The sequence below is a fragment of the Ciconia boyciana genome, chromosome 1 (assembly GCF_034638445.1).
Source record: "Ciconia boyciana chromosome 1, ASM3463844v1, whole genome shotgun sequence".
Lineage (NCBI taxonomy): Eukaryota > Metazoa > Chordata > Aves > Ciconiiformes > Ciconiidae > Ciconia > Ciconia boyciana.
The window spans coordinates 143,774,007-143,845,250 of record NC_132934.1 but is presented as its reverse complement, the minus strand read 5'-3'; the positions used below and the strand labels follow the sequence as shown (position 1 = coordinate 143,845,250).

Genomic DNA, 71,244 nt, shown 5'->3' with positions numbered 1-71,244 from the left:
TGAGATAGATTGGGAACAGGATGTTCTCTTGAAGGATGACCTCTTCAAGGTCTAGCTGGGATGCTGAAAGAAATTATTACCTCAGCTATTCATTTGCTCCTCAGCAGATTGATCATTTAACATGAGCTCCTCCTAAGACAACTTTATACATTAAGCAGTAGAAGATAGCAGCAAAATAGATTGGAGTAGTAATATACATAGTAGCTTTCACAGCATTAGTAAAAATGAAAAAAACGACATACGTCCAGCTTGGCTTTGTTCATGCTGATAGGAAATACAACAACCTGAAAGCATCAGAGGTAAGAAGATTCAGAAGTGAGAAGTAAGCTGGGGCTTTCCAAGAAGTAGAAGTCAGAAAGTGTGATGATTAAAACCAGTAGATATTCAGAGTTCTTTATATAGAATAGAAAACTCTATGTTAGTTTTAGGTGTATTACTCCTGATAACAACTAGGAAGACTTGGTAAAAATACTGGTAATAATAATAATTTGCCCTAATTCATACAATTTTTATTTAGTAAAAGAGGTACTTTGCTTGGAGATATGCCCCTCTCCCTTTCATTGGGCTAGTGTCTATGCTACAGTACCCATGCCTAGCACTCCTCAAGACCCTCTTTCAAGTTTAGTCTCTCAGTTTAAGTTACACTCGATTTTTCCTCTATTAGGCTCTTCTCCTGGTAGTGATGTTCAAGGTGAAACTTCAGTTTTAATTATTAATATTTGTTTTCTTGCTTGGTCATTATCTATATAAGCTAAATTTTATACTATTTTAATCTATGAATTCTTTGTGTATTGCCTGTATTTCATTACCTTCACTTTCTTGTTTTATCATGTCAGATAAATCTCTTTTCACCTGTTGCTGTGAGAACTTAGTTACTCTGGGGCACACTGCTTGAACTCCTGTGTTTTTTAGATTATAAATGGAGGTCAACAAAAGAGAGCAACACACTCTATGTACAGAAGCCTTCCTAAAAGACACTCAATTTTCTTTGCTTTGGTGAAATGTCAAAATTTGCAGCCAGCTTCCTGCACAGAGAAGTGGTGAGAGGGAGATTGAGAAAGAACCAGGTAAGTTTTGTCTTCCTGCTGTTTCTCAGATCTGTTTTAAACTAGTGCACAATTTAATTGAAGTGATTCTGAATCTGGCAGCAGTGCAGAACCCAGTCACGTACAGAAGCATTGACCTCAATTGCTCCATATATAGTTTAGTGCACTTTTTGTGTCAAGAGTTACAAATGACCTCTTGCAGTGTTGGCTGCGGCAGACTAAAATGTGGCATTTGCCCCCAGCTCCTGCATAGTTAATAAGTGGGCTGTGCATGAGGGCAGCAGAGGTGTAAACAAATACCCATTTTTCCTGCCTCTGCCTGTGGTATTTGATCTCCAGCAAAGGAGCCAAACAGATAGGTGCAGCTGATAACATCTTAAACTGAGGTAGCGACTTCTGCCTGACTCTGGCTGGGGAATTAGTTACCATCTGCCCACTGCCAGCCAGCAGCTGGGGGAAGGAAAAGGCATGGGGCAAGATTCCCCATTACCACAGAGAAAATCAATTGGGTCAGCGAGGCTGGAGCTGGCTGACTGGAGTTTGCCTTCTGCGTGGGACAGCGCTCATAGGAAGTGCTTCGCTGACGGACCAGTGGACATGGCTGTCTTTGACCAGCATCACTGAATTCAGCAGAGGATGCCTGGACCCGGTCTAAAATAAAATACCTGAAAAAGACATGAAGCCGATGTGAAAATAATTGAAAAACACTGTGTATGCAAATGAAAATTTCCCCAAGTACTTCTTACAAGTAGCGTCACACGGACTTAGATGTCAGCGTCACACAGGCTGTAGAATATCACCCACTGATATGCCTTGAGGTCAGTAACTGCTGGCTGAGCAACAGACCACTGAGAAAGGCATCCGCAACAAATTTTGCGTACTGGGCAATTTAGGTGCTAAAACCAATTTCCTTTATCTTTTAAACTCATCAGTTTGAACAGCAGTAAACACTACCACATTTCTGGTCCCCAGAGCCTGGACTGAAAGGTAGAGCTTGCTAGAAACCAAACACCTCGGGTTCATAACAGCGAACAGTTGCTTCTGTGTTAAGAATATTCTGTTTTAACTATGTTGTAAAAATGTGCCCTGATGATTTTGGTTGTGGGCTTGTTTCCCTTCGGGCTGAGATGGGAAATGAGCTTAGGCTTTCCACCCCACCTGAGGGAGCCTGTGAATCGTGAAGGTCCTGGGATCCTCCCACCAGAAGGACCCTAAGGAAAAAAGCAACTGCTTGATCCTTGGGAGAGAGCTTCAGCACTTGTGTCCTGCAGAGAGCTGAGATGAAGACCCAAAATCCATACCTGACTTCAGTTTTGACTAGTCTAGGCTCCTTCCAACTGGCTTTTTAGAACCTCACCTAAGGTGTTTGACTCCCTCCATGTGCTGTATGCAGGTGTGCCTGTATGGAGCAATGGCTTCACACTTAAAAATTAAGCATCACCATGCTTAATTCCTTTAGCTGGAATGGCTTTATACAGAAGTTTTGACAGGGAAGGGAGTTCAATTTCAGTCTCTTGGATAAGCATTTCAACTATCAAATTACTTTCTTCTGCGTACTGCGGAGAGTTACTATCAGCTGTCATGCACTTGGACTTGGCAGGCCTCAAGAGTTTAGTCTTACAAGGATGCTGCTTTACTCTCAAACTGATGTGCCATACCTCTAAACTCACTGTTTTAGTGAGAGCATGTGAGACTGTCAGTGAAAGACAAGCAGAGCACAAAAAGGGAGTGCTGAGATGAGAGTCAGGGTGTTGTGGTTTAACCCCAGTCAGCAACCAAGCACCACGCAGCCACTTGCTTACTCTCTCCCCTCTTAGTGGGATAGGGGAGAGAACTGGAAGAGCAAAAGGAAGAAAACTTGTGGGTTGAGATAAGAAAAGTTTAATAATTGAAATATAATAATAACAATAACAATATCAATAACAAAAATAATAATAGTAATGAAAAGGAAAATAACCAGAGACAGAGAAAGGAACAAAACCCAGGGAAAAACAAAAAAACAGTGATGCAACTGCTCATCACCCACCGACCGACACCCAGCCAATCCCCGAGCAGTGATCGCTGCCCCCCGGCCAACTCCCCCCAGTTTCTATACTGAGCATGATGCCATATGGTATGGAATAGCCCTTTGGCCAGTTGGGGTCAGCTGTCCCGGCTGTGCCCCCTCCCAGCTTCTTGTGCACCTGGCAGAGCATGGGAAGCTGAAAAGTCCTTGACTTAGTATAAACACTGCTTAGCAACAACTAAAACATCAGTGTGTTATCAATATTATTCTCATCCTAAATCCAAAACACAGCACTATACCAGCTACCAGGAAGAAAATTAACTCTATCCCAGCTGAAACCAGGACACAGGGCAACTGCAAATGTTTGCCTAAAACTGTATACTTTCCTGCAACCTTGTGATCAGCAGAACTTGCATAAAAAGAGTCATGGTCCCCGATAAACTGGTTGAGATTACAGAACAACATCCATCTTTGTAAAGAAAATTGGGGTAGCCCAGCTCTGTAGGGAAGGATGATAAAGTTGTAGATAATCACTGACATAGAATTTAAATTCTTCAAGTCCTCTTACAATACCATAATCCACAATATACAACAAGCCATATATATGTAAAATATTTAAACACATAATCAGATGGAAAGAAACGTGAAAAATTCCAGTCCTTAGATCAATAAGCAAAGGCTTTCTAAAAGAGGTAACAAGTGCTCTGGAATGCTATCAAGCTTCTGAAGCCAGAGAAATATCACTGAAGTCTAGTGGAGATACCAATTTATTATACCACCTATGTTTACCAGCAAAGGGTAAAGAGGGCAACTGAAGCTACAGACAAAAAGTTCTTAGGCTTTGCAGCTTTTTCCAGACAGATTTATTTCCTACAAAGTCTTTAAAAAAAAAATCTGGCTGTTAACATGACTTCCCCTTTTTATAGGTCAAAGGATCTTGCAATCCTGATATTGTCCCTTTCTAAATTATGTCCTATGGTGCTGGTTTTGGCTGGGATAGAGTTAATTTTCTTCAAAGTAGCTAGTATGGGGCTATGTTTTACATTAGTGCTGGAAACAGTGTTGATAACACAGGGATGTTTTCGTTACTGCTGAGCAGTGCTTACACAGAGGCAAGGCCTTTTCTGCTTCTCACCCCACCCCACCAGCGAGGAGGCTGGGGGTGCACAAGAAGTTGGGAGGGGACAGAGCTGGGACAGCTGACCCCAGCTGACCAAAGGGATATTCCACACCATATGGCATCATGCTCAGCATATAAACTAGCGGGAAAGCTGACCAGGGGGCTGCTGCTCGGGGACAGGCTGGGCATTGATAAGTAGGTGGTGAGCAATTTTCTTCATTTGCATCACTTGTCTTTCTTGGGTTTTATTGCTCTCCCTTTTTGTTATTTTCCTTTTCATTACAATTTATTTAATAATAATAATAATAATAATAATAATAATAATAATAATAATAATAATAATAATAATGTTTTATTTCAATTATTAAACTGTTCTTATCTCAACCCATGAGTTTTCTCACTTTTACTCTTCTGATTCTCTCCCCCATCCCACCGGGGGTGTGTGTGTGGTGTGTGTGAACAAGCAGCTGTGTGGTGCTTAGTTGCCAGCTGAGGTTAAACCGTGACACTTATGACTCATAATTAGGTCCCCTTGCACTAACCTAAATAACTTTTCTCTTCCTTTGGTGCAAAGCTTGCTTCATGTGGTTCTTTCAAACCAAAGTAGAAGAGAGACGACAATTAGACTGTAGCGTATGTAGACAAAAATACACTGTTAAGTTAGAATTCATTACTTCTTTTATAATTAAAATTACTTGATAAGAATCCTTTTATTCTCTCCCCACTTGCAGAAAAATTTCACTTTATCCTTCAAACATGACTGTCATCATATCAGAGATTATTATTGCCCAAAGTTCTGAAATATAAGGCAATCTATAATAACTTCCTTCTCCTTCTGGCTCCTCTTCCCATCATGCCTATAACATTACTGCAAACAGAACAGGAAAGTCCGGGTTAAATAGAAAACTAATGAAAAAAGTTTTATTCCATTCAGATGTGGCAGAATCACCAGTTAGGAAAAATAGCTCACCTGCAGTGATGTTGTGGGTCTTGCAGCCAGAATACTGGAAACTCCCAGGATTTATATGAGTATCTAGACATTGGCAGAATAAGTAAATCCTACACAGAGATGATGTCTCAGATTTTCCTGTGGTGCAGGTCCAGTGAAGCTGATGTCACTAGAACAGAGTTATTAGCCTCATTTCTCCTTACTTTTACATTTTCTGCCACTTCCTGATAACACATCATTTCTTACTCAGGTTAGTTTTTACAGCACTCATATCTTCTTCATATTTCTGTCCCATGATAAAGATGGCTAGCAATTAATGATTGATAAGCTTCAATATCTTACTGAGTGCTGCAGGAATTGTTGCTTGGACATGCAACAGCTGATTTCTCATGCTCTATCATACAAATCCTGCAGAAATGCCTTCATTTATTTGTCACAGGGTCAGCATTTTTTTTAAATGTTAGATACATTTTATTTTTCATTTTGATTATACACTTCAAAGTAAGCTGCAAAATGAAAACACATGCCTCTGCCTAGCATCTTACAGGTCTACTCTGGTTGATAAAGTCAGTAAGAAACAGTGCTCAGATACACAAGTATTTTGCCCAAAGTCACGTGAGAATCAGTTGCAAAACAAGGAACAGAATCAAAGCTGCTGCTTTAACCATAGAAATGAGCAATTTAGAAAAACCCAGACTACAGTTTCTGTGTTCTTTGGACTTGTTACAGAAAGCCATAAGTGAAACTGAAGATATTTGAATCAGCAACAGTAGTGCAGAAGAAATTGAAAGGAAGCGTCTTTAAAAGATCTCAGCAAAGAAACAGTTCATACTATGGGTACCGAGGACCACTGTACTTATATGCAATGTATCCTACAATATGTTTAAGCACATCAGTGATGGCTTTTACACTAGATTTGGAATACGAGCTATTTTTTCCATAGTCTTCATTGAACTTTGGCCACAGAAAGAAGGAAAGAAATTTGAAAACATGGAAAGGAAATGGAAGATCAGCTTTACTTCTTGCAGAAAATCATGCTGCCTGATGTTGCAGAAGGAATACTACTACTCTGAAAAATTAGATTAAGAAGAAAAACAAACAAAAAACCAGATGATAACTACTAACTATATTTTAGTCATTGGGATTTAGTAGCATGTATAAGAACTATTTTACGTTCAGAGGTTTAGTAGAATACTACCTAAACTTTGCAGAATCATTTGCCATTTTCTGTTAATGTCCTTCCACGATGCATGATATATGGTGCCAATGTCTTACTTTGAAATCTTTCAAAAATGCCATAAACTGACTCAGAATGAAAAGCCTGCAGTTCTTTCCTTTTGAAGTTGAGGTGGCCAATGTTAACTCAGACCTCACAGGCAGGCAGAGCCCTCTCTGTCCTGTCGCACTTGAGCAGGGCCAGGTTGGGGACAGGTTCCTTCAACTGTTGAGTTATCATCAGACAAGACAAAGTGACAAATCAAGTCTGAGATAAATCCAGGAAATCCTCTCCCCATCTGCCTGTTCATCTCTGGGTGTTGGAAAGTGGTTTTGCAATGGGAGGAGGCTGATGACATCCTCCTAAAATGTGGCTGTGAACTGCTCTGTAACATGCTGTCGGAGAGGCCACAGCATCAGATAAAAGTGTTGTAGGAAGAATCAGACAGTTCATGGCAACTTCTTGGGGTGGGTGGGAGGGTGAAGTGACCCACCTTGGTGAAATAGGATGACTCCCTGCAAGAGGTACAGATCTGCTATGGAATCCATCGACACACAAGCTACCAAGGACAGTTGGATTGGGGAGGGGCTGCAAGAAACACTGGCATGTTTGAGAAGGCTCTTTGGTACAAGCACTGGAGTCGCAGGCCCAGATGAACTTGGCCACATCTGTCCATACTGTGGGCCACCAGCAGGTGTGGCTAATTAGGTGCTATGTCTTCCAGCAGCTCCCATGTCCAGCTGCAGGTCGATCACAGTATCAATGCTTGCAGTGGTCCCATGGGGATGTTCTTCCAGGCTGATGGAGGCTGTGCCAGCAAGATGCTGTGCCAGGTGCAGGTTACTCAACAGCCTGGTGAACTTCTACAGTGAGATAATTCTCTGCCGTGAATGCAGTCAAGCGTCCCAGAAAAGAGAGAAGGGTTGCACATAGGAGGTGTGCCTCTGAATCCAAGTCCTCCTTCATGACAAGGCATTTACCTTGCCTTTCTGTATGTGAAAGTGAAGGGGAAGTGTGAAAAAGAGGGGGCCTAGCAGGCAAGGTGGAGGCAGAGAGAGGCACTTCACCCCTCCCTAGCATTCCAGGTTCTGGAAGACGGTCAGTACCACTGCGGATCCTTCTGCTTCTTTGAGAAGATGCTACCACTCCTCAGCAGCAGCTTTGACCACCAGATAGTTACACTGGAACTTTAGGACACTGCTGAATCCTGGTTTAACTTACCTCTTATGTGGAATCACCTATATGTGAGAAATATATCAAAGATCCTAATGAGAGATGAAGAGAAAATAGTCTATGAATTTGTTATCACAAATCAGCATTTAGCAGAGTCATTGGTTCATCCTGTTTTCAATAAACTGAAGGCTCAGCAGACCTCTTCAGCTCACAATTTTCATCCAGTTCTCTGTAGAGCTTAAATAGAAGATTATCAACAGTTGTGAAATTCACCAAATGCCCACCTTTTCTGTCACAGCTTATTTTGAGAACACTTACCAGAATCTTCATTTCTCTCAAATGCAAGGCTTGAGCCAGCTGTCAGGGAACAGCAAGACTGGGGTTTCTCCATGAGGCGAGAGGAGCCACAGGTGTCCGCAGCGCTGATGGGGCAGCACCTTCGCCAGTCAGGGCACTGTCCCACAGCACCCAAGCAGGTGACAGGGACAGGCTCCTCTGACTGCCTGGTGATCATCATACAGGGCGAGGTGTCAAGTCCAGTCCAAGGTCAATCCAGGAATCCAGTCATCAAGTCAGAACTACCTACACCATGGCTCAGATGGGGCCCTTGGGCAGAGGATCCACCGTTGGGGGACCCAGGTGATGCTGGTCAGGGCAGTCAAGGCCTGCTGGCACAGTCCAGGCACTTGAAAAAGACCATCTGAATTTCGTAAATTCCTGTGTAAGGTTTTTTGCTTGATGGCCAAAGCTGCATCGCATTTCTTTAGAGTCTTCACAGCAGCCTTTTATATAGACAGCATTGCTGATGGCTTCTCATGAGAAAATATGACCATTACACAGACCAAAAAATGTGCAAGAAGCTTTAGCCTAAACTGAATCTCCCAGTTCTCCTATAACCCTTGACTGAGCTTATCCTAACCCCAGTAAATTGCTTACAAAGGGACAACTCACACAGAGACTGTCACTTGTATGTATTGTCACTCACAAATTCTGATCCTCCTCGTGCAAAATAGGTGAGAACATTGTAGCTGCCTTCCCCAAAACTCTGTCTGCTCTCAGTGTATGTAGCCTCAGTTATCACTTATTTCTTCCCATGATTTAATGGGAAGACCTGGAACAGGAAGGTGCGTGAGGATCTTTGCAAGTTCTCATATCTTGGTGGCAGACTGAACTTCCATGCTACTTTGAGCATGGCCCAGTGTAGGTCCACACTTCCAGCATCACATTTGCCAGCCTGACCCGGCAGTTGCTAAAATCAAAGGAAGTGGAGATAGGAAACTGTATCAAATAGCTATCACGGGGTAAATGTCCTGAATTAACCCACAATTAGAAGGCTGCTGCTGAAACATGCAGTCTTAACTCGATCCAGGAGCGTGATAGTCTTTTCAGGTGTAGGCAATTTAGGCTGCCTGATATCCACTGAGATGTGTTCAAGCAACAGTACCTGAATATCTCCTCATTTGCAGCAAGTTCAAAAACCTAACCTTTTTGGGAGCTTTCAGTCTCTGGCTGGAAGTTGAATGCTGTCCAATATTAGCCATATGTGGTACCTACATAACTTGTAGGTTTGTTCTGACTATGTTCTGACTACCAACTTTGTTCTGACTACCAAGGCTTTTCTCATATCTAAACACTTCAGAAGTAATCTCCCTACCTACTGACATATCTGGGGAGAGAAGGAAGGAGGCTATTTACAAATTTGTCCTAGGGTGGCTTGTCATCCCCTAGCACAGAATCACCAGAACATCTGAGGGCTTTCCCTACACAAACTTGTGCATCTCTGCTGGCTGCAGAAGGAGCTTAGGGGGCAATCAGTTTGCATAGTACAGTTTGTATACATACATGTATGTGTGTGTATATATAGACAGATGTATAGAGATAGATATAGAAGTATATACATATTATGGGCCAGAAACAAACTTTGATAAAACTTTCAGTGGTTTGGGCCACCTGTTGATTATTTCAGCTGTCTTAATCTGCATCTTAGTATAAACCCACTATCAGGTCAACAGAAATGACTGTAAGACATTTTTTAAGATGTAAAGCTTAAAATGAATGAGCCCTGGCAGCACATTCTGACACCTGTTGACAGTATCCGTCAGTATGAAAACAGCAGCGTTATGAGCAAATCAAATGTGATCTGGCTTGGTCATCCTCCCTTGGCTTAGCTTTTCAGATTTCACAATCAGACCCTCGAAAATGAGGAAGAAGGATTGGCAGGAGCAAAAAGCAATAATAAGGAAAACTCAGCACAGCATTCTGCCACTGATTCCCCTGATCTTCCTGATGCGTGTGTTGGGAAGCAAGGCTGGGCTACAGGCATTGCTGCTGAAACATGGAATTGATGCCATAGTCACTTATACTTATGCCAGATGTACCAAAATATCTCTGGTCTTTCTGGATTAAGTGAAACATAAGTGGGGAGGGCAGACTGAACCTACAGAAGGGATCTTGTCTGCTTAAAAGCTCTTCAGAAATTCATAGTTCTACAATTGTAGTAATGCAATTTCACCTCTTTTAAAAAAAAAGTCTTTGAGTTGTCAACAGTTGCACTAGTACTGAATCCTGTGGAATTCTTCCCTTTGTCAACAAAGAGAAATGTACTACTGAGGAAGGTTACCAGTATTAACCCGTTGCTCTTCTCTGCTTCACAAATAGATGAAGAGATACGACAACAGCTCTTGCATTTCAGTCCATAAATTGCTAAGAAAAATTTTGGATTTAAAAAGTTTACATAAAAACATGAGATGCTTTTATGATTGGTATCAATCTGTAATGTGTAATATTGTGGAGGAAATAATTTTCAAATGTCAATTCGAATCACATTCAAATATTTCCCCCTAAACAGTTAATGGAAAAAAAGTAGAAAAAAATCCCAATCTTTTAGAGTTGAACTTAAGTGATAGCTATTGAAATGTGTCAGTATGTGAAAGCATCTCATGGGTGCCTGTATAAAAACTGAAATAATCAGTAATGCATCTGGCAGCATGGTACTACAACTATTTAAAACATATATCTTGCTAGCGAGCATAGTACAATGTGTCTTTGCAACTTAAATCTAATTTTTATGTTTTATAGGCTACAGCACACTATGGTTTGACCAGACAGTTCATAAGCCAGTACCACTACAGATGCTAATTCCTCCTTGGTGAAAGCAAAAAGCAGAAATTTTGCCATTTATATTTAGTGTAAGATAAATGGCAGTGGGCACAGTGCACTGAGATAAATTAGTAGAAAGGGCCTGCTCTGCATTGTGTGCTCCTCATCTGTGCTATCAAGACCAATTCTCTACCATAAGGATGAGTTGGGGAGAGTGAAACTGTCTCTCTATATTGTCATATTCTATGGCTTCAAAGAGAATACAACAATTAGGCCTATGGAGAACCAGCCACAGGAAGTGATTATTAATTCCAGTTAATTGAAATTGCCCCGCATCAGCACATGTATTACTTCTAATGTTATGTATTCTTTCCAAGGCAGACAATCTGTCACACCCACACACTTCACTGACACAGCATTCAGTTAGACAAAAAAAGAAAATTCAGTAGAGCTAACGAAAGGAAATTGAACCATTTGTGGAGCTGTTTTTTACCATGGGAAATAAAACAATATATTCCAGGTTCATTCCTCTGTTCCTACCTCTGTTCCTCTGTTCCTCTGTTCAGGGATTAATTTTGGTTTGTGGGGAGAGGCTATTTAGAGTCTGAAAACAACATTGCAATAGCTCTTCAACAGTTATGCAGCCTCTTCATCCAAGAGATTCTTCTGTGCTGCTGCCTCTACCTCCAAATACCATTCATAAACTGTTCGACTGCACAGTGAATCATTTGGTTTTCCCTCAGTGTGAGAGAGCATAAAGACATGCCCCCCGTTCAGTGACAACAGAAAACAGAAATCACATTGAAAGTAACCACAGGGTGCCACGTACTCTAACTGTTTCTAAAAAGATATGTACGAGGAGTATTTCTGGATATTATATAGTAGAAAAGATTTAGATGAGCATGGGAGATAAATCATTCTCCAACAGATACAGCTGTTTTAAACTAAAAAGAGGTTTTCTTCTTCTTCGGTGTGTTTTGGAGAAGAAGGAAGATGGAAGGAAAGGAAATGGAATTATAGTGGGTTGTTGTTTTATTTTATGTAAACACACAGGTAGCATCTTGCAGGCATTACTGCAAATGACCATTAAGGTAAAGAAAATGGTGCATTTCAGGAAGAGCAGAAGTACACAGATAAGACCATGCGTAGTTGGGAGAATTATATCCTCTTCCAAGGAAGGAAGAATGGTCTGTATTCTGGCATGAATACAAAACCTAGTATCTGCTGTTTATAGCCTATTTTAATTGTGTTTATGAATGTTTATGAATTATATGTATGTAAATAACAAGCGCTCCCTCTAGTGAACTTTTGTGGGATTCAGTGTTGTAACTACTGAAGGTACAGATGAGAAAGTTTATAGGCAGAAGTGATATCTTCTGTTAGACTATCTGTTGAAGTCAGAAAAAAGGTACAAGCTTTTAGACATGCTAGACAGTTTTTAAGGTCGGTAGCGTAATGTATTTGTCAGAGTTGGTGAGAGACAATGTCTTACAGTAAAAAACAGATTTACATACACTGTTGCACTTGGATACCGTCCCTTACTGATGCTTACTTTGTCTGTTCATCCTTCCTCTTCCTGGTAGGTGTGATACCCTTGCTTTACTGACCTTCACTTCAGACTGAAACCCGAAGGGAGACATTTAATTTACTCATTTAGGTATCTCACTACAGTGAAAAAAATAATAATAAAAATGACACATCTGTCCAACGCAGAGGACTGCATTTGAGCAGAGACACTGTTTACCCTTCCTGCACTGCAGTTCTGATGCTTTATTATGTCTTTTTAAAGTTACGTACATTATCACTACTTCTTCTTGCCCATATGTTTTACAATATTAAATGTAATGCTTGTAACAGTTCTTCCGAGTGTATCAGAAAAATAGTCTATGGAAGCTGTCACAGTTGTGCCTGATGTCACGGCATGGGTAACCTCAATTCTGGCATTTTGAAACTTTTCAGAGCATTGATTTAGACTTTTAGTTCAAAATACGGAATATTTATTTATGGCACAGTCTCGGGGGGTGGGACTATCATTATGCACCGGATTCAAAATCTCTGCCGTACGCAGTGTCTCACTGCACTGCTACTGAAACTCTCTGGAACATAACTAGGTCTGCTTTGTGCGCTCCCAAGTGCACGTTTGCAGGAGAAGGTGTGACATACTATGCAGGGGTTCTCAGACTATAAAGCATGAACTATTGCAAACTGTTGTATGGTAGCAGTAGTTCCCAATTCTGCTTTTACACTAGTACTTAACTAAACCATAAAAGAAACAGAGTAGGACCAGCAGTTACCAGCATCTGCTATGTGAAATAGCACCTCTGCACAGTGGTCCCGTTGCAGCTGCTGGGTCGATGGTGACCTCCTGCGCTGAGTGTCTTCATTGATGCTTCAAAGTCATTATTTCCACACAGTGGTTAGCACCAGCCTGCCACCAAAGGTTACTGCAGTCCTGGTTTCTCAAGTGGGGGGAGTTTATCCAAGGTGGGACCCGGTGCCTGTTTTAAAACGCTGGAGCAGGGGCGGGAAGGTGCTGTAGTGGGTGAGTCACCCGACGAGGGCAGGAGGTTGGCAGCAGCAGTAGGAACAGCTCATGGGCTAGGGACAGGCAGCAGGAAATTGAGAGAGGTAGGCGGGGGCATGCAACTACAGTCCCAGTGTTGAAACTGGGGTTCTCGGAGAACGTGGGAGCACACATCTGGAGGGTGGTGGCGCGGGGAACGGAGGCAGGCCTTCCTGTGCCTATGTGGCAACTTCTGCATCCTTCACTTGCGGCGAACCCAAGTATGAGGAATCCGCTGATGGTAAAGCTACAGTGAGAAGCTCTGATATGTTATCTGCAAAATAGTATAAGATCATTTAAGAACTGTACTTGAGGATCTGCTGGCCAATCAAATACTTTGCCTCATTTGTACAGTGGGCAAAGCAGACATGAAAAGCGAACAAGCACAAAATGGACAACTGCCTCCTGTGCCCGTTACTGCAACTCATCCCCCTTTTTTCACTGCTATAAACTGAGGACCAGCGCAGGATGAGAGCACATTCAAGAAATGTGCTTTGGTATGCCTTAAATATTTATTGGTGAACAATTATGTAAAGACACATCAATACTTCCCATATTTCTGTTTCTTCTCCCCATGCAGATGGGGAGAAGAAAGGGAAATCTTTTCCCATTCAGATGCCAGTTGATTAAACAATTCCTAGATATTGAGAACACCAAGAATATGATCCTGTTAAAGACTCGGGCCTCTGAATTCATGTGTCTGCATGCAGATAGCTACTTGTAAACTAGAAGCAGGAGTCAGCTTCCTGACACAGGGGCTTAGAGTCTATCGAGATGCTGTAGGGAATTGGCGATGTCAGCTAAGGTGCGGTAGGTTCAACCCAGGATGTGAGAAGACTCACACCCTCCTAAAGCAGCAGCTGAAAGCCAAGCAGGACCCAGACCCACAGCCCCTAAGATGACACCGAAGGCTCAATTCAGTTGTCTAACTCACATGCCCACTGCCATTTGGGACGCCATAGAGTACCCAGCATAACCTCCAGCTGACAGCGCGGTCAGGTTTCCTGTAGGTCATGTGGCGTATTTTCCAGACCCAGGTACGTAGCTTGGCTATCTCACGGCGTCTCAAAGAGCACTAGTCGCTCATGTTTACGCAACTAAATTACATCTTGTTGATTTGTGCCATTCTTTGATAGATACAGAGTTTGGGTTTGTTTTCAAAAAAAGCACAAACTGTTGGAAGTGCGCGGTAAACAGCAAGTTGGAGGCTACCTTCCCTGGTAGCTGGTGGCCTCGGGCGCCCAGCTCTGCTCTCCACTCGGCAGAGTGCCTTTTGGCGGGGTCCCTGTGCCCTTGCGCCCCAGGCTGTTAGAAGGAAATGGTGAAAGTTTCCTTATTGGAAAACACACCTGCGCACTCTTAGCGGGTGTACGCACCCTGACCACACTATACAGCGCACGTCTTCGTGGCAAAGCAGGGAACAAGGGCCTGCGTCCCACCCAAAAGTCGGCACTGCTCACGCCGCCTTTACGCCTCCACTCTCCCCACTCTCCCGCCGCGCCGCCAGGCGCCGCCCTCATGCCGCTGCCATAGAGAGGGCTACCATAGAGAGCGCGCCCGCCCTCTTGCCGGCCGGGGAGCGTTCCGCCGCGCGGAAGCGGAAGCGGCCGGCGGCGCGCGGAGGGGCAGGGTCCGGTACGGGCCGGGGCCGGCGGCCGTTGCCTGTGGGGCTGACCCGACCCGACCCGCCCCGCCCCGCCGGCTGCGGGTGAGGCGGCGCCGGGAGGATCCCTTCTGGCGGTGGGGGAGGCTGGCGGGGCGCCGCTGGGCTCTGGCGGACGGGGAGCGCGTAGGGGAGCCGGCGGCGGAGGGTGCGGGTAACGCGGCTCAGCCCGGCCCGCCGGGGTCGGGGGCGGCCTTCCCCGCTGGCGTCTTCCCGGGGTCTCGCCCCGCCGCCCGGGCTCCTCCCGCCGGGGGCAGCTGCCGGCCTTCCGGCGGGCGGGTTGTGCGGCCGGTGGTGGTCGCTGGCTCTGGCGTGGCTGGCGGCGCTCCCCCGCCTTGTAGTGCCGCGGGTGCTCAGCGCTGCTCGGAGGGAGGGAGGGCGGTGGGGCTTCAGGCTTTTAAATAGAAGGGACTTTTTTCTCTCGTTGCAGACACCTTCCAAGTCTTTCTGCTGGAGAACGTGGGATCCTCCTCGGCGCTAGCCTGCTGGGCTTTACTGGTTGTTAAGTAGACTTCAGAGTGGTGTGACATCGCTCCGCCGGTCCCTTCCTTCCTGAGAAAGGGTAGCTGCTTTCTGAGCCATCACGTACCAACTTGATGTATTCCTAAGATTGTCATCAGCTTCTTGTTTTTTTTCCTGAGGCCTTACAGAGGTTTAATTACTTATAGGCTCTAGTGGTTACAAAGTAATTTAAGATGTTTTTACTACTCAGTTTTAACTCTCTAATTGACTCTTGTATTAAGAGACGTTGTTTTAACTTGGGAATGGTTAAATGGCCAAAGAATTCAATTATTTACGGATAAGGGCTGTTTTATTTGACTGCTGTTGGCCTGCAACTTAAACTTGCATCTTTTATTTTTTTTATCCTATGCTTTTTCTGTGTTATGGCTGCTGCAACAATAGTTCATGATACGTCAGAAGCTGTAGAGCTCTGTGCTCCCTGTGGGTTATACCTTAAACCCATTACAAAAATGACCATCAGCGTGGCACTTCCTCAGCTGAAACAACCGGGAAAATCCATTTCAAACTGGGAAGTGATGGAAAGATTGAAAGGGATGGTGCAAACTCATCAGTTTTCCACTCTGCGGATTTCTAAAAGCACAATGGATTTCATCCGGTTTGAAGGAGAGGTTGAAAACAAAAGTTTGGTTAAATCTTTTCTGGCATGCCTTGATGGCAAAACAATAAAGCTGAGTGGCTTCTCTGACATTTTAAAAGTCCGTGCTGCGGAATATAAGATTGACTTTCCTACCAGACATGACTGGGACTCGTTTTTCCGTGATGCAAAAGATATGAATGAAACTTTGCCAGGGGAAAGGCCAGATACTATTCACTTAGAGGGCTTACCTTGTAAGTGGTTTGCAGCAAAGGACTCTGGCTCAGAAAAGCCAAGCGAGGAAGTCCTTATAAAAGTTTTCAAGAAGTTTGGAGAAATACGTAATGTGGACATACCCATGCTGGACCCTTATAGAGAAGAAATGACTGGCAGAAATTTTCACACTTTCAGTTTTGGAGGCCATTTAAATTTTGAAGCTTATGTTCAATATCGAGAGTACGCAGGTTTCATTAAGGCCATGAACGCCCTGCGAGGGATGAAGCTGATGTATAAAGGCGATGATGGCAAAGCAGTAGCTTGCAATATAAAGGTGAGAAACTGCAGGGGTTTTTATGGGCACCCATGTGAAAGACCAGGTACAACTAAATGTTACTTCTCTAGTGCTTAAAACCTACATCTGTGCACTGTAGTGATGACAACAGGTGATATGAACAGCACTAATATAGTTCTACGGAACAGCCATAATAGAATTTTTAAAGGAAAATGATGTTGTTAGACTACGTGAACAAAGTGGGTGGGGTTTTTTAACAAGACAGTTCTAGAAATTAGAACTGCTTGATGGAAGGACCAAATGTACAAACATGACCTGCTAAATAGTTTTCAGAAAGTAATATGTATTTATAAATCTTGTCATTTCACTTAAAATTGTAGTTCTGAACAAGTTCAGACATATTTCACCAGAAGGCTGACTTTAAAGTGCATTGTCCTGTCTTGTGTTCACTACAAATAGAAATTTTGGGGGAGAATTTCACAGCCTCTGCATTTGGTCCCTGCATTGGTAACGCGGTCTACCAGACAAGTGTCAGAACTGTGAAGTTCAATAGCATGTGGCCTGTACGGCCTGAGGAATACACAGTGAATAATTAGTGTACTTCACATACAGAAAGGCCCCACAAAAATTTAAACTATAAAGTTAATCTGTAGCACAGTTTCCTGTGAATGCAGTATGCTTAATTCTTAATATTTACATACTGAGTTTTCCAGATCTTTTTTCCTGTAACCTCATTGTCTTAGAAAATACAACTATGACAGGAGAGAACAAAACAGTCTGTTTGGATGTAGTATCTATGAAAGCATGGCCTGAAGAAAACTTGCTTTGATATGTGTGGAGGTGGTCTGTGCATTTACGTATTGGTTGAGTGAAACGTTTGCGGATGTATTTCAGTATGCTCAATAGTAATTCATCAAATCAGCAAGTGTATTTCAGGAAAATGCTTGAGCATTCCTTTGTGTAATGTGGAAACATGCAAATATTCAAGTTGTAGTTTAGTCAGTATAAGTAGAATACTGTAATCTTTTATCTTGTTATCAAAGTTTGTCAGTTGGAGCGTAGAAATTGTTTGTACCTTGACCCTCAAGGTTTTCAAGGGGATGTGAAATTCAAACTGTCACTTACATGCAGGGGATCAGGGTTCCCAAATTTAGTTTGGCCGTGCAAGAGGAAGCATGCCTTCCTGGCAGCTGCCCTGCGGATTGGTAGGAAAGAGAGAGGGCTGTGTTTGCGACTGTGCTGTCAGGACAGATCTCTTTCATACAAGGTCACAAGACCTTGTCTGTTTCTACCTGTCTGTCCTTTTAGCCTGTTAGTGAAACATCATTTTACATAGAGCTAGGTGAATTCAACTGCAGAGTATGCGCTCCTTGTTCTCTGCCCCATGGTTCATGACAATGGGCGTGTGGGAATGTATTACAGACCCCTACCTGCCTGCACATAGGCGGTATCTAGAATGGGAGATTAGGACACCAGGGGTGTGGTGTCTGCTGATGTCCTGTTCCAGTGTGCAGTTGGACATGGCCAAGGTGTGCTCATATGTCCTGGAAGCTGAGTGTTTTCCCAGCAACACTAGGGCTTACTTTTGGATGTCAGACACACACAAAAGTGTAAACTGGTACCCGATTGTGCTAGTGTGCAGGCATTTAGTTCCCAGTTATCTGGTTATAGTACTCTGGTGCTTGCTCTGGGCACATAGAGAAGTTCCCTTTGTTTTGAAAAAGGTTTTATATTTCTGATTGTACTTACGCTGTGGTTTGGATACCTTTGTGCTAGGTTAAAATTGTTGGGGATTGTGTAGGTTATTGGGGACTTTTTTTTTTTTGTGTACTTAAAACTGTTTTCAATTGTATCCTGTAAAGGTTTCTTTTGACTCAACAAAACACCTCAGTGATGCATCAATTAAGAAGCGTCAGCTTGAAAGGCAAAAGCTTCAAGAGCTTGAAAAACAGAGAGAAGAACAAAAACGTAGAGAGAAAGAAGCTGAGGAAAAACAAAAAGAGGAAGAAAGGTATTTATTGCTTATTGCTCAGTTATATCTTTAACAATCAGGCATAACAAAACTGTAGTTGCTCCTTCATATCAGCATCAATAGATAGAAAATAACTAAACACAAGTTTCCTTTCAAAGTTCTACTTCTGTAGCTAAAGTAAAGCACTTAAAACCGAATGAGAATATTACGGTGCTTTTGAGGAAATAGGGTTCAGGGATTATGAAATTTGGAGAAGAGTTTTACACTTTTTTTTTTCCCCTCGAACTTCAATTACAAGAACTGGGAACTTACTTGATATGTAGTCATTCTGATGGAGAAATGTGCATTGTAAATTGAGAACAGAAAATAACGCACTAATTCTACTACTAAGTAACTTCGATATTATAAAGCTCATTTGTTCTTAACATCAGTATTTTTCCAGGAAAGGGATGGGATACAAGTGTATCTTAACAGTGACATTTTAAGAAAATGTATAGGGGTGCAAATGTCATAAGACAGCTCTTCAGAATATGAACACAAATGGAGCAAATTGTTTCAGAAGTTGTATGTATCATTTGCCTTGATGTGTATAAATTCTCATTGTTTAATGTTTAGATATTAAACAGTTTCTGAAACTGCAAGGTTACTTAGATTATCACTAATGCTTATGTTCAGTTCAAAGTATTAAATCTGCAAAATACTCAAATTTCCTAAAAATCATGCCATTAGACACCTGATCTTGGAAACCCTCGGCCTTTTACATAAGCTACCATTTTGTCCTAATGACTGAAATAAAAACCACCGACCCCTGCACACATTAACTGGCTTGGTAATTTTCTTCTCACTATGATGATTCACTGCCCAGCTGCCTGATGCATTGTTATTGTCTCCGGTCAAACTGGTTTTAAAAAAATAGGTTTTTGTTGTAGCTGTGTTTTATGTTTGGATTCCAACTTGTTTTTAAATATTGAGAGGCTGATGATTGTTTGCTATCACAACTAATGGTTAAAATGTTCACCACTTTCTACTTCTGCTTTTCAGTAATCAGCAAGACTTACTTAGAAACAAATTTACTCAAAGTACAAAATATATTTTTACATAGAGTAGGAGTCTAAAATTGTACCTTCCCTAGAGAAGGTAAAAATATTAATCTCTTTTTAGGAAGCAGAGAGAGCTTGAAGAATATGAGAGAGAGAGAAAAAGAGAAGAAAAGTTGCGCAAGAGAGAACAGAAACAGAAAGATCGTGAAGTTCGACGAAACAAAAAACAACTTGAAAAGCTTCAAGCTGAAGAACAGAAAAAGCTGCAAGAGAAGATAAAGTTAGAAGAAAGGAAGCTCCTGTTAGCTCAGAGAAATCTGCAGTCCATTAGACTAATTGCAGAACTCCTAAGCAGAGCAAAGGTAACTTCAATATTTATTTCAGAAGCTAATGAAGAACCCAGCAGAACAAAGCCTTTTACTGACTTGAGAGGGGGTGGGGAGCGCTGCTCATTAAACAATAGACTTAGTACGTCTCCAGATGCTATTTCTTAGACCAAAAATGCAAAAAAGTGCAATGAAACAGTATTTCACCCTTGGTAAAATATGCACATATAGGTAAATGGAAGAGTGAACTTGAACCTGTAGTCCTGAATAGCATTTTTTGCCTGTAAACTAATTGGCAGGCTTGCTCTTAAGTCTGTAAAAGAATGTGTAAGCATGATAAAGTGAACTAAACACAGAGGGTAAGATGCGAGACTCCTTATTTCTAATTCCAGTTTTGATGCTGTTTCCCATCTGGCTTTCAGCAGTTCCCTTAACTAATCTTTGCAGTTTAAGAGAATGAGCTTTCATTATTTGATGTTTGAAAATGTGCAGAATGATTTTTCTGTTGGAAAAGTACTGTCAGCTAAGGTTTTGAATGTTAGATCCTGTCTCTCTAACAGTATTGCTATTTTTCACTGAAACAAATGTCATTTGTTTAAGACTTGGATAAAGTCAAGTTAAGGTGTAATGTAATGCACGTTAAGTATTTTCTGTAGAAATAAAAAACTGTGTGGCAAAGCACAGTTTTTTCTTTCCTTGATTCCAGTGTACCTCAGGAGTGTTTTTTGAACTCATACAGTGCTATGTGGTCAGTTATATGCTAGGAGAATGGCGAAATACTTCTTGCAGGCTTTGTAACTTTGCAGCTGTGAAATAGAAAGATTGTCTGATAAAATAGAGCAGTGTGTTTCACTCCCAGAATTTTGAGGTCTACACTAAGCCATTTGTCTGGGTCAGAATAAAAAAAAAAAGTTTGAACCTTCTTTTTCAGTATCATGAGTTTCTAAAGTGGATGAGAAAATGAGAATCAGTTTCTTCATAGTATGTGTCTTTATTTGCTGGTTTTTATGGACTCATTGTAAAGTCATCTACGAACCACAGATTCCAATCATGTAAAATAAATTCACGTTTTAAATTTGACTGAAACCTTCAAGTGTTGACCCTGATACATGTATTTTAATACTTCAAATTTCACATGAGGTTCTAGCTTGTATGTTACTCTCATCGTATTAAGGAGCTGTAAAGACCAAGCTTTGTTTTTGCCTTGTGAAACAGCTAGGATGAAACATGCTCAAAAGTTTGTGGACTAATACTAATGTTTCACCTTACAACAGTTGTGTGTTAGTGAGCTTTTTTGTTTGGTTGGTTTTGTTTTTTTTCCCTTTAAGAGGGAAACAACTGTTTTATTCTGGGATGGTTAAGTTCTGTTTGTTAGATTTTATTTTCTTGCCATATTGCTGCTTTTGTGTTATGGTATAACTTGTAAGCATGAGCAGGTCTGTAAATATTTTTTTGTTTACTCTTACATTCCCTTTGACTATCTTTCAGACAGTAAAGCTTTTGGAGCAAGAACATAATGAAGAAAAGATTCGTCTTCAGCAGCTCGAGGAGAGACGAAGGCTTCAGGAGGCTGAGCTCAAACGTGTGGAAGAGGAAAAAGAGAGAGCACTGGGGTTACAGAGGAAAGAAAAGGAACTGAGGGAGAAACTACTGAACAATCTTCTGAGCAAGAAAATGGATGCACTTAATCAAAACAAAGAAGAAGCTGAAGCATCTCAGTCTGACATGCCGAAAACCCCTAGTGGTGTTCCACACACTGTGTCATCCAGCTGCATCACTTCTACCTCAGGACAGGCCGTTACAGGCAAACTGGCTCCTGGCTCTCAAAGAGAAGTAGCATCCTCTGAGAGTGTAAACACTCAATGCAAGTACTTGAATGGCAACATTCATGACAAAGTTCATGTCAAAGAAGGTCAGAAACTTCATACCACAAACTCTGAGAGGTGTTCTGAGATAAGAAGTTCAGGGGTACTTTCATGTGTTCCTGCCAGTAACCAGCAGCAGAAGAGCCTCTCTAGCTATGACCAGAATACCTGCAGGAAGGACTCACACTGTGAGCAGGGCAAACGTAGCACAGAGCCAAGGAGAAGAAAGAGCCGTTCATGTAGCAGCATAAACACTGATGAGAGTAAGGGTAAACGGGAGAGGAGCAGACACGGAAGAGATGCGAGTTATCAGGATGAAAAGCGCAGGAAAGAAAGGAGGTATTATAGACACTCTAGCAGAAGTTACAGTCCTCGACATAGTCCTCGTCGAAGAAGTGTAAGCCCCAGACGTTCACGTTACAGAAGAACTCGCAGTAGCGAACGTAAACGAGACAGAAGAGAAAGAAGTCATAGTAGCAGAAGCGTGAGCAGGAGACGAAGGCACCGGAGGAGATCACTGAGTAAGCAAAGGAGTACTTGGAGTGGGTAGTGGAGACCATGGCTCCTTGGAAAGGCTGTGGTTGGACAAAAGGGCCAGAAAGTTGTAAACAAGACCTTGTCGGTGTGACTGCTATAGAAAACACATTTGTTTCAACCCATGCTTAACTTGCATCTAGTCCCTGAAATCAAGAAAATGGATGCCTGATTTTTTGACGTTCCTTCGTGCTTTGTTGTGTCTTTCTAGGTTTCTACCACAATGTAGGTCTAACCACCTGTTGCTTGTGCTCGAGTTCCTACAGTGCTAAAAGCCAACCTGTTTTTTAGTTTTCTAGACCTTAATTTTAGTCGATTTAGTTTTTATCTCTGTATCACCTATTTGGCTTGAGAAGTACTTGGTGCCGGTTGTAGGAACTCCAGATGTGACAAGCTATTACATACAGATTTGATTTAAAATGCTTTCTGGTGCATTCAATGAAATCACATTTAACAAAGTAGAGTTTTTGCTGATTGCGATGGATAGCAGGACTTTCATACAGTTCTTAAAACTGACTATAAAGATGTGCAGGATATCTTTTAAACTGCTATGATTCCTTCATATGTCTGTATGGTGCCAAGCTTGGTGGCCCAAATTATTCTGGCATGTAATGCCATTTGTATAATAATACTTTCCATGTAAGAGAGGCACACTGATGTAGGAAGTAAGAAGCAGTGGTAAAATGGTTGAAAAATTGTTCTGTTATTTTGTTGACATATTTGGCTTTGTAATTACTTCAGGTGGCATAGAGCCACTTGAAGCATTTTTTCAGGTACATACAGAGCTAGCCATTGTCTTTTGAAAAAGGGGCCTTCTTGCTAAATTATTTTTACTTGTGATGTTGGAAAGTAAGGCTGCAGTCCCTCTTGTTAAATCCATTTAAGAATACTTTTGCTTCTAAAATGCAGCTCAGGAATATTAAAAGCTATAACATTACAGTGAAAGAGTTTATTTTGCCTTTTTATGGTAAAATTAAAAAGTAAACTGTTTCCAGTGAACTGAAGTTGCTGTTTTCATATGTCAGTATATTAAAATCTGCAGAAGTGTTGTATGAGAACCCATTTGTTGAAAAAATCACTTGACACATTTGAATAATGAAGCTCAGCCACTCTTCTTGATGGTCCTGTTACGTACAGCTATATCAACTGTTGATTCAGCAGGACGTGTGCTCCTTATCTACAACCTTCAGATGCCATTTCCCTCACACTGATGCATCAAATCAAAGTGCATCCCTTTCCTGGAGCGCCTGAGGAGCACATTGGTGCTGCAGCTCAGCTGGATCCCTGGCTGGCTGAGTTTGTCTGCGTTGCTTTCAGTGAATCCATGCGGGGTTTGTTTCTTACTAGACCATGCTGCTGAAATCTTTGTAGTTACTAGCTGTGGAAAGAAAAGGTAGACATTCTTTATCTTGGTGGCAATTTATGTTTTTAAAGATCTCCAATTAATTATGTTACTTCTCAAGTTTTTGTGACTTCTCTTGTGAGTTTCACCACTGTCTTGGGGGCTGAGAGCTAGACTGATTTGTCTAATCATCCCAACACTACCAATCTCTTGAATTCTGAGCAGTTGCTTTCTGTGGAGAGTTCATTTTTCTATCTTTGTTAAAGTATTAAGAGCCTATATACCTGAAGATGACTTCACCTTTAGTAATGATTCAGCTAAAATCCAATCTAATGTTGTTTGCAAGTATTTGATAAGGCTGGTGGGATACCTGTTTGTAAATGCATGCCATTCTGTTTAGCCTGTTCTTAAATACTGACACACTATCCATGGTAACACCACTTTTTTAAAAAAAGTGTATTCTATCTGCAGTTATGTGGGAAGTTTAAGTAATGGCTGTACCAGTGTCTTTGAGCTCAGGATTAGATTCTTACCAGTATTTCTGCAGAATATTTCTACTGTGGATTTCCACTGGGATAGATATGTTGGGTGGGGGGTCTTGATGATGTATTATGTAAGTAATTGGGGAGATGCTAGTTTATAGTGCTACTTTCAGGAAGTCATCAAGCTATGAATGCAGTGTCATTGCCAAGAGTGGAAGCAGTTAAAGCAGTGGCAGTCACCAAAAAGTGCTGGAGTCATACTAGAAGAATCCAACAGGTAGTATTAGTTGATAACAAAAATGACTGTGCTTGATAGGTTTTTTTGCTTCAGAGAAGGTGCCAAGAGCAGGTTTCATATCCCACCCTGAAATGATTAAATTCCATAAGTTCCCTGATGTTTAGGGCAATTTCTGAGGCCAGAGAAGATAATTGTGGGAAGGATGTTCAGCTGTCAGACTTTGATAATTGTTCAGCTTAACACACCATATCCAGCACTGGCTTCATACAATGTCCTAAAAGTGCAGTAACGTAAAGTAACTCAGTTGTTTATAGTGCTTGTATTATTTCTTCTTTTCACAGCAGCTTCAGGAAGAAAAGCCTGAAAGTGCTTTGAAGCTACTTGCAAATGCTTACTTTCCAAAATGCAGAGGGAATGTGGAAGAAGTCCTCTTTCAGCCAGCCAGCTGAACCCAATCAAATTAAAACTCCTAGTACCTAAAGCTGCCCAGTAACTGCTCATTGCAGAGTTTTATCTAGTCTAACACTTAGCAGTATTGTTGCTTCAAGGTATGTGTTTTGCATCAAAGCTCTCCAAAATCTTTTCAGCGCTGAATCCTCTGAAATGGATATTGCGTCATGTGTCCTTGTACTGGGTCTGGCTGTGATGGAGTTAAGTTTCTTCATAGCTGCTGGTATGGTGCTGTGTTTTGGATTTGTGACAAACAGTGTTAATAACACACCAATGCTTTACTTATTGCAGGGCCGTGCTTGCACAGTGTCAAGGCCTTCACCATTTCCCATTTTATGCACAGCCCCCGAATGGGTAGGCTGAAGCTGGGAGGCAACACAGCTGGGACAGCTGACCCCAACTGACCAAAGGGATATCCTGTGCCATATAACATCATGCTCAACAGTAAAAACAGGGGCTTTTATTTTTCTAAGGTAGCCATTGCTCCAAGACTGGCTGGGCATCAGTTTGCTTGTGGCCTTCATTGATGATGGGCTTTGAACTGCAAGGAAACTTGAAAAGAGTTGAAACTGTAATCTTTTAATAAGGTCACAAATATAAATTATGCCATGCCCAATGTAATTTATTCAAGTTTTTATTATGGCTGAGGTATGTGCTTGTACTACAGCAAAAACCTCGCTGATGCACTAACATAAATAATATAATTTTTGATAGTAAACAGTTGCTCTTTGTTCTGTATTGATTGTAAGTCAGTACATTTCTATCAAGTATCTTCTAGGGGTCTTAGTGTTTCAAATGAAAGAACCTAGGTATCCTAGCCTAACAGGCGTTATAATGGCTTCTAGAAGGCGAAGTACCGAAGTTATCGATATTTTTCCCTACTCTGGAAGAATGTTGTGATGCTGATTGCTTAAATCTTAACACGATTGCTTGGATTTGCAAGACTGACTTTCAGGAGCTGTCTAAAAGCAGATAAAATTAGTTGGTCTTTTTTCTTCCATTTCAGTGTATGTCTGTTGAGTGACCTTGAGTTCATATGAAAAGATAAGTATTTAATGTCTGTCCTTTGCTGTTTTAGCTGCTTTAAAGCAATGTCCTTTTGAAATGGACTTCAAGCTTTGATCAACAAACTTCAGTCTAATTAATGAAGGAGTTCCAATAATCCACACTACTGTTCTTGTTTAATTATTAAATTTACAGTGCTTAAATCACACTGCAGTCACAGGCTCTGATATAAATGTTAAGGAAACTGAAGAATATACGATTTAGCAACTAATACTTATCAAAGACATACCAAACTAATAAATACTTCTGAAACATTGAATTTCTCTTGGTATGGTTGAGTATTGGATAGAGTCTGACTTAGGTACTATGCTACCACTACTTTCAGACCCTTAGCTGCTAGAAATCCAATCCAATGAGAATGTCTGCAAAGATACCTGGCTATTTACTTCTGAAACTGGTCAGTGAGGATTATGTACCAGTAGTAACCTGAATCTCTGCCTAGGCTTGTCATGAGTTGCGTGTTACTTATGTCTCATTGCATCAAAGTTACATATCTTATTCCATTTGTCTGTCAATATTCAGGGTTTGGTTTTGTTTTGGTGGCTTTGTTCCCCTGGGCTGTAAGCAGGAATATAGATTTATTCACTGTTTTTATCAGAACATCAAGAATCTGGGTAAGCAAGACTGTAAGTCTTTGTTTCTTCTCCGTTAGACTACTATTTGAAAAGTTGGAGCCTGGATGTCAGCTTTCATCTTGACTGAACGCATGGCAGCCCCAGGGGTATAGGGTAGAGTCGGGGAAAGAAATCCTTGAAGATGATGGAAGACTTCAGTACAAGTCATTCCTCCAAAAGTGTTAAGCTTGCCATGCATTTGACTTCTGGGTTTTTTTTTGTTTTTTTTTTTTTGTCCTGCTTTCAGACTCTGGAGCTCTTCCTGTGCCATTGCAAAGCCAAGAACTCAAATAGTTCCCAGCTTCTTGCCCTGTGTCAGGCAGCCACACTTGTCAATTTTAAGCTTACTTTAAGATCAGTTGCTGGGGAAAGCGCAGGTTCACTCTTTACTGGTATGGTTTTTTTTCCTTCAGTACTGGAAAAATTTCTTCAGTGAGCAGGACTGGTGTGAATCCCATTAGGCCATGGATAGGGTGACTCCACAGTACAGCACTGTGTTCATGCCTGCTGGAAAGCTGTGGCAGCAGTGAGAGAGACCTCTGAGCCCTATTGTGCTTACTGAGTCCCAAGAAATGCCCAGGGTTTCTTCCAATGTTCTGCCTCTGTTCTTGAGTCTTAAGTCGCATGATGAGACAGGAAGAGAGTTTTCTCAGTTGTCAGGATGCACCTCTCTTCTTGCATTTGGCTCCAGGAGAGATTTCACATCTGTCACCACAGAACAGAGTGTCTCCCTTTTGTCCTCATAGAGGTGTCGGAGGATAGGATCAAGCCAGTGGGAACCCACCTTGCTCTTGAGGATGTGTAGGGTTCAGAAGTGTATTAATCATCTAATGATAGAAGGCAGCGGGTGACCTCTTAGTGTTTGAGGATGAGGACCCTGCTCATCACAGACTGCTTGCAGCAAGGTCTGAGCTGAAGGGGGCGGGAACGTTGTGGGCCAAAGCTCCTGAGCCTCCCTGTGCTGTGCAGGAGCTGGTGCATGCTGTCCCTGCATGTGCTGTTGCCTCACTGTGGCTGTTGGCAATGGCAGCCAGGAGTGGTTTTCCTGCAGCCCTTGTTAAGCAAAGAAGAACATGAGCCTCAAAAGGGTAAGAAATCCAAGTTCCTGTTGCTATGGACAGTGTTACCACATGGTCCAGTTCTGATCTTTAAAGAAGAATGTCTTCTCTTGTTTCTGTCTGAGGGCTGATGAGCCTCTGCACTTAGCAGCCTTTTGGCCCGCAATTTTATTTTTATCTCCATGTCTCAGCCTGCACTAGGTGACTCAGGAAGCAGCTTATTCAACAGAAACTACACCTTCTCCACAGGGGCAAGGCCAAGCCCTTCAATATGATTGTTGTGGTGCTTTCTGCCTGCTTTGGTAAAGTAATTTTGATAATGTGCGAGTCATATTGCTGTAAGTAATTGATATTAGTAAGAAGTGGTTACCAAAGCTGTGACCATATCCGTGTTTTTTTCTAATTGACTCTACATTTGCAGAGTAATCTATTCAATGACCTAGAATAAGGGTATATGCGTGATTAGGTATGCATATAAAAAACATTTGATATGTTATCTGGAAGCATCGTTTTGAAAGCTATTAGAGAAAATGAGAACTTTTGCAGTGGCTCCCAAAATTGGGAGCCCAGGACTGTACCAGGGACTGCAAGGCTATAAACGCAAACCAGTGAGAGTTGATCACTGATCAGTGCTACCTGGACATGACACCAGTGTCAGCTTTAGGGGAGTTCTTGAACATGAATAGGATTGTGTAACAGACTATTGCAGCTGCTCATGTTTGATAGCAGAGGTAGAGATGTAGTTAAATTCTATATAAGACAGCAATTAAACCAACTAGTTTGGCAGATGCTGTAATTCATAAATGGGTGAGCAAAATCGACCACTGATGTCTTGTATTGCTATCCAAGTTAAGGGGGTTTTTAATTATAAGTAAGAGGAAATATATGTATTGCCTGTATTTTGATCTGGTATCCTGCCTTTGAGGTCTGGTTATAATCTGGATACAACACCCATTTCATTAAGCTTATGTTGCACTCTGTTGATCTGGCCCTTCCCCAGCCCAATGAACATGTTATTTGCAGAATGTGTCTTTTGCTTCTTCATAATAAATTTGCAGAGTTGTTGCTAGTGTTTGTATAAAGCAGCAATCTAGTTACAGTTTATCCTTCAGAACTGGGTGTGCAGAATGGATCCCTCTAGTGTCTTACATTCCTACATGTGTAAATATTATTGTTGTTAAAAGGAAGGGTACCTCTATTTTTTTTGTACTTACTCTGATACTGGGCTCTTGTGGCTTGTTTGAAATGGTATGCACCACCATCCTTTATTCTTTAATCACAGCACAGAAAATGAATTTGATATGGTTCCCCCTCGCATGCTGCATCCCCAGAATAATTCTCCTGCTGCCTCACAAAAAAAAAAATCATAGATTAGCTCAAACAAATGCTTTGCCATAGTAGTAGGTTATAAAACTTTTGAAAGTCTAAGGCTGATTGGAATTGTTGTCTAATTGATACCTAATTTAGTCGCATGTGCACTGTGGCACCTGCGAAGTGAGCTCTACCTGCTCTGGATGGCATGCCCAGGAGTGCTGTCCTTGAAACTGGACTATTTGTCGGACAATATGAAGGGGTAATGGTGTGGTAGCATCACAGTCACTTCCAGATAGCAGTCTCAACCTGCCAACAAAGTGTCTGAACAAGAATTGATCACCCTCAGACCAGGTCTTCCCTGCAATTCTGCATACAATCCTGGACATGTGTCTGTAAGTGCTCTAAGGAATTGCCTTGCTGTGTCTGTTACTTTCTACCTTAACTGCAAAAGGGAAGGGCTGGCAAAGTCTTTCTCTTCTGCTCACTGGACCTGACATGGCTTGTTATCACGGTTTAACCCCAGCTGGCAACTAAGCCCCACCCAGCCGCTTGCTCGCTCCCCCTTGGTGGGATGGGGGAGAGAATTGGAAAATTGAGAAAACGCATGGGTTGAGATAAAGACAGTTTAATAGGTAAAGCAAAAGCCACACACACAAGCAAAGCAAAACAAGGAATTCATTCACTACTTCCCATGGGCAGGCAGGTGTTCAGCCATCTCCAGGAAAGCAGGGCTCCATCATGCGTAATGGTGACTTGGGAAGACAAATGCCATAACTGAACATCCCCCCCTTCCTTCTTCTTCCCCCAGCTTTATATACTGAGCATGACATCATATGGTATGGAATAGCCCTTTGGCCAGTTGGGGTCAGCTGTCCCAGCTGTGTCCCCTCCCAACTCCTTGTGCCCCCCCAGCCTCCTCGCTGGTGGGGTGGGGTGAGGAGCAGAAAAGGCCTTGCCTTTGTGTAAGCACTGCTCAGCAGTAACTAAAACATCTCTGTGTGATCAACACTGTTTCCAGCAGAAATCCAAAACATAGCCCCATGCTAGCTACTATGAAGAAAATTAACTCTATCCCAGCCAAAACCAGCACACTTGCAAACAGCATAAGGCCATAAAAAAACATTTGAGGTGAGCCACTAGGTAAAAGGACTTCAGGGGTGCTTGCCCATGCCAAGCCAAGGGAATGCTTCTTTCTGAAGCTCTCTTTTTGAAGAAATGGAGGAGAGGATTATCAGATTAGCAAGTGTAAAATGGCCTGTGCAAGGCAGTTGCATGTCCGCTGATTGCCTTTGTGATGCTTGACAGAGCACAAGTCATTTCTGATGTGAGAGCCTGCCTTAGCTGCTGTCCATCTTGGTTTTCTTTTTGCATCTCTCTCTCTTTAAAGTTTCGGCCTCTACTGTTTTTAGCTAGTGAACCTGTCTGTCCTCAGGGAGACTATGCCTTTTATCTGCTGGGACCTTCCTCTGACAGAGATCTCAATGAATATTTGGTTGAATTATTTGTTGAGAGATTACTTGCAGGCCAGGAAGTTAAACCAAGAACAACTCTGGATTGCTTGTGATGGACTTCAAAAGACATTTTCAGTCAGTTTTTACTATAAGGAAAACTGAAGAGAAGGGAGGGTTTACTTAAAGAATGAGCTGGGTATACAGGATTTCCTGCCCACTCCAAATGTCTGCCAGTAGTATATGTGATGTAAACAGGAAAAAAATAAAATTAGTTGGTGTCAAAAACTGACAGAAGCAATAGTCATGTTACTAGGAAAATGCATCTATTGTAAAACATGAGAAGAATTAGAAGTTATAAAGAAGAAAATGAGCATTTAGTTAAAACTGGATGTTGTATTTCAAAGAAAAACTATGATGCTGAGTATCTTGGCTTTTTAGGATTTTAAAAAAAAAAGGGGGGGGGCACAAACTGTGTTGTCTTAGTGCACTTCTAGGCCATCTGATATAAGCTGGGTGTACTTAGAGGCTTAATGATGATGGTGAGGCACAGTTGTTTCCATACTGGCATTATTGAAACTCATTATTGTAGTCACGTCCCTGAGATTTGTACTTGTTGCTTATAAGGAAGGCTGCATGTGTGAAAATAGTGTCACTTGCCATTTTTCACTGGCAGACACATTAATTTTACCAAATCTGCTTTGTTCATAGATAATTTCTTACTTTCGAATGTTAAGCAAAAATGACGTAATTATTTTTTGTGTAGTATTTGTCTGTAGTGAGTTATTTAGGCAAAGAAAAATTCATCACCAAAATAGAACTGTGGAAGTAAAGTAACAGCTTTAGCCTGTGCGTGGTCTAAGCGCTATGACAAAAACCTTGATGGAGTTTTCAGAAAAAGCAAGCCATTGCAATTTCATCTTCGTGAATGCATTTGTAGCTTAAAAGAAGCTTAGACTTTAAGCCTCGCTAACAATTTACATGGAAACAGCAACACACTGTGTGTGGCTTTGCATCAATCTGGTGTGGGTTATCTGCAACCCTCCTCCCCTATATCTCGCTACGGGTAGTAATCCCGTTAGATGATTACATCTGGTGTCCTCAGACAGATTTAGTCCTAATTGAAAAAGTACTTCAAGTGGGTTTAATTAACTGTGTGGTCATTTTATTATCAGAGCCTCTTGCACCCTATAACTTTGCCTTAAGTGAAGTGAATTTATGGCCTGTTAGGACATGCTAGTCTACAGCTGTGCACATAACTGTCTGTTACTTAGTGAAAACTACAAGAACCAAGGGCTGAGCATTTTCATACTCATGATGCAGCTGTACTAAATGTCACTGTAATACCTGATTACCAATCTGTGGCTGAGTCATTTGAGGAAAGTGGTCTGTAAGCTAGCTAGCAGCATCTAGCGCTTCCTAGAGTTGTTTTGTTTAGCTCAGCGGAAGAGAAATGTATACTTCAGTGTGGCGAGCATTTGCTTCCAGTGTGGCTGATGGCGTGGATCTGAAGAGCTGTTATGATCCCAGGAATGGGAAATATTTATGCTTGGGCAAAATTACACCAATTTGTTTCTCAGTAGTGGGCAGGCAGAAGTGGCCTTTGGCAGAGAAATATTTTTATTTCCCTTGTGGTTTATTTCCCTTGTGGTTTATTCCTTGTATTTTATTTCCCTTGTGGTTGAGCCCCAGTCGGCAATTCAGTACCGCTCAGCCGCTCACTCCCCCCCCCCCCCCCCCCCCCCCAGTGGGATGGGGGAGAGAATTGGAAGAGGAAAAGTAAGAAAACTCGAGGTTTCAGATAAGAACAGTTTAACAATTGGAACAAAAATTGATACTACTACTACTAATAATAAAAAATTGTAATGAGAAGGAAAACAACAAGAGAGAGAGAGGAACAAAACCCAAGTAAAAAAAAAAAAAACAGTGATACAGCCGCTCACCACCCGCTGGACCGATGCCCAGCCAGTCCCTGAGCAGCGATCGCTGCCCCCCGGCCAACTCCCCCCAGTTTCTATACTGAGCATGACGCCATATGGTATGGAATAGCCCTTTGGCCAGTTGGGGTCAGCTGTCCTGGCTGTGCCCCCTCCCAGCTTCTTGTGCACCTGGCAGAGCATGGGAAGCTGAAAGGTCCTGGACTAGTGTAAACATTACTTAACACACTGATTTTTTAGTTGTTGCTATCAACATTATTCTCATGCTAAAATCCAAAACACAGCACTATACCAGCTACTAGGAAGAAAATTAACTCTATCCCAGCTGAAACCAGGACATCCTACACCTTTCTAATCTTTTGGCTAACAATATTTATCTTTGGCTAGTGATATTTATCTATGTACAATTTTTTTCTCTATTTTAATCAGAGGAGAGGGAAAGCTATTGAGGGAAATAAGTTGACCTGGTTATCCATATAGATGGAGACTTCGTGAGAAGTTTTTGAGCTTTCTTTTCCTATAGAACTGTCTTTGGAATGAGTCTGAGGAACTGAAAAAGCTGTAGCGTGATCAGTGAGAGTGGGTCTAGATTTGTGCAAATGAATGAACTTTGCAGAATTGCACTTAGTCTTGTGCAGATGGAAGTTCCTAAATAGAAACTGAGCTCATGCGCTCTCCTTGAGGTGGGGATAGCAGGGGAAGATGTCCATTATGAATGTAGCTGTGTTCTTGAAACCTGTTGTCCAGGCTTTTCCTTCAGAGAAACCATGTCTTGTCAAATGCAAGCTGCACAGATTCACAGTCACTCTGGTAGAGGGGTCTGTTGTGGTCTCCAGCCTCCACAGTACAAAATGGACAGAATATTAGCGTCTAACCTGTACTGAACGGTGAAGTCTGGTGCACTAGCAAGACAGTAGCGCTATATTTACAGGCTGCGTTGGCCAGGATGAGGAGGTCTTAAGTGTTTCTACAGTTCGGTGTTTGCTGTAGCTTTTGTATATTTGGACCTAGTCTCCTGGTAACACAGGAGACCCTGTGGTGTTAGAACCTGGGGAACAGGTACTGTTTCTGAGTTGTGTACAGAGGGGAAAAAGGCTGAAAACTGTGACATCTGCTTACCTAATTTTAACAACTAACTCTTAAAGTAGTTTGCTATTTCACTGCTGGCTAAAAGACATACAACATCTTTTGGCTGAAATGTAAGGATCTGAATGGAAAATACAGATTCACAGAAGGACTATACAGTGAAGCCTTTCAGTTGAGAAAGTTTCACTGCATCCACAAAGTGGTCAGAAGGAACATGTGGAAGACTTTATACTAGCCTGTTTCTTCTAAAATGAGGCAGGTTCAAAAGAGAAGCACAGAACTAACCTTCAGCAGCAGCATATAAATACAACCCTACTTCTTAGGAAAGGAAGAGAACAATAAAATGTTGCATTGGGACAAAGTTGTAAAGTGCAGTCTTTAAACATACATCAAGCTAATGTACACAAAATGTGGATCTGCATGTTGATCACTGTATTGTTCAAGTTTTGCCCATTAACTTAATTGCTGAAGCATGGAGAAAGCTACCACTGAAAAAAATGCTATTTTGTAACATTTTGCCATCACTGTGTTACGTAAGTCAGGTCTCATTTAATGTTGTTGCATGAAGGGTCACTAAATGTGTGATATAAAAACTGTGAGTCTTTTCTTGATGGAAAGGGTCTTTTCTCACCTGAGAGTTGCAGCGTCTGGCCAAAAAGGCAAGATGGGCGATATGGCAGGCATTTACAAGCTGGAGCAGTGGACAGTGGGGCAGAGAGGTTTCGGGAAACTAATCCAGGGTTTTAATTTTCTGATGAAAGACCTGTGAGGTATGTTCTATGTGAAGTTGAAACCCATGCCACATCTGGCACTTGGCAGTCATTTCATTGTTTCTTCCCAAGGACTTTCTGCATGCCCCTGGTTAGTTTTGCAGAGAAGGGGAGGAAGACTGTGGCAGCCAGCTGGACAACGTAGAACGTTTTGTCATCCCTCAGCACCCTGCTCTGCCAAAACATGGCAAAGTGCAAGCAGGACAACCTTGCTGTGGTGCTGCTATCAAACAGGCTTTGCTTTCTAAGCCAGTATGTGGGGGGACCTGCAAAATACGGAAAAGGAACGTGAGTAGATTTAATTCCTTGTAGACTTCACCTGAGTGATCATTGTCAGAGCAAACTAGTCGCTGCGGCAAAGCATCACAACAAACAGACTCTTACAGCTTCTCTTCGGACTGGCTGCTTCTGCACTTAGGGAGCGGGTGTACCCTACAGCCAGCCCCAGGGTCACCTGGACCTGTGCCCATCATAAAAAGTTTCGGCTCCCCTCTGGCTACATGTTTCTTTTATCCTTTCCATGGGCATGACTTGCAAACCAGGCCAGGGAAGCACACCTGGGTTTTCCACACCTGGGTGGGAATTATTCCAGGCGCAGACTGTGGTGGGGTGCTTTCTTCTCCTTCAGCTCCTTGTGTGGACTCTGCTCTTAGATTATTTCCTCGGCAGCTCTTGTCTGCTATGTAGTAGTTATGCCAGTCATTTTCCTTGCGTGGGTAAGGTCTGAGGCCCTGGGTATGTGACCCGGAGCCTGAGGCTGAACAAGTCTCTGTTTCAGCATGGTGAAGGTAAGCGCTGTGCATACGCTTGAGTGAGGGGTGAGTAGAATTAGGGCCGTGGGAGATGCCAGGCTTGGTGAGGAGTATGCTGTGACTGCTTTGAGCTGAGCTGATATTCCTTCACTCTCAGACCCCTGGGAATGTCCACATTTCACTTGAAGAATTGTGTTGACAAATTGTCTTCTTTCCTCTGGGGTCATGTCATTGGGCTGACTGACATATGTAAGGATTTCTGTTCTTGGGAAGTCTTCCAGCAACAAAATGCCAGCCCAATGAAGTGGAGCTGCTTTTAAACAAGCCCTGAGTAACACTCCACTTTGGTTTATGAAATCCTGGTGCATCACACTGAATTCAGGTTCTTGATGCTGTTCTGTGCTGATTTCTGTTTTGCTTGTTACAAGCTTTCAAGTGCTTCTGAAGTACCAGCGTGTTAACCAACTGCTGAACTGACAATAAAAGCTTTAATCCGTGCTGCTTCTTTAGCCTTATACTTGATGATGGAAGATCCAAAGAAACAGCTGAACCTGATAGAAAGACCCACTGAAGTCAAATAACTTAGCTAACACGTTTTGTAACCAGTGTGTTTCTCAGAAGCAATAAGATTAAGTGGATCAGCTGGTGTGCTCAGTGCCTGGTGGAAAGCAGCTTATTTAAATTAAGAGGACCAGAGAATCTGTGCCTCAGTCCAGAAAGAAGATGGATTCCACAGAAGACCTTGACTATCCTCAAGTCATCTTGCAATACAACAGTGGATTTTTGGTCTCAAAGGTAAGAAATATAACTCAGTCTTTGATAGGTGTCTAAGAGTATGCAGACAGAAATATTCAAGGATCTCACTTTAGGTCCTGAATGTAAGTGGAACCAAAACCATCTCATACGAAAGCATCCTGTCTGCTCATCTAGGCAGGAAGGAAATTTGGAAAGAAAAAAGATTTGAAAATTGCCTGACCCCTCAGGATATACTTAGCATTTATTGAGACCCCTCTGAGCTTTGGGGGCTTGGATGAGCAGACCTTGTCTCTGCAAGAGGCTTTATAAAAAACACAGGGGTTTATAGCTGACCGCTTGCTGTCTGAGTGCCTCAAATGTGGAAGGTTCCTTCGGTGGTGGGATTTCTTCCCACTTTTCATTTTTGGAGTCTGAGAAACAGCTGACTTGAATTTCCTTTTCCTCTCTTTGTTAAACCATGCAAAGAAGAAGATTTTTCAAATATCTTCTCAAAGAATTTCCTTCCCTCTCCCATGGTTTGTCTGTATGTATTATGCAGAAGGCTGAGCTTGAGAACAACTGTGTATTGCCTCTTTTCAGGTGAAAGAAAGAGTCTGGTATAATGACTGTTTTTCCAAACAGCATTTGATTAAGGCACAAAGGTAGAACTAGTAGTTCCACTTTCCGTATTGTTTCCTGATGTTACTTGCCTTTCTGTGTATGTAGTCACATGGGCATAAAATTATAATATCCAGTGCAGTGGAGATTTTTTCCTCATTTACTATTTAGTTACCTTTGCTAGTGTCTCTTGCTGCACCTCTGGCCAACATGCTAATGGAAGGAATGCTCTTTGGGTTGTGCAAATACTGCTGCATCCAAAGGTTCCTAAAAGGCAGAGCTGAAAGTAAAGAGAGGGAAAACGGATAATGAAAAATCCTTTTGCTTGGTGAGAAAGAGGAGTGCCCAATGCTTTCCAAATCAACACTGGTACTATGTTTTTGAGAAACAATCTCAACGTTGATTAAACCATGTTCTTACTGAGGGTAAAAGGAGCTTTCCGTGGACATTATCAAATCATTGTAGATACAGGCAGTCAGCTGAGTTGATGCCTTTGTTACTGTTTTAGGAATGTTTGTGTGGCCAGAGAAATAGGCTAATACTTGTAAACTTGACTGTGTACAGCTAAAGAAGGATGTTTTTCTTATGTATGGTTACATGTGCCTGTCTGAAGGTTGAGGATTGTTCCTGGAGATGTTACTCACCTTCCTCCTCTATGAAAAGACAAGGCAATTCTGCTGGCCCGAATGAGACACTCCTTTTGGCTGAGAGGAACCTCACTGTCTCAGGGAGACCACTCTAGTCATGCATGTCAGTCCCTGAAAATAGGGTCCATAGAGTGGGATATTCCCCCCTGCTGCAAGGACGGAAGAGTCTCCAGGGTTCACTGGAGCATACATTAGATCCTTAGTTAAAGAACAGAAACAACTACAGAAAAACCCACCACCACGCAGTCTTGCCTTTGTGCTCTTCAGGCAAAAAGCAAGAGAGACTGTGAGAATGTGCTCTGAAACTAAGGAAGAGGTAGGAACATTCACATGTAAAACCTGGTCTCTAAATGTGAACCTTTGTGAGCCAAAAACATTGGCTGGCTTCGCCAGAAAAGGAAAAGAAATTTAAAAAGGTGCGCTACAAGCACTGTATGGTATTATTGGTCTTCAGAGAAACTTCAGTTTAGTCACTGGACTTGTCTATATGAAATATGATTTTACATGAAAAAAATATTATCCTGTGTATATTTTCCCCAGAAAAGCAGCTTTAGAAATGCAATAGGCTTTGGTGCTTTCACCTGATCCCTTGCTCCCACCTTTCCTTACCCCCAGGTTATGTTCACTGCCTGTGAGCTGGGGGTGTTTGATCTCCTGCTGGAGTCAGGAGAGCCTCTGTCTTCAGATGCCATTGCTGCGCACTTGGGTACCAGCACCACAGGGATGGAAAGACTGCTGGATGCCTGTGTGGGATTGAAGCTCTTGGCAGTAGAGCTGACACAAGAAGGAGGTAATAAAGGCAGAAGAAGGGGAAGAAACTAAAAGACTTAAACCTCTCATAGTTTTGAAAGTGAGGCGAGGTGTGTGGGGAGAGGTGATATCTAGTGTTAGGCCAGTTATGGTAGCTGGAAGGAGGAGAGAATTACTCAAGAACACCATCCCCTCTTCAGCTGAAAGAGAAGCAGCAAATGTCAGCATGATTAAAGGTGTAAAGTAAAACCCAGGTGAAGGGCTCTATATCCCTAAACTTCTTTGTGCAAGCGCTTCAAGTGACCTTGGAGAAGATATTCAGAGTATCTGCAGAGCTGGTCTCAAGAAAACTCTGAGGTGTGGGCATGATTTTAAACCTTAAAACAAAATGCCAGGGTGCATGGGCAACAGCATGATTTAAAAACAAGTTTTGATTTTTCTTTGGGGCTTTACCACTGAGTGAAGTATTTTGTTCGGTTGCTGATCTGAACTGAGAGGTGATGTAAGCTTGCTCTTGCATCACAGACGTTGAGTCCACATGGTCAGAAGGGATCTGTGGCCATCAGACAACTGGTCAGGACTAACCAGAGTCTTACAAGTTGTGTCTCCTGCCCTAGCTTGTGTTTGTGTTGCCTTGCCATGTTTTAGTAGTTTGCAGTAGTTGCTGTCGTGGTTTAGCTTCAGCTGGCAACTGAGCACCACACAGCTGCTTGCTCATCCTTCCCCTCCCCCCCCCCCCCGCCCCAGTGGGATGGGGGAGAGAATCTGAAAAGCAGAAGTAAGAAAACTTGTGGGCTGAGATAAGAACAGTTTAATAATTGAAATAAAATAAAATAATAAATTGTAAGGGTGAGGGAGAGAGAGAGACACCCAGGGAAAAACCCCCAAGTGATGCAACTGCTCACCACTCACTGACCAATGCCCAGCCCATCCCCGAGCAGCGATCGCTACCCCCCCTGGCCAACTCTCCCCCCCCCCCCAGTTTCTATACTGAGCATAACATCATACAGTATGGAATATCCCTTTGGCCAGTTGGGGTCAGCTGTCCTGGCTGTGCCCCCTCCCAGCTTCTTGTGCACCTGGCAAAGCATGGGAAGCTGAAAAGTCCTTGACTTAGTATAAGCATTACTTAGCAACAACTAAACCATCAGTGTGTTATCAACATCATTCTCATCCTAAATCCAAAACACAGCACTACACCAGCTACTAGGAAGAAAATTAACTCTATCCCAGCTGAAACCAGGACAGTTGCCCAATGAGTTTAGGGGAAGCAGGATCTATCTTTTATATTCCTTTTGTATGCCAGTCCCATGGGTGAGTGGTGCCACTGTAGATGCATTGGAGGAAGCAGGAGAGATTTCTGTGAGCCCTTTTGGGCATTTATCTGGTCTGCAGATGGTCCTGCCCTAGTGAACTGAGAGAAGGCAGGTGTGGTTGGCATAATGTTTTGGGGACTTGTCTCTCACTTGCTGACCTTGTTCATTGGAAAAAAAGACTTGTCTGCAAGGTCTTCTCATTTAAATAGAGCATACCAAAATCTTCCTCTGATAGTAGAAGCCTATAGGTAAATGATGACACTCATAAGGCATTCCTCTTGCTGTTCTTGAAAGAAACGTTTGGTGCTGGAGTAAGTGTAGGTAGATAGCATTTACTCACATTGAATGGGGCAACACATTTTCAGCAACCCTCACCCACTTCTCATTGCAGTGGAAGGATTGATTGTAGAAGCAATGTGTTAGTGTCTTTGGTCATATAGACATCTTCTGGTGATAAGTACCATGTTGTATGATAGGCTTGGTGAGGTGGTATATCATACATGTTAGTAAATATATTTATTTCACTCTTTAGCCCTCTACAGAAACACAGAAATTTCCAACATCTACCTTACAAAATCAAGTCCTAAGTCTCAGTATCATATTATGATGTATTACTCCAATACAGTCTACTTGTGCTGGCATTACCTGGCCGATGCTGTGAGGTAAGGAGTGTTGTACGCTGTCTGTTGCAGACTGCTTTGCAGCATCTGTGTGGCTGCTGCCGGAGTGGCATGTTTCTGGGGAAGGGCACAATGAAGATGCTGACTGGTTCTCAGAAAGAAAATCCAACAGATCATTCTGGCTGTTAACACAGCCAATATGTGTTCTTTTTTTTTTTTTTCTTGTTTTCTATTTTTGCATGTTCTTGTTTTCCTTTTTCTTCTGATGGTAGAGATGATCTAGGAATCAGATTTCTGTGTTTGACCTTCAGGAAAGCACTTGATCATTACAGTGGCTCTTACTTGGGGAGGCATCAACAAAGTAAATGATGAGTCATGGTGGCTAAGGATACTTCTGTTGCAAAGGTATATAGGAGTAGTTTAGTATGAGGCTGGAGCCTCACTTGTTCCAGTCTTTGCAACTGATGATCAAACATGGTGTGTGTGATGGTGATGATTGTACCACTCTCGCACCTTGACCTGAGATGTGTTCCCATAAATCATAGAATCACAGAATGGTTTGAGTTGGAAGGGACATTAAAGTTCATCTAGTTCCAACCCCCCTGCCATGGGCAGACGTACCTTCCACTAGAGCAGGTTGCTCAAAGCTCTGTCCAACCTGGCCTTGAAAAGAACCAGTCATTCTTGTGAAAGGTTGAGAAATATATCAGCATATTTTGGGGTGGCAAGTGAGGGTGCCTTTACAGCCATTACAAACAGGCTGGCATATATTCTGTACAAAGTTGAGCACCTTCCACAGTGATTAACTAGCTAAAACTACAGCTCCGAGGTGTGTTTGGGTGAAAGAAAAAGAAATCCACACTCATATGCTTTTTTGGTTGCTATTTTAGAGAAGGAAGAAACCAATATGAAAGAGCTTTTGGCATTTCATCTAAAGACCCTTTTGGAGCAATGTACAGGTAATCATTAGTATATTTATAGAAATTTTATTCTTATTATTGTAGTTAAAATTAATGTTTTTAATTATGGCTCAGGACAATTAAATATGATGATGTGAGAATCCCAGTCATCAGAACCATCATGCAGTGTTTTCCTTTCTCAACAATATCCATTACTGGGACACTGTCTGATATTTTGAATACAAGTATATGATTTCCTATTCTGAAAAACGTATCACAGGTCTGTGGCACAGAGGCAATGGTAGCTTGAAGGAAAAAAAATCCCTTGGAAGCCTGAGAAATACACTGTTGGACTTTGCTAGTCTTAATTCCCTATTGAAATGCATGAATGCGTAGCTGTACCCTTCTGCTACAGTAAGACTCAAGGTAGGTTTATATGCAAAGAGAATGTATTCAGTGTCAATAAAAACAGAGATTAGTGTTTAAACTAAAACTTGTAATAACTGTTATATGATAGGAATCACCAAGGATATTGTAAGCTACCTTTTCTACGTGCTGTGTCTGTTTGCATTACTAGATCAGAAGAAGAAATGCTGAAATTCCTGGCTGGCCAGAACTCAGTATGGAGTATATGTGGCAGAGATGTTCTTGCTGCATTTGACCTTTCCCCGTTCACGCAAATCTATGACCTGGGAGGTGAGCGTCAGTGGATCTTCTTTAGCAAGCCTCTGAACTGTCTTCTTTTACAAGCTCTGAAAAGAAAAATAACTCCTATGTTATATGACGGGTACAGTAATGGAAAGTAGGACATATCTCAGCAATAAAGGGAGCGTTTTACTGATTTGGTTGGGTTAAATAGGGAAATGTGAGAGTGGTGAGAGCATTAGGAAGCTGAATGCTTTTCTCTATAGAGCCTCATGTGTTTGAGCAGTGGCCCATCCCCTTGTTTACATGGCAGGTTTGGCATTTTTTCTTGCCTTGCTTGATACATTCTTCCGGTGCCAGATTCCTTCCTCCTCTCCTTCAGTCAGTGTCATTGAGATATTGTTTGCAGCCTTTTACCCGGCAGTGCCCTGCTGTCCCAGTGCTGCTGAGCATTGCCAGGATTCATGGGACGGGTGAGGCTCTCTCGCAGGCTCCATCGCTGCTTCCCCATTGCCTGGTTTAGTGGCTCTGTTTTTCGTTTCCCACCTTCTAGCATCCACAGCTGGGTCTGGGTGAGGGGGTACACAAGAGCTGTAAGGGCTGGGGCTGACCCCACAGGCTGGGTGCTGGGGCCATGGGGGCTTCCTGCAGAGCAAATGGAGACAGTGGCCTCTCCTGTCCCTCCTCTACCCTTTCAGCAACACGTGGGGAGCAAATGTATCTTGCCAGCTGCCATGAGGCTGAATGCACTGTTGCCTGCATCACTTCATGGGGGTGTTGCTGAACAGATCGGTTTTGTGTCAGTGCTGACCTTCTTTTGCTCTTCCCAAAGGAGGTGGAGGAGCTTTGGCGCAGGAGTGTGTTTCTTTGTACCCAAATTCCATGGTCACAATTTATGACCTGCCAAAAGTCGTGCAAGTGGCCAAAGAGCAATTGATTCCCCCTGAGGAGCATCGGATCGCTTTCCATGAAGGTAGGTGCGGACAGCAGTGTAGTGTTGTCACAGCTGTTGCTCCTGAGCCCCTTGTCCCTGCTCAGAGGTACCATACTGGAGGCTCAGGTCTCCAGCTGCCCCTTATGTGGACAGAGCATCCCAGACTGCAGCTTCCCCAGCCCAGGTCTGCAATTCATTGCTACGGCAGGGCTGTCCCAGTTGTGCACCTGCAGCTACCTTCTCTCAGAGACACGACTTGGTTATTCAGCAACCCAGAAGCTCTTTACTCCTGAACAGAACTATTTGATTTCTTCGGAACAAGGGTACTTTAACAAAAAAAAAGTCCGTCAATTTTGAAAAACTGCCATACCGTGTTATAAATCTTCCTAACACTCCCTTTTCTCCTGTGCAGACCTCCTGGCAGATGTGGGGGCTGCCAGGCCTACTCTGAGCAAGGGGTTTTCCTTCTCTGGTCACAACTGATTGACTTTCAAGTCCTAAGATATTTCAGGCTTTGAATGTGGGTGAGCTAGCCCCTATTCCTCTTGCGCAGTCCCCATAGATCTTGCATGGTCTTTGCACCATCTGTGATGAAAATGAGTGTAGGGAGATTTAATTTTTAATGTTTACACAAGCCTTCAAAGTGTTGGAATGACTTAATATTGCTTGAAGCTCAGAGAGAGGAAAGAAGTCTTGAGGAAGGAAGGGAGTATATAAAAACAAAGATGGAGAAACACAGGAAATATTATGTGTGCCAGTGGTGCAAAGGAACAGGAGTGGAAATGACAAAGTAAGATGCAGAGAGAAAAAACTGAATGCAGTACACCAGGTGCTAAACAAAAGGCATGATGATGAAGCTAGTGCTAGGAGGTGAGAGATGTGTATTTTTTCCTTATGGATTTATGATGTAGCTCTGTGGTTACTGAAGGTCTTTGAAAATTTGCTTAGATAAGGGAAAATTCTTTCCTTTTTTCCATGACAGAAACCATGAGAAACTGTCTCCTCTTCTTAACACTTTATGAGTCTGAATTCCTATCATTGGAGAAAACTTACTTAAATGCTTTCCTGTGCATCAAAGGCTGTTTCAGATGAGCTGCTGCTTTTAAACATTTCAGACCTTCCTGAGACTGAACAAAACCAAAAGCCCCTATGCAGTGCCACAGAAGACTGTTACCTGGTAACTCTGTTGCTGTCTGATGTGGGTGATGGATATGGCAAGCCCAGAGTCTTTAGAACTGGACAGAACTGAAAATATTTGCTTAACTCAGCCCTCTGTGTTTTGGGGGTTTTGTGTAATACATGTATTCTTGCTTTACAGGAGACTTCTTTAATGATTCAATTCCAGAAGCTGAACTGTATATTTTATCCAAGATACTGCACGATTGGGATGATGACAAATGCAGGCAGCTGCTGGCAAAAGTCCACAAGGCTTGCAAACCTGGTAGGTGTGAGCTCGCCCGTCTCGCCCATCAGTTATGTGAAGCACACCAGTCTCGATGCGCAATAGGTGGCAGAGTTTCAGTGCAGGTGTTTCTTGGTTTAGTATTTTGGTTTCCTAAACCAGCTGTGTGCAGCTGAGCCAAATAGGGCCTGGTCTAAGTTCTCATTATCTGGCTTCCAGTTTTAGTCTCCTTCTCCACAGGGGCTCATTTGTAGGTATAACATATTTAGGTATAACAACTGGGGATTTGGGGAATTGTTTAGACAGACAGGTGTATACGTCATAGTAAAAATCCCATCAAGCATCATGTTGAACCCTCGAGCTTTGAAAATATTGCCCACAAAGCTGGGTCCTTGACAAAATCAGTAAGTTCAGCTCCTGTGGGTTTCAGCTGGGGGAAGCAGGAATTTCCATCGCAGCCATAGCATCCCCTTCAGACCCAGTACATCAGTACCTCGGTAGCCAGGCAGAGGCACGCTCCAATTCTTTTGCTCTTTCATTGTCTTCTGTGATGCTGAAATATGACTTAATGTATAGGCTGCTTCTTCCTGAAACTAAAGGTTAGGATCTAATAACTCAGCTGAAAAATATCTCATCTTCTCAGAGCTCAGTGTGTTTTATTTATCTTTATTCTACCAGGTGGTGGAGTGCTGCTGGTTGAATCGCTTCTGAATGAAGATAAAAGTGGGCCTTTAGAAACCCAACTGTATTCGATGAATATGTTGGTGCAGACAGAAGGAAAAGAGCGAACAGCAGCAGAGTACAGCCAGCTCCTTGAGGCAGCTGGCTTCGGAGAGGTTCAAGTCAAGAGGACTGGAAAACTCTATGATGCTGTTTTAGGAAGGAAATAATGGTACCTCCATTATGTACCTAACACGATAGAATAAGTGGAGAAATGTGATATTCTTTTCTTAGAAGACAATCATCGACTTAGCTTTTAGTTGAGGCAGCCAACTTTTTTGTAAGCTGATACATTGTTGGGAGAATCAGTGATGATACACCTCGAATGCGTGTGGATTGTAAACCTGGCAGCCTGATTAGGGCTTGCCTTTGGCTCTGGAAGAGAGAGAAAGAAATCAATGCCTGTTCCACAAAAAATAACCCACAAAAGAAATGTGGCAGTGTGTCTGCTTCAGATTTTTTCATTCTTTCCAATTTTACACTGTATCTGATAAAAGCAAAGCTGAGTTTGTACTTGGATTCCTGCAAAATAAAACTGATCGCTCTGCTGAGCTCTGTTACCTGCAATTTTATTCCTGGGGAATTGATATAGTATAAACAGACTAAATTATGTCTCCTTGTGGTTAGTCTTTTCAGAGTTCCAGGAGAAATCCTGTCTGAGCCTTGGGGCGTTTGGCATGAAAAATGATATTAATTTTTTATTTCCTCTAGATTTGATTTAATTTACAAAAAAGAATTTTGTAGCTTGATGACTGGCTGGAGCCCAGTGATGCTCTTTACAGGGCAGGCCCTGAGATGACAGCCGAGAGGGAGAATGATGCAGCCAAGTCATTCAGTTATGGACTGGGGAAGTCCTTATTGCATGCCTCCTGCTAGTGCTTTAAAACATTTGGTCAAGCACAACCTGCCATAACCCACCTAGTTCTTGGAAGCAGAATTACAGATTACTGGAGTGAGAAACATTTGGAGAAGGCACCAGAAAGTAACTCGCTGCAGTTGTGGCTTGAAAGCTAATTGCATTTGCACATTAAGATTGATAGTAGAGAAGCCTGAGACAGTCTTCTCAGTAGCCATCTATAGGAGCCTCCTGCTCCTTTGATTGTCGGTGGAGTATAGGTAGAAGGTAGCCTCAGTAGGGAAAAGTTGGCCTTTTGTCATGGCTTGCGATATCAAAATCAAATCACAAGGATGTAATGGTCCTTCTCATCCTTCAAAGCAACAGGGCACAGTTCATAAGCTACTGTGCAGGTAGCGCGTTTATGCCCGAGTAGGATCTTGCCCCGTAAATATCAACAGGATCTTGCAAGAGTTGGGGCAAGTGGTTCTGGAGAGTTCCCTCACAAGCTGCAGTCACTGTGCAGTGTTCCCTACCTGCGAGTTATGTGGCATGAAGGTGACCTTGCCAGGAGCTGCAGCCTGTGAGTAATGTGTTCTGAATGCTTGCTCGCTTTCCAGACAAAGCGAGGTGTTACATCCTGCAGCAGCCAGGCACGAACGCAAATAATGAAATGAGGCTGACCAGGTCTTTGTTGATTCCCCTCACACCCCAAAAAAACAAATGTTCAGAAAAATTATTTTGCTGCCTTGACTGTACCAAGCAGCCAATGAAGCATGCTGGGGAAAAAAAACAATACTCCTGTCTGGACTCTTTCTGATACGCTTTTTCCCAAAAAAAAGTTGCATGCCCGTGGACTGGTGGTTGCTCACATGGCTGCACTGTTTCCTGAGCCAGTAGACAGGCCAGTCATGGTCAGCATGCTGCAGCTGCGTATGTAAACTGATACATCATATAACCTTGATGAGTCAGAGAATTCCTGTCTCAGCTGGTGTCAGTGTTAATTCTGCCCTTGACTTGAAAAAAAGCATGAGCAGGCTGTTTTGGTTTGTCAAAACAAATTCCCTAAATACAGTACTTTTGCAATGAGTTGATTCACGACATGCTCTGCATGTCATTAACTTACCAGTGAGTGGCTTGGGTGCAACCTGTATAGGCAAGATGCACGCCTGGTTCTAAGACGCCTTTTAGCTGTATCAAGGTTCAAAGATGCTGGGTCTTTAAAGAACAGGATTGACCCATCATTACCTGGAATACAGATGGAAACGAATGAAGTGCAGAATGGTGACTGCAGAATTTGAAGATCATTGGTATTTAAATGACTTTCAAGGGTCAGATGTGATGCTGTATCAGAGCAGCTGAACACCAACACATGATCACAGTGTGCTTTCACTGCTTGTGCAAAGCAGAACCTCCAGCTGGCTATAGCTTGGGCTGCTCATTCCTTATCTGCTAGTTGGCATTTGAGCGTCCAGCTTCTGGGGGGATGCTAAAGCATTCTTGGCTACTCTCTTATGCTAGATGACCAAGGAAATACTGGAGTATGCATAAGGAAGATACTAAAATTCTATATTCACCTTCAGACACCCTACCTTTGAAACCACAAAATAATGTAATAAGGGGACTTGCACTGTTTCCATTAGACTATATTTATTTATGTACTCAGTTCTGATTTTCCTATTCTTCTTCTTTGCCCCCCTGCCTTTTCCTCCACAGTGTGTTTAACCTCCTCTGCCTTCAGAGCCTCTCTTTTTTCCCATGACCCAAAGAGAGAAGATTGCTCTATGGGCACAGAACAAGTCAGTGCCACAGTAGGAGAGTAAGCCCAGAGTGCTCTGAGCTTAAGATCTGCCTTGACAAAGCAGAGGCATAGCTGGTCTCATCAGAGCCTCTTCCTCCCCGCCCCCCTTTTTTTTTCTTTTTTTTTTTTTTCCCTAAATGACAAACACTGTGAAGAAGACCTGAAACAAGTGCTTTTCTGTATGCAGACAAATTAAAACCCTGTTTGCTCTACCATTTCCATGGTCCAACAGGCATTTCTGATGACACCTTGTTATATACAGGGTCTTTCAGCGGTGTTTTTTGCTTGTCATTGGACATTTTAATATTAAAAAAGATTGTACAGGAACAAAGCTATAAGGTGGAGGTTTCCAAGTTACTTGTGTTTTGTTGCTTGTGGGTAATGAAAGCAGCTTCCAAGTTCAGGCCTTTTCATGGTGCTGGGGTGGGAGGTTTTCTGTTTGGTGCAGATGGCTCTTGTCAACAGAGTTCTTTCCCCCTCTCTTGGAGTTTTTAGCCATATAGGCTGAGATAAATTTTCTAGCTCCCAGTATGACTTAGGAGTAATGAATGAAACCTGGCCATAGCTGGGGAGAATCAGCCAAGAGCAGAAGAAGAGACGTTTGAATGCACCAGGCAGGAAACTTATTCCGTGAGCTGAGACTGGCTGTGCCCAGCTGGGCTGGGCGAGTGCAGCTGCCCCAAGGCTGCTCTGTCTGGTAGGACAGAAGCTTCCAGCAGGGCCTTGGCCTGGTGGCCTGGGAATTATATGAAAGAGCAGAGGGCAGGAGGAGCTGGGGAATTTACCTTGTTAACATGCTGACTGGAAGCTGAAGGCTGCTACCTTTCAAAGGGAGGCCTCTCCACCCTCCAGGCCACTTTGGGAAGTTTCCTTCCGTGTATCTGCAATGGACCCAAGTCCAGAATGCTCTATAATGTCTCCTGAGGTGCATCAGTGAGAGGTGCACACAGCCTTGCTCTTGGTACCCATGAGCACCTATGCATTCGTGGTTCCCTTGAATATGACCATGGCCTCTACTTCCATCTCATCTCTGTGCCTCACCAGCCAACTCTCACCTCTGCTCTTTCCAGATCAGGTGGGTCTTCTCCTGCTGAGCCAAAGACACCTCTCTCCAAGGCCCCATCATCTGCTGGTGCATCCAGGTGCTTGGGCCAGCCATAGCCCTACGGAATCTGTGTATAGCAATATGAAATGTATCGTTATTTTTGTTGGTTTAATTTATTTTTTTCTGTGACAGCAGTCTTTTCTTTTTCAGTGGTAATTAGGTCTGGGCTAATAATAATTCAGTTCTCAACACTTCATTAGACTGGGTGAGGTGGGGTCCTGGCTCTGCATGGGAGAGGTGTTGCTCTTGCCCATAAGAGTAATTCCTGGTGTCTCAGTGAGAAGAGGACTGCCTTTGCTGGTGAGGGGCCACTGGCCTTATACTAACTTTGCCTCGCAGTGACCTCACAAGGCTCCAGCTCTGGCCTGTGGGGCTTCTTATCTGGCTGTTTTGAGAAACTACCGTGTGAAGCAGAGCTTGATAGCAGTGTCTCTTGCTGTTTGTCATCCCACACTTAGACTTCCCCATTATAACAAAGGCCTCGAAAGCATGGGTGCAGGCTGAAGGCAGGTGCCCCAGCATCGTCAAGAACCTGCTGACAGTCATTGGTCATTGAAGAAGCACAGCCTTGAGCACTAGGAAAACTGCTTCAAATATAACAAACAAAAGAAACAGTAACTAGGCAAGAAAAAACAGTGGAGGAGCAGAGTAAGGAACCTCTGCCTAGGAAAACAACAGCCCAGTATGCAGCTGGATCAGGCAGAGGCTGGGGGCTGTGCTGCCTAGAAGCACCTCACCAAAAGAGACCTCAAATGGAGGGGAGAGGAGTGGGAAGAGAGAGCTTACCACGGGAGCTGTGGTTGCAGAAGCACCACGGGACGCTGGGAATCAATAACATGCCCCCAGGCTCCTTGCTGGCTCCAGGGTCCAGCTCTCCCTCCCTCCACCCGCCTACTCTTAGGGCCCCCTCAAGGGACCTGGGACCTGCCCACCAGTTGTCCTGGACTGCATGTGCTGCTATAAGTGCATGTATTTTTCCCCACAAATTCTGCACATTTCTCCCCTCTAATGCTCTAGCCCTCAAAAAAGCCTTATTGCAAACCAACTTAGTTTGGGGCAAGAGCAACATTTTGAATGAAGCTCCAGCAGGGTTATGGAGAATGTTCTACACTGGGGGCAGGGGGGTGAGGTGAGAGAGAGATGGTGGGGGGTACTTTCTGGGTCTCAGTAAGGAAGGCCTGAAACAAATGGCTTAATAAAATAACTGTTTTGATAAGGCAGAATAAGAAGAGGAATATAGATAGCAAGTAAATCTTGTGTCCCTTCAGTAAGTCTTGTAAATCTCAAGTAAATCTTGTAAATCTCAAGTAAATCTTGTGCACCCATGTCCATGCAGCATCAGATGGAGCCCGGTTGGATTTTCCCACAGTGCGTTGTACAGATCCTGTCCATGGAGGGAAGCACCTCATTTTGGGTCATTTGAGTTATTATATAATTTTCGCACAAGAAAAAGGATGTTCTCATGAGAACTTGTTGCTGCACGGTTAGATAAAGGCAAGGCCATGCAGGTGGCGTAACCGCTGGCATGGAGTAGGAGCTGCCTGCAGGCTCCTCTGTTACGGCGAGCTGGCTGCACTCGTCCGGCAGCCGCGGGATGTCAGCAGCACAGCACGGGCCTGAAGACCGCCCTGGACGTGCAGCACGGTGCAGCATAGGGCCGCGCCTGCTCAGCTTATCTGTGATGTGGGTCACTACCTCCTAAACGTGCAACGGGCTCCCGGTTAGGATCAATACGTTCGACCCCTTGATCCACATACAGCTTACCTTTCCTAAAGATATTATAAATTACAGATTACATTAATAGCATACAGGCTTCTCAAGCCCTAAGTGCGAGGCCCAGTACAGCAGATGTGACCTGTCCACAACCACTGACTCCTTGAATACAATGTCTTCTGCAAGGCTGCCAGTAGAGTGGCTTCCAGAAGGTCAGCGTGTTTCTGAAGAACTGTATGTTCTCACACCTTGCGGCCTCTGAAAGGGTGCAGTATCTGTGTCCAGGCTTGCTGAAAGCAATTTGATTGTAACAGGATGAAACAGATTTCTTAAAATAAGAAATATGTCTGTGTGCTACATACTAGTGCAATCAGACTGCCAGGAGCTGACTAAAAGCACATAAACCAGTATTTCTTTCCAACATTTCAGGGTGGGTTTTGAGAATGACTTAAGGTTCATGTTGTTAGAAAGGTACATATTTAGTCTTTATCCTGTGCTGTATCTTGTAGCTTTAAAAGAGGTAATGCTTTTTGAAATGAATACAGTCTTCAATCAATAATTCTTTGGTGTGGTAAATGAAGCAATGCCAATAGGACACGTTGCTGATTTCTTCTTTCAGCATTTAGAGTATAAAAGGAAGACTGCAGTTCCAGGCTGTGATATGAACGCTAAGGATGCCAAAGAAGTGCAACAAAACTGTTCACTTCTTAATGCTTATTAAAAACATTAAAAAAAAAAATCTCATATGGAAACAATGAAATGTTGGTAGGATTTAATTTTTAGTTGGAGACTAGATGATCTAATGTTAGTTGGAGTTGGATCTAATGTTTAGTTGGAGACTAGATGACAAACATTTATCTCAGGCCTTTAGCTGTCAGAAGTGGCGTTCAACAGCCTTGGACACCAAAGGAGGCTAAAAAGGCAATAAAAGTGATAGCATTAATATGTGTAGGGGTAAATGTTAAAGCCCCAGTGTTACAGCTACTGAGGGCAAGGATATCTAATTCGCAAGAAGGAGTATTTTGTGTGCAGGGAGAGTGCAAAGAGGATGGAGCCAGGCTCTTTTCAGTGGTGCCCAGTGCAGGACCGGAGGCAATGGGCACAAACTGAAACACAGGAGGTTCCCTTTGAACATCAGGAAACACTTTTTTACTGTGAGGGTGACTAAGCACTGGCACAGGCCACCCAGAGAGATGCTAGTCTCCCACCTTGGAGATATTCAAAGGCTGTCTAGACATGGTCCTGGGCAACCAGCTCTAGGTGGACCTGCTTGAGCAGGGGTACTGGACCTCCAGAGGTCCCTTCCAACGTCAAACATCCTGTGATTCCGTGTGTCCAAATAAGGACTGATTTAAGGCATGGTGTGTCTGGCAGCTCATTTTTAAGGAACCTTTAGTTAATCAGTTAACCTTTAGTTAATCAGTTTTATGCAGTGTCTTCAATGGTGGTAGGAAAAATCAGATTTCAACTGTCTATTGGTGTTGGGCAAACGAAACTCCCAACCCAGGAGACCAAGATGATTCCTAGAGGAAGACATATCTCCAAGTATGCGCTGAAGATAAATCAGAGAGAGGGAAAGTTCAGGCCAAAGTACAGGTTACTGGTCCTGACTCGGCCCCACCACACTGGAGCAGTTGGCTAAAGGAGGCTGGGGAAGGATTGTGGCCTCCCCTTGGAAGATGAGTTCAGCTACAGGCGAGTGCAGTGACCTAGTGTATATGGCAGTCTGCAGTGTGGCCTCTGCTCAAAGCAGGCAGCAAAACACAGCCCACAGATGGTGGGCAACAGCGGCAACCCTAAGTGCTGTGACCCCACAGATGGCTCCTATAGCAGCCAAGATGCCTGAAGTACTGGCTGCAATTGCAGAGAGGATGAGGTGGTTTATGATAATAGATCATGCAAGTTCATGGGCTGATCAAGTTCCCACCCGAATGGGAAGGGTACCCGAGGGAAGAGCAGCAATGCATTTAAAGACTGTTGTACCTACATTGCTTGTAAGGTTCAGCCTCTTGCAGAGGCACAAACAACAGAATTACGAGCTGTCTAAAATGCATTGCCAACAACTGATCAAATGGGCCCACTGTGGGCTCTGCTGGGATTACTCCTATGGAGAATGTCAAGCAACTGGGATACAGTCAGGTTTTCTAATGATTTTACAATCCAAGACAGGAAAGCAGTCGTACAAGCTGGCACGGAGAGCAGGCCAAGTAGTCTTGCCCTGGAAAGCCCCCATTTGGGTTACTCATGCATAGAAGAGCACCTTAGAAAAGAAATACAGAAGCTAAATGGAGTAATTTTGTTTTAGCAGAGACCCCTGTTGATACTCAGATCTCTCAAAAAGCCTTTTCATCTGAGCTGGGCATTTACAGCTCAAGAGGTTGTATTTGAAGAATGACAAGAGAGAGGATCCGGTGGTTTAGCTAAGATGCTAGAATTATAAATACACCAGTACCTTTTTGTATAAGTGATTCCCAATTTTTGTATGGGTGGGAATATCCTGAATTGTTTCACATTAATGACTTGTGTGCTAAATGGAGTGCAAGAATTAGCAAACATACCATAAAAAACCGAACTCCACTGGAATGTATAATGACCTACAGGGTGGTCAATCTTTACTCTGGGTACTGTAAAATAAAAATTTTGAAACTACTTTGATGTTGCCTATCTAAACTTCATGAAAGTAGAGTCCCCACAGCTAGCCATTCCCTTGGTATAATTTCCTTATTTGCTGTATTACAGGAAGGATAGCAATTTTGATGTGAACCACGTGATATTCACAACTTTTTAATAGATTCAGTGAAGTTCAGGGAATAAAATGATCAATTAAAATTTTAGATGGAAGTCTAATTCTGTGGGGAGAAACCCAGCTATTCAAAACCACCATGGAGAGTTGTAAAGTATTCCACTTTTGGAGGAAAGAAAGGGAGAGACAGTGGCCTAAGTTCTTTATGGAAATTCAGGGATAGCGAGGGGTATCATGAATAGCACAGACCTACATCACGTTTGGAATAAATTCTCACTGATGATCAATGATGTGGTTAAAGCTTCCACACAGCAATATGAAATGGTACAAGTTTTAGTACAGACTGAGGTGAATTATTGCTGCTTGTCAAAGGCTGTGTCCTCACACACATCAAACGTTACACAAACAGGGGAAGATTCTGGCTGGAATATTACCTCTGTCATGTAGTGTGCTAATATGCAGGCTTTATTACTTCCAAGAAGCAAATGCAAATCATTTAAGTATGGCAATGTCCTCTGTGATAACTTGTACATTGGAGGATTGCATACCAGGAAGCATAGCTTTTCAACATGGTGATCGGGAAGACCATTCCATTTGCACAGTGTTCTGTAGCGACTATTTTAAAATAACATTTTATAAAATAATGCTCCTGAGAAAGGTAGGAAATATCAGCTGGTGGAAACCAGAGGTTCCTCAACTGTGGGCATATATTAATAGGCAAAACACTGTGTGAGTGTGTCACATGTAGGCATAAATCAGTTTGATAGAGAAGTTCATTTGTTATTATGGAGCAAAATGGTTATTTTCAGAAATATGTGGTCATAGTGTTTCTCTTCTAGAAAAATGTCTGCAGCTACCCATGACTCTAAAGAATTACTCTGATGCAAAAGGTACCTTGTCGTTGTGGGAAAAAAAGAAAAGTGCATCTTGTGTACTGTATCTTGTGACGTTTTAATGCTAAGGTCACACTAAGTTGAAAACCACACTTTACCAGAAATGATTGGGTGTTCTGCATACCCAGCCTGTACATTTTGTTCCTCTCGGCTAGCCTGGCATTTGAAAAGCTGGAGTCACCATTTGTCCTGACATGTCGTGGCATGGCAGCCCCAGGGGTACAGGATAGAGATGGGGAAAGAAAACCTTTAAAGTGCAGGAAATCCTCAAGCACAAGTAATTCCTCCAGAAGAATTAAGCTTCTCCCCTGAGTCTGAATTCATACCAGGTAATTTAGAAAGCAGCTTTTTTCCCAAGATAGCAATGCCAACCCCTCAAATGCGAAGACTGTGGATGTCTTCCGTCTTCATACCATTGCAGTAAAGCAATTTTGATGATGTGCAAGTCATAACGCCCCAATCAATCAATATTGGTAGAAAGTGATTACCAAAACTCTGCATCTGTCCATCCATCTGTCTGCTAATGGACCATTATTTTTGGAGTGTAAACTATTCAACAGCTGTAGAACAGAGGTGAATGCTTGACTAGTTTTGCTAAGGAAACATTAGTCACCAGGAAGTCGCATCCTGAGTGCTGCTGAACCCTGCCCCTCCAATTTTGTCAAAGGCCCCTGAAGTATAAGCACAGGATAATACCAGAGGGCCCGGGGGTATAAACTGAAATCACACATGATCAGTTACAGATAAATGCAACTTCAACAGGTGGGTAGAAATGATTTTACAGCAGAATTTGAAAACGTGTAGACTTGTGTAACAGACTAGTGCAGCTGCCTGTGGTTAATCACATTGCAGAGATGTCTGTAGCAGGAATACAAAGCAGCAATGAACCCAAACTACTCACTACTTGCACTTGTTCAGAACTGGGCGTGCAGAATGGATCCCTCTGGTGCTTGTATTCTTACATGTGTAAGTATAGTTTATTATTGTTAAAAGGAAGTGTGCCTCTTTTTTGTACTTCATCTGGTACCCTGCTCTTGAGGCTTTTTTGAAATTGTATGCACCATTCTGTCTTTAATCACAGCACAGAAAATCCATTTGTCCTGCTATCCCCTCACATGCCTGATCCTCTCTATACATCTCCTGCTGCCTCACAGTGAATTTATAGGTTAGCTTAACCAAATGCTTTGCCATAGGTGTAGGTTAAAACTTTTGCAGGACTAAGGCTGCCTGGTTGGATCTCTATTTTTATTATTAGCTAAGCTAGTCACATATGCCCTGTGGCAGCTGCAAAGTGAACTCTGCCTGCTCTGGATGAGATGCTCAGGAGTGCTGTCCTTGAAACTAGGCTATTTGTAGTACAACATCAAGGGATAATGCTGTGGTAGCACCACAGTTACCCTCGCCAGCAATCTCCACCTGACAGACAAGTGCCTAAGCAAGGATTTTTCACCCTCAGACCAGGTCTTCCCTGCAATTCTGTGGACGACCATTATCACATAAAAGCTAATGGCCCAAGGAATTTCCTGGTAAAAGAAAGTGCTAGTGATGTCCATTGCTTTCTACTTTAACTGGTAAAAGACAGAGACTTCGTGAGAAGTTTTTGAGCTTTCTTTTCCCATAAAAGTGCCTTTGGAATGGATGTGAGGAACTGAAAAAGCTGTAGCGTGATCAGTGAGAGTGGGTCTAGATTTGTGCAAATGAATGAACTTTGCAGAATTGCACTTAGTCATGTGCAGATGGAAGTTCCTAAATAGAAACTGAGCTCATGCGCTCTCCTTGAGGTGGGGATAGCAGGGGAAGATGTCCATTATGAATGTAGCTGTGTTCTTGAAACCTGTTGTCCAGGCTTTTCCTTCAGAGAAACCATGTCTTGTCAAATGCAAGCTGCACAGATTCCAGGCTATGTGTTCCTGATTCCAGGTCTAAGTGTTTCTACAGTTTGGGGTTTGCTCTAACTTTTGTATGTTCAGACATAGTACTCTGGTAACACAGGAGACCCTGTGGTGTTAGAAGCTGGGAAACAGGTACTGTTTCTGAGTTGTGTATATTAGGATATTTTGAATGTTAAGGATATACAGATACCCATAATGTAAGGATACCTGAGTTTTGAGTTAGCTGGTTAAGGGCTATTTGGCCTAACAGACAAAGGCAAGAGACAGAAGCAGTAAGAAACCATACCTAGTTACACAAATGCTAGCAAACAGGCATTGAGGACAACAGTGCTAAACATCAGAACTCCTTGGCCACTCCATGGGGGACCACTGGAGGATGCCCTCAAAGCCATGAAGAGGTTCAACCAGATCTTTGTAGCTGAGAAGCAGGGCAGAAACAAGATTATCAGGGGGCTTACGAGAGAGAACAAACATCACAGGAAATAAAAGTGCGCTTGTGGGAATTACTGAGGGAATCTTACTGTGGGGCTCGAGGGAAACTTACTGTATTTAGAGAAAGGGCCAAAGGCAGGAAAAGGGAGGAATCAAGGTGGGTAGGGGAAGAACAAACCTGGGGAAATGGATGGGAGGTGAGATAAAATGTATTGGTCATGTTCTGCAAGCTGCTGGTCAGCATGCCTGTCTGGCCAAGCCAAGTGTCTGATCAATACAGATTGTCTTTTCTTCTTACTAAACTCTATCCCCTGGTACCTTCTGTTTCTTTTTGGGAAGTCTTCCAGCATCAAAATGCCAGCCCAATGAAGTGGAGCTGCTTTTAAACAAGCCCTGAGTAACACTCCACTTTGGTTTATGAAATCCTGGTGCATCACACTGAATTCAGGTTCTTGATGCTGTTCTGTGCTGATTTCTGTTTTGCTTGTTACAAGCTTTCAAGTGCTTCTGAAGTACCAGCATGTTAACCAACTGCTGAACTGACAATAAAAGCTTTAATCCGTGCTGCTTCTTTAGCCTTATACTTGATGATGGAAGATCCAAAGAAACAGCTGAACCTGATAGAAAGACCCACTGAAGTCAAATAACTTAGCTAACACGTTTTGTAACCAGTGTGTTTCTCAGAAGCAATAAGATTAAGTGGATCAGCTGGTGTGCTCAGTGCCTGGTGGAAAGCAGCTTATTTAAATTAAGAGGACCAGAGAATCTGTGCCTCAGTCCAGAAAGAAGATGGATTCCACAGAAGACCTTGACTATCCTCAAGTCATCTTGCAATACAACAGTGGATTTTTGGTCTCAAAGGTAAGAAATATAACTCAGTCTTTGATAGGCGTCTAAGACTGGAATGCTCAAGGGACTTGCTTAATGTCTCTGAGAAGAAAAGAGTTCATAATAAAACATCCTAATACTACACTGACTTTAAACTTGGAATAGGGATGACAGAAGTCTAAAAGGAAAAAAAAACTAAGGCAAACCTGGCCCTCAGGATGGACCTGTTTATTGAGACCCCTCTGAGCTTTGGAGGCTTGTATGAGTAGACCTTGTCTTTGCATGAAGTTTTAAAAACACAGGGGTTTATAGCTGAGGGCTTGCTGTCTGATTGCCTCAAATGTGGAAGGTTCCTTCGGTGGTGGGATTTCTTCCCACTTTTCATTTTTGGAGTTTGAGAAACAGAGGCTGATGTCAATTTCCTTTTCCTCTCTTTGTTAAACCATGCAAAGAAGAAGATTTTCCAAATATCTTCTTCCCTCCCCAAATTTACCATGCAGCAGGCTGAGTTTGATAACATTTGTATATTATGTCCCTTCAGATGGAAGGGATTATGAATGCAGCGTGTGTTATAATGACTCTCTTCCAGACAACATATCATTAAGGCAGACAGGCAGTAGTTTCAATTTCCTAAATGTTTGCTGATGCTGTTTTCCTGTGTGTATGTGCGTTTGCATAAAATTCCTCTATTCAATTTCAGTTTTAATTTTCCTCATTTGCAATCTACAGTGCTCTCAAAATTCATGTTCATGTTGTGTTTTGAGAAGTAATCTGAAGGTAAAAGAGTCTTCCCTCTCATGGATGTTACCAAATCATTTGCCAATGATACTAAATTAGGTTACTGATGATACTACATTAGGAGGAACCATTGATTTCCTCAAGGCTGGAGAGGCCTTACAGAGAGATCTTGATAGATCAGAGCACTGGGCAATCACCAACCATATGAAATTTAACAAGGATAAATGCCAGATTCTGCACCTGGAACAGTGTAATCCTGGATGTACTTATAGACTGGGGTAGAAGAAACTTGAGTGCAGCCCTGCAGAAAAGGATCTGGGGGGTTTGGTTGATGGTAAGATCAATATGAGTCAACAATTTGCCCTGGTGGCCAAAACGGCCAACTGTATCATGGCGTGTATTAAGCACAGTATAGCTAACCTGTTGAAAGAAGTGATTATCCCACTATACTCAGCATTGGTGCGGCCTCACCTCGAGTATTGTGTGCAGTTTTGGGCTCCACAATGTAAGAAGGAAATAAAAATTAATGTGTCCAAATTAAACTAATGCTGAAATGCTGAAAAGAAATGCTGAAATTCCTGGCTGGCCAGAACTCAGCATGGGGTATATGGGGTAGAGATGTTGTTGCTGCATTTGTCCTTTCCCATTTCACACAGATTTATGACCTGGGAGGTGAGCGTCAGTGGATCTTCTTTAGCAAGCCTCTGAACTGTCTTCTTTTACAAGCTCTGAAAAGAAAAATAACTCCTATGTTATAGGACGGGTACAGTAATGGAAAGTAGGACATATCTCAGAATCTTGTCACCAATAAAGGGAGCATTTTACTGATTTGGTTGGGCTAAAAAGAGAAATGTGAGAGTGCTGAGAGCATTAGGAAGCTCAGTGTTTTTCTCTACAGAGTCTCATTTGTGTGAGTAGTAGCTTATACCCTTGTTTACATGGCAGGTTTGGCATTTTTTCTTGCCTTGCTTGATACATTCTTCCTGTGCCAGGCTCTTTCCCTCCTCCCCGTCAGTCAGTGCCATTAGGTTGAGAGGCTGTCTGCAGCCTCTTATACCACTGTCCCAGCACTGCTGAGCGCTGCCAGGATTTATGGGAGCCATCAGGCTCCCTCACAAGTTCCATCACTTCTTCCCCAGCACCTGGTTGTGTGGCTCTGTTTTTCATTTCCCATCTTTCTAACTGCAGAAAGAGGAAGCCGAGGAAGGCTAGCCTGCAGGGGCCCCTTGTACACTATAAATGCCAAAGTCATGATTCCCAGTGTTTTGTTCCCGGGGGCCACTAAAAGTGTCACCATTAGGCTGGAGGTGACGTAGTTTGCTTACCTCTCATCAGCCTTTGTCTCTTTGCTCCCCTGAACTCTGTATCTGCGTGTCTGGCTGCGCGGGCTCCCTGCCCACATCTGCTGAGGTTCAGCCTTCGCCAAGGGAAGAGAGCCCGCAGTGGCTTCGTGCTGCCAGTTCAGCTGCCATCTATTTGAGCTTATGTTTTCAAGATAAAATCTAACAGAGTGGTTATCTATCTAATGTCTCTACCAATGTTTGTACCTTCTGTATGAGACAATTACATGAGCTCTTTAAAAGGCATTTTTCTCAGAAGGATTAACACTTAAATGTTTTGTGGTATTTTGTTTTAAAATAACTACTCTCAGAAGGAAACATCAGATATGTGGCATAAGATTATGCTGTTGGACAAGTGTATATGTCATAGTAAAAATCCCATTAAACATCAAATTGAATTCTAGAGCTTTGAAAATACTGCCTACAGAGCCAAGTTCTCAGCAAAATCAGTAAGCTCCTGTGGATTTCAGCTGGGGGAAATAGGAATTTCCCCTGGGAATGGGGAGGGGAAAATTCCATGCGAATACCCAGCCCCGGTACATCAGTACCTACCTAGCCAAGCAGAGGCATGCTCTGATGAATTTTTTCATTGTCTTCTGTGATGCTGAATTATGACTTAATATAGAGGCTGCTTCTTCCTGAAACTAAAGGTTAGGATCTAATAACTCAGCTGAAAAATACCTCATCTTCTCAGACCTCAGCGTGTGTTTTTTTTCTTTTTATTCAACCAGGCAGTGGAGTGCTGCTGGTTGAATCTCTTCTGAATGAAGATAAAAGTGGGCCTTTAGAAACCCAACAATGAATATGTTGGTGCAGACAGTAGGAAAAGAGCAAACAGCAGCAGAGTACAGCCAGCTCCTTGAGGCAGCTGGCTTCGGAGAGGTTCAAGTCAAGAGGACTGGAAAACTCTATGATGCTGTTTTAGGAAGGAAATAATTCTCTCTTCTTTCTTCTGCCCTCTTGCGTACATAAGTGAGGAAATTGATAAGCCATCAACTTAGCTTTCAGTTAAGGCAGTCAACTCTTTTGTAAGCTGATGCGTTGTCAGGAGAATCACTGACTGTTGAGCACATATAGATTGTATGTCTGAGTATGGGGAAAATAAATTAACGCCTCCTCCACAAGAAATTACCCATGAAAGAAATGTGAGCGCTTATACTTACTGATCTGATCGTGGTTTCTGCTTCAGGTTTTTTTCCCATTCTTTCCAAGTTTAACATGGTACCTGACAAAGATAATTTTTAATTCATACTCTGCTTGCTTCCTGCAAACTAAAACTTCACTATAGTGAGGTTTGTTTTTCTCATGTTCCTTGAGGACTGATGCAGCACAGAGTAAATTCTAACTGCTTGTGACCGGTCACCTTTGAACCTGTAGTTCTGTCCTAAAGTGTAGGAATGAAGGGGCAGACAATGACAGTTGAAGTGCGAAAGGAATAAAAAAACCCTAGCAAATGAAATATTTTTCTTTCCTTTGCTACACTCTGTGACACACATTGGTTAAGGGTATAGAGCAGCATTCACAAAAGGCCTGGACACTTAAAGGGTCAGAAGTATGATTTGTTATTAGAGGAACAAACAAACTCCTTCCATATCCTCCTTAGGATTTAAACACTGGATTTCTGGATATGAATAGCCTACAAATACCAGATTTCAGGGGGAAACTTGCTCCTGAAGACAGTTTTTCTCTAACCAGGAGTTGGACAGAGAGGTAAGGTGACCTTTTGCTGTGGATCATCTCGTCTGTGGAAAATGTGCTTCATGCAAAGAGTCTCATGGATGAGGAAATGGACTTGAGGAACACAAGTCAAGATTGGCTTTTGTTGTGATAAATTTGGGGGATGGCAGCTTTGGTGTTAAGTGATCGATTCAAGGGCAAGGCAGTGTCCAGGGACAGGTCCATGGAGAAGCCGAGACACCAGGAAGGTCAAGGGGAAGCTGGTATGAAAAATGATGCTGTGTTTCTTTTAGAATACAGATTACCTTGTGAAAAAGAGAACTTCACAGCCTAGCCTGATGACCATTGGGAGGGCAGTGATGCTTCTGCACTAGTAACACTTTTGAGAGCCCAGGGAATAGCAGCTGTGAGGCAGAGGGAAGTAGTGGAGGATCTAATTATCCATCAGGGATCTCTCTGCCACTTGCCATCTGCTATTTCTTTAAATCAGTTGGTGAAGTACAGCTCACAAGAGCCCAGATGCCTGGCACAGGAAGCATTTGGAGGAGGTGGTAGCAAGTCAGTACCTGTGCATGTGGCTTGAATGCTAGTTGAGGCTGCAGCAACTGGTGTAGTTTCTTAACAGAGTGTAAGAAGTGTACAACTATTATAAGAAGTAGGGATTTTTTCCTTGTCAAGGCCTGGTCTCCAAGTCCCGGAAGCAGAAACTACCTTAATTTTGACATTCCATGCTTCTGAGTGCGTGACACGGCAATGTTAACATTAATCAGGCTTTCCTTTAGCTAGAGAGTTGGATGTTTTGACATAGTGTCTCAGTTCAAGCTGGATCTTCATTCAAAGACAGTTATCCTCTGCCAGTGCTGCGTTCTAACTTTTTAGTACAGCTGTGAACGCCTGCAACTGCACAGGGAAAGCTGGAAGGGTTAGGGCTCCGGGAGACAAATAGACCCATCTCTTCTGAACCACTGCAAAGTGCAAAGACAGTTGAATGGCACTATCCAGATATAGGTTATACAGACTATTCCCCAAGCCATGTCTCAGAAGTGTTGGCCACCTTTCAGCTCAGGGTCTTGGATGGAACAGGACTGAATGCACAGCATGCAGATGCTCTTATTTCAGCCATCACTTAACTCTGGTTGAATAGGACATTATCTGATACTGTATTTAGAATTTTATGCCTATATGCAGCTGCAAATAAGGTATAAAGACCAGAAGCTGGGTCTTGCAACATTTCTACAGTGCACATTTTGGGATGGTCAAGGGCAGATCCGAACGCTCAGGAAGGTAGTATGGTAACAGCAGTCTGTTTATTTTGTGTGACTGTATAGACACAGATATTAGAATGGCTGTCTCTGTCTAACTGTATATATTCAACTGTATCTATCTATAACAGATATCGCCTCTTGAGTTTTAAACTGATACATTTTCCTGTTTGTGAAGGGAAGTCCTTCCTTTATTTTTTCTAGGATCTAGCTGAGAAATATCACACTTGGCAGTTCTGGACACAATGTAATGTGCATATTTAAAACAGGGTATGAAGTAAAGGATGCTTAGCTGTGGTGGTTTGACCCTGGCCAGCAATCAAGCAACCACCTGCTGCACAGTCACTCCTTGCTCCCAGAAAGGTGGGAGAGAGAATTGAATGAGGCAAGAAAGAGCTTGTGGATTGTGATAAACACAGTTTAACAAGTGAAAGAAAGAGGCAAGAAAAAAAACCCAAAACAAGTGGTGCAAAGGCAATCACTCATCACCTCCCACCAGCAGACTGATGCCCAGCAAGTCTCTGAGCAGCAGCTGCCCTGGAAAGACTCCTCCTCAGTCTTTATTGCTGAGCACGAAGTTTCATGGTATGGGATATCCCTCTGGTCAGTTGGGGTCAGCTGTCCCTGCTGTGTCCTCTCCCACCCTCTGGCCCACCCCCAGCCTACTCGATGCGGGGGCAGAGTGAGAGAAAGAGAAGGCCCTGATGCTGTGCACGCACTGCTCTGCAATAGCTAAAACATCCCTGTGTTATCAACACTGGTTTGGTCACAAATCTAAAACACGGCACCATATGGGCTGCTGTGAAGCAAGTTAACTCCATCCCAGCCAGACCCAGTACAGTGGTAAAGACGAAAAATCATCTATCTTGAATAACGAGTGTCTGACATACTAAACACATGACTAGTGTCAGAAGGGAAAATGAGAAAAAAAATCGAATTGTTTTGAACCTTGTGTAGAGAAGACAAGGTACATGCCTGTCCCTGCAGGAATCGCGAATGCAGTCACACATCTAATGTTTCTCTCATGCTTAAAGCATCATCCTGTTCACTGCCTGAGTACCTAACAAAAGCATAACTACATATATAATTTCCCTTGAACTTCTGCTGTTATGCTTCTGCATGTTTAAAATCTAAGAATGCTCAATAGGATACAAACACATTGTCATCAAATCAATTGGTCTTTGAAGTAATGACAGCGTTAGTCACGTGAAGAAAAGGAAGAGTTAAGACTAGCTTATATTTGAGATATATATATTCTATGTATTATATATGTGTGTAAACATGAGAAAACTTTTAAATACAAATTATTACAGAAAAAGTTTTCTGTTGCTACTTTCTATTCTTGTACATTTGTGTCTGGTTTACATCCTGTTAACTGGAGTTGGTTTCTGCCCTGGTGTGGCCACCATCTCATTTGCCACTAGATGTTGCTGTTGCTGCGCTTGTCTGCCGAGATGGCACCAGCCGTGGTTAAGGAAAAAACATTGGAAAACTCTGCGCGGTCATTTGCAGTCACAGCTGAAGTGCCATGTAAATTACACAGTTTAGATATTGGATGTCGACATAAAATAGGTTAAAGAACCTCTGCGTTCAGCTCTCAATAAATGCAACTCGTTTTTGTCCCACAGCTCTCAGCCCAGAGCCACGCGCAGAAGAAGGAGCAAACTCTTCACCTTCATGTGCAGTGAGGGCCACGACATGAACCTGTCCTTCCTTACCATCTTTAACACGAAGCTTACATTTAATCTCTTCTTGTTACCCAGAGGATAAAAGCATCCTGGCAAATGCAGAGCCGGGCTACATCATGGGGTAGGTGGCTCTCTGCTGGTGCTGCCAGGCGGGGGACGGGCCCCGGCATGGGGACCCTGGGGTGCTCGGCCTGTTTCCCCAGTGCCCCACGCTGGCCATGGAGAGACCCCGACGACTCACCGCTCTCCCTGGCCATGGGTGCTGGCCCCGGTGTGGGTCTCTGCCTGGCCCTGGCTGCGGTGACCCATGGAGGCCCCGATGGTGCCCCATGGCAGCCAGCCACATGAACTGCTGTCTGCAGCCCTTGCGGCCCTCATAGCCCTCGCCTCTGCCACCCCCATGCAGGACCTGCCTTTGCCACCTCCCTGCAGGGGCTGGCGCCTCTAATGCCATTCCAGAGATCCCTGGGCCGCCGGTGGCCTCCCTGAGGGGCTGCCTCACCGGGCCCTGCTGCCCCGACCCCTCCATGGGGTCTGGCTTCCTTTGTCGGCTGCCCTCTGACTGAAGCCACCACTCTGGCAGTTTCTCAGGGTCCACTCGGCCAGCAACACATCCGGCCGGGGCCCCGTCGTCTGCCATAAACGCATGGCAGTCGTTCCTAGGTGGGTTACCGATGCCCAGGGCACTTCAGCAGGGGCATCAAAGCAGTGTGCAGTGGCGGCTATGACCGCTGCCCACGGTTTGTGGCTGTAAGCAGCAAAGGCAGGTAAAGTGATCTGCTTGGCTTCACCACGAAGTCCAAGGTGAAGCCAAGAGTAGGACCGACCCCCACCAAGACCATGGTGGTGCACTAGTCACTAGAGGGACTCCACTAGTACAGGTCATTGTCATGGTCTAGCTGTGATACTCAACCATTTTTTCTGTGGATCTGGTCATACCAGTGTTCCCCTACTGTAGCATCAACTCACTTAGTGTAGACAGTGGCCCATGTGATACAACTGGAAACTTTTATAAGTATTTCTTCAACTTTCTGTACCCACATTTACCTGTGATGAGCCGACAGCGCACACCATTTGCTCATGTCTTTGGATTCACGTTCTGCACACATCCACGCTTTATGTGTTAGACTGTTGTAGTAGTCACTTTAGCATTAGTATCAAAGGCTTGCTGAAGGCTTAGGACACAAGAACTTTCACCTACATCCACCGACCGTGCACTGAACTTTTACTTGGCTACATGAAGGAAGGCCCTTGAAACCGGTGCAAACCAGAAAGATAAGGAGGCTTCAACATTAGCAGAAGCTGCGATCTTAGAGACAAGAGAAGAATCGGCCCGCCTAGAGACAAGGAAAGGGCCCAATGAAGAACAGGAAGACCCCAGACCCAAATACTAATATTGGTCCAAACTCTCTCCTGAGGGGAGGGAAATTTAGATTGTGAGGGTATAATTACCCAGGGATTCCTTTGTTCTGGGTCCCTCTCTGGAGGCACCCAGCTCGAGCTGTTTTCACCGCTGTACCAATAAATTCATCTGGTGGACATCGTATCGGAGACTCTGTTTCGGGAAACCTTGGGTCGAGCCAGAGGGGAGAGGAAGCGCCCGAGAGTGAGTGTGTGTGAGCCAGGAGTCGAGAAGGGGCACCCACCAGCTCAGGGGAGCTGCCGCTGCGAAGGGACTCCGGTCCCAGCAGTTAAAGTCTCGGGTGGTGAGTGTGCCGCTCCCCGAATGGTGTGTGAGTGCTTGGGCAGCGGCTTCTCCTTTAACAAGACTTTGTCTCCCATAGTAGTTGAGGTCATGTTCCTGCATTCAACAGTAGCATGTGAGCAGATACAAACCAGAACTTTTTGACTTTTGGACAATTTCTGAGGTCTTTTGAAGGCAAAAAGCATCATTGGAGGTGGAGACTGTGAAGGAACTATGTTTTTCCCTGACTCAAATTGATACCAATTGTGGTGGTTTGACCTTGGCCAGCAGCTAAGCACCACCCAGCTGCTTGCTCACTTGCCCCCACAGCAGGACGGGGGAGGGAACATGAAGAGCAAAAGTGAGAAAATTCATGAGTTGAGATAAAGACAGATTATTAAGCTAAGGAAAGAAGAAGAAAAAAACAAACACGTGATGCAAAGGCAGTCACTCACCGCCTCCCACAAGTAGATTGATTCCCAGCTAGTCTCCAAGCAATGACTAGCTTCCCCAAACCACCCATCCCTCAGTTTTTATTGCTGAGCATGACATTATGTATCATGCATATCCTTTTGGTCAATCTGGGTCAGCTGTCCAGCCTACTCACTGGGGGAGCAAAGTGGGAAGTAGAGAAGGCCTTGAGGCTGTGCAAACACTGCCAAGAAATAGCTAAAACACTGGTGTGTTATCAACACTGTTTTAGTCATAAAACCAAAATACAGCACCATACGGGCTGCTATAAAGAAAATTAACCCCATCCCAGAGAAACCTAGTACACCAATTTAAAAGAAAATTCCACTGTAATTTGAGGTCATGATTTGGTATTGCCAACTAAAGTGAACTTCTGAAAGATCAGTGCTTTGCATCTGAGAAGGAAATGCCTTCTCTACTTTCTTTCATCGCTGATCCATCATCATGGTGGATAGACAAATGCACTTATGGAAAGTCATGGTTTTATTCTATCATGTCCATGTTAAAGTTGAGGCTCTTGGAATGATGTGAGCATCTAAGAATACCTTTCTTAATTTCAAAATACCTTTTAATCCCCATATTCAAGTGAAAAGTCCTGAAAACACAGTCTAGGTGCATGCTAATGAATAGCAAACCAATGCTATATAAAAAGAGAAAAAAAAATTTTTTCTTGTAAAGCAAGGCTTTTGGTGAATCTGATTAGTGACTTTCAAGGTGTGGATTTGGAAACACTTCCTCTATGCTTTCCTTCCCAGGATGAGATATTTATATTTATGCAAATGCACTTTTAAGGTACTCCCATGGTCTTAAAACCTGGACTGAGGCACTCTAATTCTCTGAGCACCTGGATGCACAACAGGGACCTTCTAGAACTGGTCCTAGAACCTGGAGCTTGAGCCTTGGAGGGTGAGCTTACACAAGAAGGCTACTGAAGGAGACACACAGGATCTACTGAAGATGGTGGTATAAGCACCAGGGAGGAATGCAATGTCAGATGCATGATAAGTGACTATCCTGGGGCAATTAAAATATGGAGCTGAGCCTGGACATGGTGCAGTTTGCTTTCCCAGCGCCTTCATGGAAGTAATACATCCTGCCTGCACAGAGATGGCAGAGTGAAAACGAGATAGGGAGTGGAAGTGTGGGTTTGAAAGAGGCCAGTCTATATGGTTCATTTAGGGTTAGTGTATGGGTTGAGAGAAAGAAAGCCTAGATCTCCAGGTGGAGTGGGGCTGGAAATGGGCTGTCAACAGGAATGATTGGCTGCAAAGGGACCTTGCCTGGGAGAGGTTTTTGGTCTAGATAATGGCTTGATGACTTTGTTGAATGCTCAGCCCAAACTTAAATTCGTGTCTTCCAGCTGATGTGCAGACTGCAAGGTTGGAGTTGCTTCTGGATATGTTGATGAAGTCTTATATTTCTCCTTTCCTTCCACCAGGGCAGATGGTGGAAATGTCTTACTACTCTTTCCTAATCTGCCTTGCAGGCTTGATCTGAAAGATTGTTTTATGGTGTAAGCAGACATTTCAAATGTGACACCTTTCTCCTGAATGGCTTATCTTGTATATGAACTTTCTGACAGAGGTTTCAGATCATCTTTATTTATCTTTTGTATCATTATCCGTTAAAATTATAAAGTTTGCCTTTCATTTTGGGCCAGAAGCTGTTATTTACAGTGTTGTCAACCTTAAGTGCTCAAAGATTAGGAAGGCCTGCAAATCATGAGATTTATTTTAAAAGTGTATTGGCATTTTTAACTTGTTTTCACATTTATGATACTCTAAGACATGTTGTTCATGTTTATGAGCATCTCTGCACAGATACACATGCTAGAAGGCTCTCTGTCTATCTCTTTTAATGAAAGATGAGATTTTACTTGCTTGTGATTCTCTGGCTATCAGTAAATCCTCCTACCGGGTAAAAAAGAAAATAAAATTTAAGGGATGATGAAAGCAGAGAAGCAGTGGTAAGCATCCTTAAAAGCAACAATTCAGCATTGTTTGTGGTGGACTCATCTCATCTGAACCTCTGAATGTGGTCCCTTAGGTTCCAGGCACTTCAGGGTATCATTTTTCCAAAAGATTTTGCATGTCCTATTTTCCTACAGGGACTAGAAAGAAAAGTGAGGGTGACTGGCTGAGACAGAGACATCAGATGATGTTATCTGTAGTGCCTTTAATTCAAGAACAGATGCCTTTCTAAAATGAATGTTCAGTTCAGTGAATTGAGCTCAGTAACAGGCATCAAAGCATGCGTAAGAAGTCTTTGCAAAGGCTATCATCAGCTTTGTGGGGCTAATCTCACTAGGCTCTTGTTATAATCAGAGGAGACTGAATCAGTCAGGTACAGAAGGAGTCTGCATTTAGAGCCATCTACAGGGGCCTCCCTCTCCCTTGATTGTAGGAGGAGCATAGGGAGAAAGTAGCCTCAGCAGGGAAAAGTTGGCCATTTGTCACATTCTGTGATAGGTGCAAAATCAAATCACAAGGATGTAATGGTCCTTCTCATCCTTCAAAGCAACAGGGCACAGTTCATGACCCACTTATGCCCGAGTAGGATCTCACCCTGTAGGTAACAACAGGATCTTGCAAGAGTTGGGGCAAGTGGTTCTGGAGAGTTCCCTCACAAGCTGCAGTCACTGTGCAGTGTTCCCTACCTGCGAGTTATGTGGCATGAAGGTGACCTTGCCAGGAGCTGCAGCCTGTGAGTAATGTGTTCTGAATGCTTGCTCGCTTTCCAGACAAAGCGAGGTGTTACATCCTGCAGCAGCCAGGCACGAACGCAAATAATGAAATGAGGCTGGCCAAACAGCCAGCAGGGATGTGTGGGGCTGACTCAGGTCTTTGTCGATTTCTCCACCACCACCTTAAATAAAACAGTTCAGAGAAATTATTTTGCTTATTTGACTGCACCCACCAGCAATATTAGTTTCATGCTAAAAAGTAGCCCGAAAGAAGTGGTGGTGTCTGTGAATTAATTACCCTTTCAGGTGAATTAATTAAGTGGCTAAATGTGAACCCTCTACAGTTTTTACCAAGGAAATGTTAATTTAGCCTTGAGTGAGGAGCACTGCAAAATCAGCCTGTTATAGGCTGGAAAAAAAAAAAAATCTCGTACATGTGTGCCTGCAAGCTCTCCCAAACACTTCCTTCCCAAGGTGGACACACAACATCAAGCCCATCTCAGTATCTTCCAAAATTGTCATTTCTGTCCTCTTACACCCTTTCCAACTCTGCCACTCTCTGTTGTGGTCCTTGCTGTGTAAAGCCCACTGTAAATTGTCAGATATTCAGAGTATTCAGCTGTCACTTCATGTGCTTGTCAAGCACACTGCATGCCCATGGATTGCTGTGACTCAAGAGAAAGTGTTTGGTCTCAGGATGTGGCTAGCCAGTGTGGGCAGGGCACATGCGGTGTGCCCCAAATCCCGTGATTCCTTACCTAGGCACAACAGCTTGGCTTAGTATTGCAGCAGTAACTCCTCAAATATGTTGGGCAGGTGTCAATGAAAAGGGCACAAAGTCCTGAAGACCTTTACACTGTAAATAGGTAGGCTTGCAAAAAAATGAAATAAGGTGCCTTTGATTTCTGGGATGAACCTGGAGGTGGACAAGGAAGTAAAGGCAGAAAAAGAGCTAAAACCAGGACATACCCATGGACTGCCATTTGCTCATGTTGCTGCTTTGTTCCCCAAGTCAGCAGATAAGCTAGTCACAGTCAATATGCTACAGCTGCGTATATAAACTGTATGTAAGATTGATGAGTCAGGGAACTCCTGTCTCAGTCAGTGGTAATTCTGCCCTTGTCTTCAGTAAGTGCAAGAATGGGACATTTTGGTTTGTCAGACCTAATTCCGTAACTGCAGTACTTCTGTGAATTAATTCATTACAGTGGGAAAAGGCCAATGACATGGACTTAGCACTACTGTGTCTTTGCGGGAAAACCTTTATGGGGTGAGCTTAGAGTCCTTTCTGTTCTTTTGGATGTTGAAGTAATTTTTCTGTTTAGGCATCACCATCTTTATTGGGAAGATAAGTTATCAGCCTGGATGGATGAGCTTAAATGAAAACTCTGCCAATTCCCCTTCAAAAAGATGCTTTTAATTTTTTTTTGCCTTATTTTTTTTCCCCCCATGAGTTCCAGTATTGAGAATCTGAAAAAATCTGAAGCCAAGTTGTGCTTGCCAGGCCAGTGACAGGGTAATCCCTGACTGCTCTGAATTTAAGACAAAGGCATGGAGGCATCATCAGTTTCAGCAGAGCCTCTTCCCATTTTTCTTGATAAATGACAAATACTGTGAAGAAGACCTGTTCCCCACATGAGGAACACACACGTGCTCAGCAGAACCAAGTTGCTTCTTTTGCTAATGAGGACATTGCTGTGTAAGGAGCAGCCACCCTTGGCAAGGTTCCTGCTGACCCTGTTGATAAATCTCAAGGAGAACCTGCCTTTGCAGGGATCTTTCTGTGTAACAAGTGCTTTGCTGAATGCAGGCAAATTAAAACCCTGTTTGCCCTATGGTTTCCATGCTCCAGCAGGGATTTCTGATGACACCTTTTTTATATTTGGGGTCTTTCAGCTGCGTTTTTGATTGTCTTTGGATGTTTTAATGCATATATTCCAGCAATAGATATATTGGCATCCTCCCAGCAACCTCTAACTGTCCTCTAAGCAAATTGCAATTAGCATAACTAGTTTTAGAAGAACTTTGATTGAGAAACGTGATCTGGAAGGCTCTTACACATGGTTGGATAATACAATCTACAAGGTTCTCACTAAAAGCATTTTTGCTAATAGGCATTTAACTATTTAACTTTGGACTTTAGTTTTCCACCTAGTGAATTTTCAGCTGTGTTGAACTTCCAGCTGCAACACTGAAGAGCCGTGCCAGCCTTTGAACACAAATAGTAGGTTGGGTGTGAAATGATCCTCTGCGAGACAGACTTGAGTGAATGCCTTGTATCAATGAGGGTGTCCCATTTCCATAGGCAACAATGAGGGCTAGACATTTAGAGGAAAAAAACCCACATGTTTTTAGTAGAGGCTTTGCTGCCCCTCTAAGCCTATCCAGGTGAAGCTGACAAAATAAGTTGGTGCATTTGAGTGATGACTTGTGCCCATTCATTCTGCATCATTTTGGTTTTCTTGGCATCTGACTGGGTTCTTTCTAGAGCAGTGGAAGGGGAGAAGCAAATTGGCTCGTAGTTTTTTTCCCCTCCTGCTAATGTTGAAAAGTGGTAGGACAGCGATTTGTGAGTTTTGGGTGATGGCTATACAGTGAAGGCAGTACCCAAATTTGGACCTTGTGCTGGGGATGGAAGTTTGCTCCAATGGATGCAGATGGCTCTTACGGGCAGAGTTCTTCCCTCCTCTCTCATCACTGATCCCATACCAAAGATCTCCTTGCACCTTCTCTGCCTTTGTATTTTTTAAAACCTTGGAGTCTTTGTTCCTCCAGAGGAGGATCAACTCTTCTTATGTGTCTAGAAGGAACATCATGGTTGTTTTTTGTGAATGTATAAGCAACATGTCATGCAACAGAACTGCTCAGAGCAGCAGGGGACTGGAAGCAGTTACCCATTAAGGTTCATGGTACGTTGTAACTCTGAAAGTATGCTGCAGCTCATGAATCACTTTTCCTTTACACCAGTGGGGAATGTGACTGGAAAATACATCTATACACTATAAAAATCCATGTTCAGGTACCATAAAGAAAAGAAAATCTGTAAATTCATTTATTAATTTTATAGGAACTTCCACTAAATTTCCAGTAATGAAACTTAGCTGAAAATTGAGATTTTTCCACTTTTTCTGAGGCAAAAATTAATCCATCAAACTTAAATCAGCCATGGAGCAAACATAAAACAAAAAAAGCTATAGAATGAAGGTTTCCACTTTTCACCAGAAGCATTGGTTGCAAGTCCATTGCTTTATTTCTTCCTATTTCTCAGTTCTTGCTTTGACGTTCAATTTGAGATGTCAAAATTATTTCCCATGCACTAAAACTCTAAAACATGAGTATGATTTTCTTCTTCTTCCCTTTTTTTATTTTTTCTTAGCCTTGTTCAATTAGTACGAAAGCTCCCAAATGTACTTCTATTCAAGGTATAATCCTGTACCTA

The 71,244-nt window shown here is 43.0% G+C and overlaps 2 protein-coding genes across 4 annotated transcripts; both read left to right on the top strand.

The window, feature by feature from the left end:
• The first annotated feature begins 14,740 nt into the window (after window positions 1–14,740).
• Window positions 14,741–24,155, top strand: AKAP17A (A-kinase anchoring protein 17A). Of its 3 annotated transcripts, XM_072849551.1 has the most exons (6): window positions 14,741–14,879; window positions 15,265–15,396; window positions 15,738–16,480; window positions 18,304–18,452; window positions 19,575–19,815; window positions 21,268–24,154. In XM_072849551.1, the coding sequence occupies exons 3-6, from the start codon at window positions 15,806–15,808 to the stop codon at window positions 22,192–22,194; spliced, it is 1,992 nt and encodes a 663-aa protein (XP_072705652.1). In that variant the 5' UTR covers window positions 14,741–14,879; window positions 15,265–15,396; window positions 15,738–15,805; the 3' UTR covers window positions 22,195–24,154. The 3 variants fall into 3 exon arrangements, with proteins under 3 accessions (XP_072705652.1, XP_072705650.1, XP_072705651.1); XM_072849549.1 differs by having other exon boundaries at window positions 15,265–16,480; window positions 21,268–24,155; XM_072849550.1 differs by having other exon boundaries at window positions 14,773–14,911; window positions 15,265–16,480; window positions 21,268–24,155.
• Window positions 24,156–34,570: 10,415 nt separating this feature from the next.
• On the top strand, window positions 34,571–44,539 carry ASMT (acetylserotonin O-methyltransferase). The gene is made up of 8 exons (XM_072849552.1): window positions 34,571–35,529; window positions 37,350–37,524; window positions 39,333–39,462; window positions 40,311–40,379; window positions 40,897–41,015; window positions 41,797–41,937; window positions 43,217–43,339; window positions 43,979–44,539. The coding sequence occupies exons 1-8, from the start codon at window positions 35,458–35,460 to the stop codon at window positions 44,188–44,190; spliced, it is 1,041 nt and encodes a 346-aa protein (XP_072705653.1). The 5' UTR covers window positions 34,571–35,457; the 3' UTR covers window positions 44,191–44,539.
• Window positions 44,540–71,244: the final 26,705 nt, after the last annotated feature.

Coding starts and splice junctions, on each gene's coding strand:
- ASMT (XM_072849552.1), top strand. CDS start 35,458: ATGGATTCCACAGAAGACCTTGACTATCCTCAAGTCATCTTGCAATAC. Junction 41,016..41,796: donor GCAAATCTATGACCTGGGAG/GTGAGCGTCAGT, acceptor CTCTTCCCAAAG/GAGGTGGAGGAGCTTTGGCG. Junction 43,340..43,978: donor CCACAAGGCTTGCAAACCTG/GTAGGTGTGAGC, acceptor TTATTCTACCAG/GTGGTGGAGTGCTGCTGGTT.
- AKAP17A (XM_072849549.1), top strand. CDS start 15,719: ATGGCTGCTGCAACAATAGTTCATGATACGTCAGAAGCTGTAGAGCTC. Junction 18,453..19,574: donor AAACAAAAAGAGGAAGAAAG/GTATTTATTGCT, acceptor ATCTCTTTTTAG/GAAGCAGAGAGAGCTTGAAG. Junction 19,816..21,267: donor AACTCCTAAGCAGAGCAAAG/GTAACTTCAATA, acceptor ACTATCTTTCAG/ACAGTAAAGCTTTTGGAGCA.